Below are 58,953 nucleotides of genomic sequence, written 5' to 3'. Positions count from 1 at the left end.
ATAGGCCTATGTACTTGTTTTAGTTTCTGTTCTGTTCTTACTGTAAATGGGAACCAGAACAATGACACTGCAGTGTTTGAAACGTTGGTTTGACCAGGTTACAGTCGGGAGTGCATGTGATTTCTCAGTTATATGAGCACTTTATAGGTTGTCAGCATGTGGGTGTGAATGAGGAAATTATATTGTTTTGAGGACGTATACATATACACTGCTTTGATATGTGGACTGTAAGAGAGCTTTCACTGTGTTCTTTGAGGTTTGCTGCTTTGCTTGAGTCTATTTAGCCTTGACTTGTCATGGGGGAACGGTCTTCAGGGGCTCCAGCAGGGGCCCAGGACCACGGTGACACTCTGAGGAGAGATTTCAGCACCCTGAGGGTGAAGATGGTGCTTCTCGGAAGCTCAGGGGTTGGGAAATCTAGCCTGGCTCTGAGAATTAGCAAGGATGACTTCAAGAATACTACATCACCCACTATTGGCTGTAAGTTCACAATAGCCTACTTATTGTATAGCCAGGGTTTACTGTTGTGTATACAGAACAGAAGTAATACCCCTTTTAACCACATGGACCCTATAGTTTTCCTATTATTTAGCAAAAATAGCTGATCTGCAAGCCTGAACGGTTATGAGCTTGTATTTCTTCTTATTTTATTTTTTGTATTTCTCTTTTTTTTCCCAGCAAAGATTATTTAAGTGTTGGGGTGGAAAACAGAAGAGGGCTTAGTATAGAGCCTGGGGGACTTCAGCCAGTGGTTTAGGTTGTTAACTCTTGATTTGTTGTATGTGTTCACTTACAGTATATCTGATCTTCTGGGATCAAAAACATCTTCTAAGCCCAATGTGTCTGACATTGCATTAATACTTGCATTGATTGGGGTCAAAACAATTCAGCTTGTTCTACAGTTACACTTGTGAGTTCAGCTCTGTCAGCTAAATGCCTACACTTTGACTTTGTAAATGTAATTAGTTAATAACTACTAGTAGTTATTATCATGAATGAATAATGAGCGATAAGATACTCATCCATTTAAATCTGTCCCACCTGGTTTCACGGTAGTTTAACACATGTCTCACCTGGTTTCACTGTAGTTTATCACATGTCTCACCTGGTTTCACTTTCACGCTAGTTTATGTCTTACTTGGTTTCACTGTAGTTTTACACATGTCTCACCTGGTTTCACTGTAGTTTAACAAATGTCTCGACTCTCATCTGGTTTTACTGTAGTTTATCACGTCTCACCTGGTTTCACTGTAGTTTAACACATGTCTTACTCTTACTTGGTTTCACTGTAACATCAGCTGTCTCACCTGGTTTTGTCTCTTAATGGGATTATAATCAATTGGTGACAGAGCTATATACAGATTATTTGAGTGTCATCCATATAATAATGATTTGGTCTAATCATGGGAGCTGTGCAGTTTGAATATCAGCGGCCCAGCTATTGAACATTGCAGAATTCCACCATGTATCTACCAGGTGCCTACCTGACCCAGGTGGTCTACCTGGGTGATGTCACTCTTCGTTTTGAGATCTGGGACACAGCGGGACAGGAGAAGTACCACAGTGTCACCCCACTGTACTACAGAGGCGCTCACGCTGCGCTGGTCGTCTATGACATCACTAAGAGAGTAAAGTCAACACACACAACATTTACATAATCACAGTGTGCATGTGCACGTGCACGCACTCACGCACACACTGTGCAGTGTGCTTGCAAAGTATACCGTATAATATATATAAAAAGGCATTTTATGTGTGTGTGTGTGTGTGTGTGTGTGTGTGTGTGTGTGTGTGTGTGTGTGTGTGTGTGTGTGTGTGTGTGTGTGCGCTTAAGGACACGTTTATGAGAGCTCAGCTGTGGGTCAAGGAGCTGCAAAAACAATATATCCCAGGATCTACTGTGATCGCCCTGGTTGCTAACAAAGAAGACCTCGATGACGAGAGACAAATCTCCAAGGAGGTAGCCTACTTCAACACAAACACACGCACACATGCACGCACACACACACACACACACACACACACACACACACACACACACACACACACACACACACACACACACACACACACACACACACACACACACACACACACACACACACACACACAGGATGATTAATACCGCAAGGTATACTTACTAAGGTTAATTTGAGTATCAAATCAATATTTTAAATGTTTTATTTGCACATATCATAGGGCTGGGCTGGTCCACACCACACCATTGATATCATCAATTTGCGATGGCCATCGTCCCATTGGGGAAAATAACTGTTTTTAAATAAATGAAATTATATTTTAAACTTTAGTTATAGAGGGCAATTATAATGTATCAAGACATATAAGGCATATTAGCTAGGGATCCTTTTAAAGCTTGAGTTATACGGTGGGCTCAGCTGAAAGCTCACAACATGTAATGCTGCAATGCTTTATGTGCTTGTAGATCTGCTATTTTTGGTGTACACAACTGACTGTACATCAGGCATAAACTCCTGAACCAACCTCTAAATTTATTAGTAGGCCTATTATAATCCTAACTCTGACGGCCCAACTTCAATCTTTTCTTATTGTAAGCCTAAATCACACCCGTGTGAAGTGTGGGGCGCTCTTATCATCGTACATCATCATGACGTAAAAGTTGCTGAGACACTGACATAAAATTGTCCATTCATTGTCAATGGGATGGGAATTTAATTGTGTAGGACAAACTTTGTGGACACACACCAAAAGCTAGACAAAGCATTGCCCTAACACGTGAAAGACAATGTGTAATGTGTAAAATGCTGATCATACTGTCACCATACAGGAGGGACAGAGATTAGCTGTGGACAACGGTCTGCTTTTCATGGAGACATCAGCCCTGTCAGGAGACCAAGTCAGTGAGCTGCTACTGGTAATAGGTACAAAACATGACCTTAATGTTATCTGTTAGAATTTTGTTATTGCACGTTGTTTATGTCAAACAGGTTCTCCATTAAGTAAACCATTGCAGTTGAAATTGAATAAGTCATTCTTTGAAACTAAAAGAAGCTAAAACAGGGTCATGTTCTTGACCACTAGAGGGCGGCAGATACCAGTGCAGAGAGCAACATCATTACAGTTTATTTCACATTCGAGTTGTACGCTGGCCTCTCTCACCCAGAACATCTCACTCAGCCCACAGAGTGAAGCAGAACATGGGTGAACAGCATGGGGCGCTGACGGAGTGGAAAGACACATCACTGGTGGACCTTAACAGACGAACCTCCAACCCCTTTTCATCCTGCTGCTTCAATGCTCCACCCTGATCTCTCTCTCTCTCTCTCTCTCTCTCTCTCTCTCTCTCTCACACACACACACACACACACACACACACACACACACACACACACACACACACACACACACACACACACACACACACACACACACACACACACACACACACACACACACACACACACACACACACACACACACAGGCCATAAATGCATGTAAATATGTTTTCACTTTTATATCAAATTACTAAGAATTACTATAAGAATCTGTCTGTTTGTCTGTCTCCTGCCATGCTTTTTGTTCTTGCTTAAATGTAAATCGCTCTGGATTAAGAGCGTCTGCTAAATGCCTAAATTGTAAATTGTAATTATTTCACAATAAGTAAAATACATTAATAAAATACTAACGTAATTCCACAACCTAAATGCATGTGCATGTTTGTTTGTATGGAATACATGAAATGTACAGTATGTAAGATCACAGCCATTATAGGGCTGTGCATGTTTGTTATTTTGTTGGAAAATAAATGACTGTGCTTGACTTAACCACGCCATGAATTTAGATTAATCGTGGACGAAAATGACAAGCATCTCCCAGAGTAATGGAGTATTTATGCTTCCATAAACCATAGCAACACAAATCCACTCTGCTTAGATTATATTGTACAGTAGGCCTACACCATGACACAGACTTTCTGTAAATGTTTGCATTTGGCCCACTACACTGTGCATCTAACCTCTAATGTTTACCTCGCACATTCTCTTTATGTCTCTTTGACACACACAGGCTGTTAACTCTGCATCAGCCTGTTCCACTTACTGATTGAAAACACGCATAGCAGAGAGCCTAGCTGTCTCAATGGAAACAATGCTTACACTGTTGATTGGAACCATGAAAGCTTCTGAAGATTGTTTGAATACATTTATGGTTGGAGACCAGAAAAAAAAATATATGAGAGAGAGAGAGAATAATACTGTGTACTTGGAAGGCAAGGATACATGGAGAAATGGTGGATTGTTTGAAATCATGGGTAAATGAATCATGGAAATATATTACAAACAAATAACAAAACCCTTTTCAGTGTTTGCAGATGGAATAGACTGAAGCTCTTGTGCGATCTGTGCACTGTTCTTACTTAGGAACAGTTAAGCTGTCTCAGAGTATTTGCAAACATCAAACACATGTACAAATAAGTTTCAACATTCACTTGAAAAGAAACCTGTAGACAATCTAAAATCTGTGGTGACAACAATTTATTATTCAAATGGAGTGAGATCAGCTAGATACAATATTCAGTGTATGAACATCTGATAGCACAGCAGAGAAGACATTCGGTTCTGGTCCTTGATTTTGAACATGTGATTACTTAGTTACAGGACGTGATCGTGATCAGTACATTCACCAACCGAGCCAACGGGGTGCCACAAAAATAATTCATCTGAACAATGCAGTATGTACTGTTGGTCAATGCAAAGGGGCATTTCACATACTCCTGCTTCCTTCTCGTATAAATACAATCACACAAAACTCTTTTCACAGAACATTAATAGACAGACACTTTCTGAATATTATCAATATGACGCCTGAAAATATTAAATATGACATTTTGTATGTAGACTACCGGTACTTAAAAGGATCCTATATGCACAAAACTCTGACAACTTAACATACAAATAAAACAGAAATGGTGGTGAAGAGATGTCAATAGCATATAACAATGGTTCTCAACCTTTTCTGGATCAGGGCCAGATGAACATTTCAAGAGTGTTATTATTGTTATTATTACTATTATTAATTTAACCAAGTCTTCAGTGCCAGTCACTAGCACATCCTCTGTGTGTATGGAAACCCAAATGCTGCTTCATCTCTGGTAGGCCTACTCACCGGCCAAAGCGCCCCACAGGTCGTATCCCTCGTCCAGTGTACCAGAAGGCATCTTGATCTGAGAGACAGGAGGAACATTTATGTATTGTTCAGTTACAGCAGAGCGGCATTAATTGAGTGTGCTTTGTTCCCCTTTTTCTCCCCAATTTAGTCATTTTGCCAATTAATTCCTCCTCACATTTGTGTGTTGTCACTGCTGGTGTAACCACTGGCCTTGTGGTTAGAGTGTCCGCCCTGAGACTGGAAGGTCGGGTTTCGATCATGGGTTTCGATCCCCGGCTGGATACCAAAGATTCTGAAAAATGGGACCCAGTGCCACCCTGCTTGGCACTCAGCATAAAGGGTTGGACAGGTGAAACCGTGTTTCTGAGATGAAAGGTCTTATGTCTTGCGTGAGGTGTTCTTCTTTGTGTGGTTTACATGACACTGGACTCAGGAATATCAGGAAAACCCAGAGAAATGCACACAACCTCATCATGCAACGGGAGGAGCTGTCAGACTCAGCAGTCAGTTACACACAGAACCACCTGAAACACCATCGTCATTTGATATTCCAAACTTGAAACATAAAGCATTAAAGCAATACAGTTTGAGACAATTTAAGTCAATTCAATGTTCTTTTCTTGGCTGACTCTATTTGAACTGCCTTATTGCAATAAGCTGCAGCCTTCTTGTGCTGCGTTCACACTGGCAGAGACAAAAATACAAAGCTACATGGCAAACATGTATCTGTAGCTTTGTATCTTTGTAGCTGTAGATTAAACTTAATGTTACTGCTTCCATTCAATGTGAACGCAGCATTGCACTTGAACCCCAGCAGGTAGGCAGGTGTTCAACAATCCTCCTCTGAGAGACAAAGTGAGTAGACAAAAAAGCCTACTGAACATTATTTTGGACCAATTATATGAAGATAAGGTTGAAACTCTCCAAACCTAGGATCTGCTTCGGTTATTGTCAAAAGCATAATTGAATAGCATGTTATGTAGAAGCATCTATTATTATGCTGTACTATTTCTGTTGCCTTTATAGGACACAAAATCCAAACATATATTTACTGTTAGGAGAGAACTATCTGTAGGATGCTTCAGAAACCAAACTTCAGCATGTGCTTCACTGTCAGCCTCAATAAACAGGTGTGGAAGTTACAGTTCAATTCCTCCCTGGAAAGATGTCACTGATGTCATACATAGACTGAGTTGTATGTATTCTAATGTAGATAGACGAGGTGAGAGTTGCTATGACTGTTTAGTTACCCATCTCTACCTATTTATATTCTGGAAGGAGGGGCGACATTGTCTATATGCTGATGTCATATAGATAATATAGTATATCACCATGTCAACAACTAGACATGATGTTTATTATAGTCCACAATCATGTCTTCAGCTTTGATTTGGTAGAGAGATTATAAACTACTAAATACATACCTGTTCAACAATATTGTGTCACAATTCACAACACACATTAGTAGTTGAATGCTACATAAAAAAGACAAACTGACGACAATGTAGTTTGCAACTATTTAATGAGCATGATGACTCGATGAGTTATGTGATATTATGACATTATTAAAATTGCACCATACACAGTAGATAAAGAGTTTTGAAGCAGTTTAGTGATGGAAAATGGACTTGCTGATGGGCTCCTATTAATGACTCTTGCCATTTTAATGGCTAAAAACACAGTTCAAGTGGTTAATTGCAAATGAGGGTTCTAAAAGAAAAAACAACAAACAACAATATTGATTAAATTAATTAAATCTTTCATGCAGAATTATGAAAAGACTAATAATTTATAGTCATACTTCAGATATACATTATCAATGTGGGATAATATTGAAGAAAACCACTCTTTCAGATGGATATGCTAAAAATATATAAAACAAAACATTATTTTTAACATTTGCAAGGCCCACTTATTAAGATCTGTACATTCATCCACATCAAAAGATTGACTAAAATATTGAATTGCAGCAGAGAATTAATCTCTGCCTTAAAATAAAGGCTGTGTAATGTTAACAGTTTCACATAGAGATATGGTTATGGCCCTATGGCACAATATATGATAATATATAATAATGATATTATATATGAAGACCAAATGTTACCATTGATTGATTGATTGAAAATGTTATTTTACAGTATGCAGAATGGGTAGTGGGTACACTTCAAACGAAAGTACAGGTCAATATCCAAAAAAAACCCAGAAAAAGCACAAAGACTTGTTTACATTAGGGTCCTCCTTTTTCAATTCATCAGAACATTTAATGATGTACAAATATACACTTCTATGAATGACATTAATGACCATGACATTAAATTAGTCCCGTTCCAGTTGACAGCCACTGACAATCCTATAGTCTGCTGTCTTAGAATTGGATTACAATCTATGGCAAGAAACTGAGTGTGCGTCAGTAGAATAGGCCTACTATTGGTCCAGAAAAGCTGCCATTATGCTTTAATAAAGTGAGACTCTTGACACAGAACATGCTGCCTCTTAGATAATGCTCTACTTCCTTCTCATGGGAGCTGTGCCATTACTGGCTTCTGCAGAGACAGACAGAAAGACAGGTAGAGAGAAACAGATAGACAGACAGACAGATAAATGGGCAAATAGACAAACAAATGGATGGATGGATGGATGGATGGATGGATGAACATATAGACAATGACAAAGTGTTAATTGATTGAATGAGTAAGTGAGTGGGTGGGTGAATAAAATCATGTGCAGAATGAACAGAGAATGACAAGGATGAATCTGGAATGAATTACATTGGGAAACAACAGAGTAAAATTGACGTGACAGATCAATGTGAGTTATGGCATGCTGAGGACGAGGAATTTGTCTAGTGTTGAGATATCAATGAATCCATAAGAAGTCGAAGAGAAAATTGGCAGAATTAACTTAATTTCATCAGAGTGTATATAAGGTAGAACAATCCTGAATTGAAGCATATTATTTATCTTTCATTCTAAAACGGGTAGTCCCAATACTTCATTGTGATTGGCTGGTTACCGTCACGTGGCCGGTGTAAATTTCACCGATAACCCACTCCTTCAATCACTTTGTATCATCCTGCAGCCTTGTAGCTGAACTGGGAAGGGGAGCACTTGATTGCTTTACAAACACATGCCGTGCGGGCGTCTAAGCACCGCCCGGCTCATATGACTGTGAATGCGTGGCTCCAGGCAGCCCCGTAAAATCATCAAGCGCAATAGTTTTATTAGGTTAATATTGCTATATGTTTGTAACCGTTTTAGAAAAGCAATAAGCTTAAATAACCAACACACTGTTTGGCATCCACTGCCCGGCCTAGAGGATAGAGTGACTAATTATCGTACTGTCTGTACTCTGTATGCAACCCCTTGGTTGGAAAAACTTGGATTACAGAATCCAAGTTTATCAATCCAGTTTATCATGTGAGTTGGCCTCACCTGAGTCACCTCTAATGAAGCATCCCTAGAAGAGAACATGATTACTTGATGGCTTTCCAGAGACTTTCATAATAATCTCGTGAAACAGTAAGATAATGTTCCAATAATGACACCCTCCTATATGAAACAGCTCTGTGTGATGCAACCACATGTGTTTAAAATCCTCTGAAACAAGAAACACATTGGGGTGTTTAAGATCACCAAACAACTATATTTAAATTGTTTTCTTCTCTCATTCTCTTCTCTTTCCTCATCTTTCCCCTATGTTTCATTTTTCTGTCAGTTCTCTTTCCAGCTTCCAAATATCTTGTCATATTTATGGTGGCACTACAAAAAAACACATCATTCATGATGATGGAGCCAAAATGCCTGCAAACATTGGATCTGCTTTGAATTCTGTGTTCCCACCCACGCACCATAACATAGTGGTTAGTGGACAATTAATGAACTAATAGAGCATATTAACTGTGGCATCTTAGAGGACCCATGGCAGCCCAGGGCATCTGGTATCTCACTAACCTTGAATACCCTATTCCAATAATGTCTAAATGAGCCAGGCCCAGGAGGGACATCTTTAGATTGGGAGCTAACTCTGCTTGAGCTATGCAAGAACGGTCCACACAGGCCCCTTTTCCACCGGTTGGTTCTCTAAAATCAAGCCAGTTCTCATCCCCCAAAACCTAGAAAAAATCATCCATGCCTTCATCTCCTCCCACCTCGACTATTGTAATGGACTCTACACCACCCTCAGCTCCTCCTCAATCCATAAACTTCAACTAGTACAGAATACAGCTGCCAGGATCCTAACAAACACACACCGCAGATCTCATATTACTCCCGTTCTTGCTGCACTCCATTGGTTGCCCGTCAAATCCAGGATCAATTTCAAAATTCTCTTAATAACATACAAAGCATTACACAAGACTGGCTCCAATCTACATCTCTGAACTACTGCATGCTAAACCTAACACACGTTCTCTCAGGTCCTCCGATAAAGGTCTTCTGTCTATCCCTACAACCAGACTCAAAACTAAGGCTGACCGCGCAAGTGGTTGCCCCCACTTTGTGGAATGCCCTGCCCCTTGAGCTGAAGAATGCAGAGTCTGTCGACGGTTTTAAGAGATTGTTAAAAACGTATTTATTTCGTCAGCACTTTATTTTATGATATATTTTTCCTTGATTTGTTGCATTTTAAAGTTTTACCTTCTATTGTTTATTTCATGCCCTTGTTTTAACATGATTGTTTTGCCTTGTTGTACAGCACTTTGTAACATTGTTTTGAAAGGTGATCTATAATTTTTTTTTACTTACTTACTTACTTACCAATGGGAACCGGTTCAGTTCTTTTTGGTTCTTATAGTCCATCAGCCAGAGCTCCAAAATTGGAACGTTAATTATGAATTGAGTGGGCAAAACCAAACCTATATTAAATTGTTATCACCATGAAACTTCCCCAATTGAGTAGCCTACTTACACGAAGAAAATTATTTATTGTATTACAAAGTTTACATTTTTAAATATGCAAATGAGGCATTATGTAGGAAAATATGCTAAATAATCGAAAATATGAAAAAGCTACTACTGTGGAAGAGTTATCATGTATCAATTTACTTGTATTGATCCTATAAACAATTTAATATAGGTCTAGTTTTTCCCACCAACTTTGGAGCTCTGGCTCATGAACTAAATTCCCATTGGGAACCAACCGGTGGAAAGGGGGTCACAGTGTGCACTGCTGGTTCTGATGTGCAAGAGAACCTTACCACACAGTGTGCTAGTTCTGATGTGCAAGAGAACCACACAGTGTGCTGGTTGTGATGTCCAAGAACCACACAGCGTACTGATTCTGGCCACATTGGAGTTTCCTTGAAATATTGAAGAGTTCATAAATACAAGAACAGCCCCAAACCCCAGTGACTACAAACCAGGAGCCCACCACCAGACCAACTACACCATTCATTTCCCCAGCACCCACCACCACAGGATGGGGAGGTCATATAGAGGTCATACCGCACAGCTTTTCTGTTTTTTGGGCTTGGCGACTGGATTCCTCTGGGTCAGGGAGCCCCTATAGAGAGAGTTCCTCACAAAGTTGTCCACCTGACCTGGAAGTAATATGCGATAGCCACAAAGTACAGTACATTCATGCTCCATCAGATTAGGTGTGAGGCTAGCTATGTTTTCAGCTAACTCCCTCCACACCGTGCACACACTCGTTGACAGTATTGTAAATCTAAAGTGTCACACAAATCTTTCATTGTCTTGGGGAATAAATTTGGCTATTGTTATATGATAAACATATTATCGGCCAGCATTTGTTGGTCCCCTAGTATGCAACCTTAGGCATGGCTGCTATCCCAATGAGAAAATAGGAACGGTAACACGATCCAGCACGGCACTCGTTGTTTGACATAAGTAAGGCCAGAGATGACAGCATTGTGTTCTCTATGTGTAACAAGGTTAAGATGTTTGATTCCAGCAGTCAGGAGCCCCCCAGGGGGGATTGCTCAAAGGCAGCAGATTGTTCTTACTTGTGGGAAAGTCTTGGGAGAGCCTCCATGCTTGGACCGGAATAGCAGACTAGAAACAAGGAGAAAAAAATACAAAGAAGAGAATGAGAAGGTTGCTGCCATGTTTCACAATAATTGACAACAAAGATGTCAACAACAAATGGTACAAACTGCACCTCAAACTGACCACCAAGAGCAGAGAATGTCAAATGACCATAGGAGTAAATAAATGCAGTTAATATAATACAAAATATCAAACAAAATAAATGCCACTTGGCCTCTAGAAATTGTCAAATTCAGCGGTTTACTGGCACTGCACGCCACATGCACCTGCTCCAACGTATGTCAGATATGGAGATCAAAATACATGAAGTTGAATGGTTTGACGATGCTACAGTTTGTGAGTGTCATTCAACTAAATGGACCTCACCTTTCTTCCTTTAGGTGATGACGTCCCTGCTGCATTCAGGGCTGTGATCCGATTTTGTATATAAGATACCTTGGAGGAGAGAAAGGTTATATTCCTGTTGATTTTATTATTTGAAGATCCAGTCCGAATCATTGTTCAATTTCAAATTGTAAAATCAACATAAAGATTTAAAAAAATATATTACATATTGTCAGAATATGCTTTTTTGTGATTGTGCAATTTGGCAACACATTGACAAAATCTGTCTGAGAGATAAGCGATTGTGTAATGTGATAAAACAATTACTTTGAGACCGGTTTCAGTCGAGTAGAATATTTTCGAATATCAATTTCTAATCAGTGGAGCAACTATTGAAAATATCTCACCAATATTTGAAAGCTTTCGATCTTTAAATCTAGAATGTAAACTTGGTGGACATTTTTAACAGCCATGGGGTCAGACTTTGTTGGTCTATAGCTGAAAAGTGAAAATGTTCAGTAAGCACTTTTTCCACTTGTGGTTCCAGCCATCTTTCCAGCCATCTTATCAAACTATAAGTCCAGTTTTTCCAAACTGGACTTATAACCGGACTGACCTACAAACCTCTGCAGAACATATTAACTAAGGGTGCAGTGCAGAGGTTCCCAAACCTATTTTCCTAGGAACCCCCCTGAAAAAAGCTGAGAACCCCCATGCATGCATGTGGCATGTGCAGTGCATACCAACACACTTGTTTTTAACCACTTAAGCCCTACTTTTCTAACTAACCTCTCTAACTCTACTCTAATGAGTTGCAAAAATTGTCAATCTACAAGCTCACATCGTATCATGATGTGCTTGTAAAAAAAATCAAACTAGAGGTGCCACGTTGAAAATAGCTAAATCGCAGTTGTATTATACTTCACAATGATATTCTTTGAGAGTTAGCTACAGCGAGAGTGCTACAGTAGTTACAACTTACGGGATAATAGATTATGTATGTAGCCTACTGTATGATTTTCTCTTATCTGAAATGTTATTATGTTCAAACAGACAAGGCCTCACACTCTCCTGTGATCTTTGCCCCCACCCCCCTACCAAGGTCAATTTTGGGAAACATTGATCAAGGGGAAGGTCATAATTACCTCACTCTTTGTGTTCTGGACGCTGGCAGTTGCTTGCAGTATCTTGTTCTCCAAATCACACAGTAGGGCTGTGGAGCCCCGGCGGATGCTTTTCTGGGGTCCCTCCTCTGGGGCACGCCATTTTCCATTCGGGCTCTCCGTTGAATAGTTGACCTATGACAGAAGTTTTATCTGGGCTGAGACAAATTAAATAATAGTAGGATATTTCCAATTCAGAGCCAAACTGGAACAAATAATATTGTTAGAACATGAGTTGTCGACTGTAGTTGTGCAAAAGTCTTGCTTTTATAAGTAATCAATATCTTGTTAATATCCTAAACAATCAGCTCTGTTGGTGTTGGAGACTACAATAGCAGCCTCATCTAAGGTGATGCTTAATGCTTTCCAGGGCAGCCATTTCACAGAGCTCCAACAAGGCACTTTACTGATGGACTGAAGTTCAAAGGCCGGAGGAAACAGGAATCAGCACATTTCACTATGTGAATAGAATCACATCAGTTTGACTTATCAGTATTGACAATTATGCAGTCAATTCTAATCACTATATCTGCTATTTATTTTAATAGAGTTTCAGTGGTTCAAATTAAGTTTAAAGTATATGAACAATGGCTTGTTCATTGTATAATTAAAATTAAATGTCCTTTTCACAATATTGAAATTTAATATACAATAATTATTTGTGTTGTATTCAAGCCCTCATGGATGGACTGTTCAGGTGACTGTTCAGGTGAGCAGGGAAAAATAAATTTCTAGCCTGTTCTCCGTCTCAAGAAATCTGGAATTAAAAAAACGGTCAAAAAGGGAGCATAAAAAATAAGGCTAAGCAATGTGATTTATTACTTGGCGCTTTGCTTGAGCTGGGTTCAAACTGAAGTGGCAGAAAAAAGGCTTTGGTGAGCCAGGGGAAGCTTTTTTTCTTTCGCTGTGTTACAGTAGGTGCAGTAGGGCGGAGAGGATTGTGAGAAACTCGCTGGCAAGTAAGCAAATACATTAAATATTTAAGTACAGTATGTGTGCTGAGCTCTATTCAGGACTATATAGTTAATGTTGTTACATCAACATTTTATCATCATAATTGAATGTGTCATTCTGCATATTATATTATATTCATATATTGTGAATTTGATCTGGTTGAGTTAGTTCACTTTGCTTTGCTTTACGTTTTGATGGAAAAAGACAAACCTGTACCATCTGGTTTTCAGGTTTCTCCAGCACATCTCCCAGTGGTGAGGACGCCAAGATGCCTGGCCTGGAAGAGGGTCTGGAGAGGGATCTGGTAGGGCTGGTGGGGCTGGTGTCTCCCTCATGGCTGCTCCAGCGTAGAGTCTTCCGGGGTGAGTTGGGTTCATCCTCGTCCGAGGTGAGGCCGTGGTCACTGATGTTTCCTGTCAGTTCATCCAGCTTCTGTCTCAGCTGCATCACCTCCAGATCCATCACACTGGTCTGGGGTAGAATCACATCGCTTTGGGGCAGATTCATCCCATTGATGTGGAGATTGTTCAACCCATCGTTCAGGGGCAAGTCGACCCCATTGCTCTTTGGCAGATCCACTTCATCACTCTGTGGCACGTGAAATAATAAAGAGGAGAGGTTATGGGCTGAAGAAAAATAATCTAAAAAAATTATGGAGCCCTTTTCTTCATGATAAATACACAACATACAAATAAAAACTCGACTGACACATTCTCTTGTTATAAGACACTCAGACATACAGACGTATGTTTTGTGTATGTATCATATCACACTTTGACAAAAAAAACCTTGAAACACTTGACACAGTGGACATAATACATAAATTATAGTTCACCACAAGCAAGCCAAAACATGAGTCAATGAAATATTGTCAATGAAATAGTGACCAACAGTCACTGATTACCAATCAAGCTGAAATCTCTGCTTTTGAGGGCTAGTGGCTCATTTTCTGCTGAATGGATTGCAGATCTCTCTGTTGTTATTGTTGTTGCTGTGGGTAGGAGGCTAGAGGCCATAATGGGAATTGGTAAAGTGTGGGTGCTCTTCCCCAATGCTAGTAGTTAGGATGGCTAAATGCAGATGACACATTTCCTGTAAAGTGCAAATGTTCAAATGTTCAATGACAATAACAATAATAACCTAGTACTCTCCAAACTCGGGAACGGCATCAGAACCAAAATTCTGGAATCAGTCAGGTTCTTGTAACAGTGGTCCAATCAATGATAAAACTAGAAAAAGTGCCGTTCTGGGCACAGGTCTCCATCAGGAGGATAGGAGTGTGTGTGTGATGTTTGGCAAAATGTTTAGGAGCAATATAAACGTGTGTGTACGTGTGTGTGTGTGTGTGTGTGTGTGTGTGTGTGTGTGTGTGTGTGTGTGTGGCCTGTTGTAGCGCCACCATGAGGCTGATTTGAAAACGGTCAAGTGGCATTTCTTCCAAAGCCTAGTGGGAATATGCATGCACAGTTTCACCACAATCGGACACTGCATTGAGTAGTTGTGGTGATTTGTACAAAACGGGTACAAAGCAGGCTACTCCTGAAAAGTTTAGAAGCCAATCGTAGCCAATGAGGGTGGATTATGAGAAATCAAACAAACCTGTCTTGATCACATGACTATGGAGAGCATGTGTACCGATTTGCGTGAAATTTGGATAAAATCTGAAGGAGTAATATTAGAAAATGTGTTTTACATATGTCGGCCTCCTGGTGGCACTATAAAGAGCAGATGTGAAAGATTCCAGGCAAAGGTTTTTCCTTGGCCTCTAGGGAGTTGGCATACAAAGTTATCCACAGATCCGTGCAGTTAGAGAGGTAGAGGTAAAAACACTTTTCGGCCAGTTATAGCGCCACCATGAGGCTGAGTTGAAAATGCTCATGTGGCCTTTCTTCCTCGGCCTAGTGTGCATGCACAATTTCACGGAAATCATACGATGTGTTCATGATTTGCAGCATTTTGTTTGAAACTGAGCACTCCTGCGAACTTTGGAAGCCAATCTGAAAGACCCGTTTCGTTGAATGGCTCTAGAGAGACTGTGTACCAATTTGCGTGATGTTTGGACAAAATCTGTATATAATACTGTCCAAAAACTTGTTTTGCACAAAGTGGCCTCCTGGTGGCGCTATAACAGGCCGTTCTGGTCATTTTGGGGCAGAGGTTCATCGTTGGCATCCAGGGAGTGTGTGTGCAAAATTTGGCATCGACCAGGTTAACGGTGCCGGAGGACAGACGGAGTGCAAAACATACTCTCTCCCCATGCCTTCGGCCTGGTGGAGACAATAAAAGAAAGACGTACGGAAAGATGTACGGAAAGAGTGTGCATCAATGGTGAGAGTTTCATTTGTCCTACATTTAATTCAATTGAATCATAGTGCCCCAGACAGAGTCAAATGTTCCCTCTGGCAACTTAACAGTATTCTATATGCGAATAATTATGGTAAAACTATACTGTCCTTGTGAATTATTTATGATCTTTTTAAATCAGTACTGGCTTCTGTGACAATCATGGTGTACTTTTTGTAATTTTGCCTTCCTGATTCATGTCCAAGATTGTGTCAATTACTGAGTTTGGAGGAATATTGTGGAAGGAGTTATTGGTGTGTTTAACAAAGTTAATGGACCCAGAAGTAACAGAGATTTGGGAAGGTTCCATTTAATTGAAACTACAAAAGACATTGCCAATAGAAATGTCCATTAGCCTGACAAGGCCTGACCTAGCTCTTTCATTAGAAATTACTATATCAGTGGTTGGCGGAGACATAAATGGATATTGTTAATGGGGCTGTGCTTATACTTCTTACACAATCGCTGGAATCCAAAAGAAAGTGTGAATTGAGACCAGATTCTTTAAGTGGAAACAACTTTTGGGTAACATGAAAATTGGGTTAGCTGAAGGAACAGTTGAACAGATGAAAGCAAATCCAAAAATGAAGTAGAAGAATTAAGACATGCTTTGGCTTCAAATTCACACTGGTTTAATGTCAGTTAACTATTAGATCGAGTGCAAACTCCACCCAGCCGGTACTGAATGTCGATGCATGTTCAATAATAGTAATACTACTACTACTACTACTACTACTACTACTACTACTAATAATAATAATAATAATAATAATAATAATAGCTTGAATTTATATATCCCTATAGAACCCAAGGACGCTTAACAAAATGAACAACCAACAAACAACCAAACAAAACAAAACAACAAACAACTATATGCCATAAGCCTGAGAGCTTAGGTGTCTTTTCAAGGCAGCCTTTCCAGTGTTGGAGCATGGCAGGGGCTGCCACACAGAAGGCTCTGTTCCCTAAGGTTCGCTTGTTTGTTTTGGGGACAGACAGGAGAGGAGGTCCAAGTCTGTGAACCGCAGGTTCCGTGACGGAGTATTATGGAGGAGGCCTGAGAGGTACTGTGGAGCCAGGGCTTTTGATATTTGTAGGTGAGAAGGAGGAGTTTGTTAAAGATGCAGAACTTAACATTACAGGTGGGGGTGATGTGCTGCCAAGGCTTGCGGGTGAGAATTTTGGACATACTGGAGCCTCAGCCTATCCAGATACTTGTTTCGGAGCCCAAACAGGATTCCACTGCTGTAGTCCAGGGAGGTAACAAAGGCGATAATGAGGGACTCAGCCACGGACTCTAAGGCTCAATCCCAATTGGGCCTAAGAGTGAGGGGCGGAATTTTGTTATGGACTGGTAGGAGAGGGTTGAGTCCAGAATGATGCCCAGGTTGTGGACTTCCAGAGATGGAGATATGGAGCTGCCATCAACATGAAGTAGAAAATGTCCAACCTTCTTGAACAGTGCCTTGGGAGCCACAACCATGAGCTCTGTTTTTGTACTGTTTGTTTAGTTTGAGGTTAGTGGTCAATAATGGTCATCCAGGCTTTTCAGGAGTGCATGGTGCACCCATTAATCTAAACACCCCCAGTGACCTGCTACTTACAAAGGTTACAAACCCTACATACTGTGCAGTGCTAGAGAAGCATGTGGCGATCCGCCAATAATAATAATAACTAGAACTGCACTCTGTCGAGTGCATACTTGCTTGTTGCACACTAGTAGGCCATAAATGGCCAACTAGTGCGCAAGCAGAGCGCGCAAGTACTTTCGACCGCTGTAAACTGTCAAATCTCTGTATATCTGTGAAGGAACGTTTGAAATGTATAATTATTAGGTGTAACTATTTGCTACCTACCTACTTTATGCATATAAACACCTAGTATTATTAAGTATGGTTCAAGTTTCTATCTATATAAGAAATACACTTTTGAGAGCTAGTCATACATATACACACCATGTACTCTGGTCCCAGCAAACCAGGCACAATTTGCTATTTTATTTTACTGATTATGTATATAGTATACGTATGACTAGCTCTAAATGATGACGTAAGACATACGTATACATACTATATAGAGTATGTAGTTGTAAGTTGATTAGTGGTATACTGTGGTTACTTTGCTCCAAAAACCGCGACAGCCAACCCGCCATTTTATGCGTATGCCAATAAAACAGCAGATTTGTGCCTGGTTTGCTGGGACCAGATTACATAAGTGACCATATTTCTTACGTCATCATTGAGAGCTAGTCATACATATACACACCACGTACTCTGGTCCCAGCAGATCAGGCACAATTTGCTATTTTATTTTACTGATTATGTATATAGTATACGTATGACTAGCTCTAAATGATGACGTAAGACATACGTATACATATACATATATAGAGTATGTAGTTGTAAGTTGATTAGCGGTATACTGTGGTTACTTTGCACCAAAAACCGCGACAGCCAACCCGCCATTTTATGCGTATGCCAATAAAACAGCAAATCTGTGCCTGGTTTGCTGGGACCAGATCACATAAATGACCATATGTCTTACGTCATCATTTAGAGCTAGTCATACATATACACACTACGTACTCTGGTCCCAGCAGATCAGGCACAGCCCATATCAGACATGGAGCTGTCGCTATGAGGCACGGGAGTGTGGAGACCGGTGGTGTGTGAAGACTGTGAGGTGAAGACGGGAGTTTTCATGTCCTTTACCCTTTTGGAGCAGTAGTAGCAGTAGTAACGACGCTAGACCTAGTATGCCTGTGATCAATTAATTAACTTCGTAGATTTTCATGTATCAGAGGACCCTTCCATCCGTTCCTGGTTGAATTGAATTATGGGCGGCCTAAATGTGATAAATGCTCCGTTTGTACTCACCCATTAAATAATTCCAAAGACGTGGAGTGAAATATGGTCCTCTAGTTTCATATCCATGTGAACGGTCTAGCACAAAATGTGTATTTAGTAAATTATCTCCACTTTTTCAAGAGATGCACACAGACGTCTTTCTCTCTGGTGCGAGGGGCCCGGAATGATCGATGGACTGATTTTACCCATACTTCCTGTTGTTTACCGCAGACGTCATCACCAATTGACCAGGGAAACACAAAAGTTTGGGTCACACAATTGGCAAGTGGTGTGATTAATTACCCAGCACCTATCGCAAGGCACCTGATTGTGTGACCCAAACATTTCAGCTGTCCAGCTGTCATTCCGGGCCCGATGTACGTGTGCATCTCGTGAAAAAGTGGAGATAATTGACGAAATACACGTTTTGTGCCAGAACTTTCACATGGATATGAAACTAGAGGACCATATTTCACTCCACGTCTTTGGAATTATTTAATGGGTGAGTACAAATGGAGCATTTATCACATTTAGGCCTATAACGACGTGAGCTAAGTCCGCGGTTCATGCCCGTTCCATTGACTAAAACGGCGGAGGATCGCCTGACGTCAATCCAGTGTCGAGCCTGTGTCCTATAGTCTAGAGAACGGCTGTTACAGTGTACCTTGTACCATGTTAATTAGAGGATGCGTTGGGTGACAATGAAGTTAGTTTATTTACAATGACATACCTGTTTAAATGGAGAGGTGACCTTCTGTTCCAAACGGTTCAACAGTGTCTCAATAGCTGACATACGTCTGTTCAGTTCGTTAATCTGGAGATTTTCATATATATATATATACGGTATATATATATATTTAAATAACACGCACGCACGCGCACGCACATACACACACGCACGCACGCACGCACGCACACACACACACACACACACACACACACACACACACACACACACACACACACACACACACACACACACACACACACATACACACACACACACACACACACACACACACAAATAACATACAGGCAGTAAGTATAGCCCAGAAATAAATCTTTTGCCAAGCTGTGGTGTGAGTTTATCAGATCCCACGCTGGTATCTTTCATCCATCATGATGAGCTGATCAACAGTCTAATTGTATTGAGATATTTCTGTCAAATACAAATGTTCTGCAATTTATTTTCCACTTGATTTTCATGCTGTCCTCCACTATAAAAAGCATTAATCCGTATGTGGAGGCTCTGAGCTCACAGCTGAACGCAATTTCACAATAATTGAGAGTTTCCTGTGGAAAATGAACCTGGCCAAGTCATAACAGCTTCCTGGTATCAGATTATATTGTTTACAAGAAGCAAGAAAATACTTCATTATTCTGGGGGTTTTGCCTTTCATATTCAACATGTTTCTTTTTCTTAAGTGTGCATACAAAATAGATGCTCCTGCCTCCTGTCTAAAATGTCAAAATGCCTCATAATACAGTGGATATTAGATTTGTCGGACACAATTGTTTCCTTGCTTTCACAGAGACAACACAATCACTCAGATTTCACACCTGCTCGCTAATGAGACAGAAGTCCACAAGCAAGCAGCCTCGCAGAGAACATTCCCTTGTGTCACAGCTATCCTTGATGTCAGACAAGGCATATCTGTCTGGTCTGTCTATATACAAGTGGTGGACAGACAGTATCTTTGAGGTCTGCCTAACCACCACTCCAATGACTGGCCGCGTGTGTATGAGTATGTCTGTCTGTTTGGAGTACGAACAGCTGCAATACCGCTAGGTGACCTAAAGTGGCACTGTTGAGCAGCCTAAAGGGCCATTCACACTGAGCACTATATAACTATAACTGCAGCCAGCCAGTGGTGTTACATTTATGGATACTTGAATATGAAATATGTCAGTACAGCAATGCATTGATGTTAAAAGCTAAATCTACTTTATAATTTATTCTTTTGAATACTACTTTAACTCAAGCGCAACTTTCACTTGTAGTGAGTAATATATGACTAGGTGTATACTTTAGTATATACTATAGTATAGTACTAAGTACTGTGGTTGAGTACCGTAATTTCCGGACTATAAGCCGCACCTTTTTACCCATGATTTGAACCCTGCGGCTTATACAACGGTGCGGCTTATCTATGGATTTTTACAGCTAACGCAGAGCCATCTAAGGCTCTGAGCTAACGAAACGGCCACTGGGGTTCCACCTGCGGCTTATAGTCCGGTGCGGCTTGTATACGTACATATTTGGGATTTTCCCTAAATTTGGCTGGTGCGGCTTATATTCAGGTGCGCCTTATAGTCCGGAAATGACGGTACTTTATCCACTACTGTCCGCTTTACCCCGACCACGCAGCTGGTCTGTGACAAATTTAGCACAGCACTCAATATTGAAAAGTGGCAGTCAGCCGGGAGCCAGCTGGGTGCGATAATATCAGGGCTTTTATACCATGACAGGCGAAAATCATCTGGCTAAATCACTTCCTGTGTTCCTAATTCTCTCCTATTAGGTCTAATCTTGAGGATGTACTGTACAAAGGGTGTGTTTGATTTAAATCTAACGTTATCCAAAATGAATCTTTTGAAGATTTAGCCAAACTGCGGAAATCACACCACTGCGCATTCCACACATTATGTACGTCACTGGGATGATGTTAAGACCTGCAGGGTCAGCAAGTGTAATTACAGTACATGCAATTACATGTAATTCATGTAATGAATGTGAAGTGATGAACTAAAGTGATGGTACACAACACAGATCATGTTTCATCAGTGGGTTTCCAGAGATGTATGAAATTGAAAATACATGAATAGAAACTGATGCAATGTGTGTATGAGATCTCTGAACTGCCAGCACTGTACTCAGTAAGGTAACCCATAGCGACTACACAGTTTGTGTATGTGTGTGCGTGTGTGTGTGTGTGTGTGTGTGTGTGTGTGCGTGTGTGTGCGTAAAGGTATGTGAGTACGGTATTATAAGTACTCTACCTCTGGTGGTTGCAGGGCCTGTGAGTTCAGACTCTCGTGGCTCTGCAGGCGAGAGTGGTTCTGATACAGCGGGTAGCGAAGATACTCGTCCTCGTCCATCTCAAAGTCATCTGGGCCCGGCAGGTAGCTGCTGTGGCGATGACCCCCACCACTACCACTGCCATACGAGGACTGACTGAGCCGAGAGAGCGAGCGAGTCCTCATATATGGTTTGTCCGAGTACACTAGCATTATATCGTCTGTGTAGAGACAGAATCAGAACCAATTAACTTGTTACATCACAGTTTTACAGGTGTATTCCATGAGATAGATAGACAACGCATCACTGATGAATTAGCCGTTCGCTAAGTCCCACCCAAGCCCGTTCTTGGCCAATACCACGTTAGCGATGGTTATAAGGATCCTGGTCACGCTTTCAATGCTGGTCAAAATGGTTAAGCAGTGTCAATAAATAAATATATTTGCTGTAGCATGTGTGGACCTCAGAAAGAGGGTTTGTTTTCTTACCTTGTTATGAGCAAACTAGTCCATTCCATGAATTATTTCACTCCATTTTGTAAGTAAATATTAGAAATAAAGATAGGCTCTCATTGACTTCCATTGTAACGGGGAAACAGTTCTCAAAGTCACTCTTTAGCACATAAGCGAACACAGCAAAAGCTGATTCTGACCGTTTATGACATCAGGAAAACTCATGTGGTTTTATTTTTAATAAAAAATGTCAACGTTGTCTTGTTTTGACTAGTTTGTGTGGAAAGAAGATCCGATAGGTATGCCTACGAAACGATCTGATTTGTTCAAATCTGTACACCCACTCCTGAAGTGTATTATTGGAATGCCGTTGGATGTAAACAAACGTATTTGATCTCGTCCGCTTGTCGCTAAAAACAATGTGTTTGAGGGAGACACTTTAGGAGAAATGTCTGCGAGGCTGCAGCTGGGTGCATCTCAAACAGCGTGGCGACTTGTTTACAAACGAGAGTGGGAACACCGCAGAACCGCTTCACTCTCCAACCAAAATAGTTACTTTATAAATCTATCAAAAGACGAAAATAAAACGGCATGAGTTTTCATGAGTGATATGAGTGAGTGCTTGTGTTTGTACGCGTGTGACGATAGTTCTGGACACATATTTCTTTACCAGTACGTGGTGGAGCCATGGCAAGGCTCAATCTGTGGCTGTAGTGGCGTTGGTTGTTGGGGTTGTACTCTACATGCTTATCCTCTATGATCTGGTTGAACATGCATGTCATTTCGGCCTCTGTCATATGCGGCTCACTCACATCGCTCTCCATCACGTCATGGTAGCCTGGAACCTATATGGAGGAAAGAAGTATCCATCAGCACTGCTGACAGATCAGAACAACATGCCTAAAGCTGGATTTATAATTACAGTATAGTTGTGAGCTGGTGTCATACACCGAAAATAGCTGAGCTTGTAGATCTGCTGTAACACCGGTGTGTGCATTGCAAGTTTGCAACTAGTTATGAATCACCATTTAGTTGTATGTATCTATAGCCTATGTGAACTACAGACACACACATGCACAGACAGTGATTTTGCATTTATAGTAGGATTGAGCAACTGCATGGCCTATTTATCGCCTAAATGTTTATCAGAACTGTTTCTGCAACTTAACTAATTTAATTAATTTGGTGCAATAATATGTTTATAGAAATTATACAACAGGTCGTTTCGAGGAAGCAATCTGATCAGCAATGATTGCGCTGCCTGTACGTCTCGTTCCTGCTGCAACGCAGGCGTGCCATTAATGACAGTAAAGATGGCTTTGGGCAAGGATCATCCAATCAAGGACCGGAATTATTTTCATAGTGAATAAATGGCATAGTAGAGCAGAGTACTAACACAATAGAGCAGAATTATTTGGAGTTTCTTGGTTTGGATACTCCATGGTGTTTTTTACCTGATACGAACGTCTCCTCATCAACTGCACAGAGTCATCAGGTTCCAGATCGAAATCAAAAGGATGGACCGCGAGCAACTTTCTGGCCTTTTTCATCTTCAGAGAGCAGAGGGACAGAAACACCGTCACCAATAAAGAGAAGGACAAAGAGAGAGAGAGAAACACTGTACCATGATATAGTATAGAAAGATACACCATCACCAAGAGAGAGAAAGAGAGGAGGGGTACGAGGAAAGAGGGAAAGAGAGGCAATGAGAGGGAATTAAATAAGGAGGTGAAGACACAGAAGAGAAGAGAGAAGGGAAATAATGAAAGTCGAAGACACCACCAGCCATAACCACTTAAACCTTTCTTCCTTTGCAGGAAATATCAGACCTTAAAGCTCACAACGTGCGGTGTGAACTTCGGCTATTTTCAGCGAAGGGAGTGAAAACAGAAATGCTATTCTCTTAAGACAGTTTCAGCTCAATTATTTTTTACCAAATTGGTTCCCATAATAGTATAGAGCCCTGAGGGACTCCGGTCAACTAATTATATTTAAGTAGTTAAAGAAAACACAGCAGGGTCGACACAAATAATTTCATTAAATATTAATTCTATTATATTGGAGATCTCGACCTATAACTATGAGGTCACAGAGTCTGGTTCTCCAGATGTTACAGATGGTACTGTTGATTTTCTATTTTCAGAGTTAATTGCATTCACCTGGTGTCCAGAGCTGGAACACTAGGCTAAAGATGGGAGATTAAGGAAGATTACGCATACGACCATTCCACCAAAGGGAAAATGTGCATTATCCACATACGTACAAAGTTTCCTTTGCACGCCCCAGTTTTCCAAAAGACTGCATATGTGTAGCTCACAGATGTTGTTATAGCAACTTGCATCAACCTACATTTTTGAGGGGTGCTAGCCCCTCCTATGTCCAGCTTTGAGGGTTTGTGTAAACGCAAACATTGAATGCCATTGACAATGAATGGCCAGCTTTGAGGGTTGCAAACATTGAAGATGAAGGTGAGGACGCAAATTGTGATTGGCCGGAATAAGATGATGTATGATGATATTAAAGAGCGCCCCTCACTTCACACTTTTGTTTTTTATGTATCATTAAGCACGATAATGATATACTTTGAATTTCACATCAAAATGACCAGAATCATATTGAATGTTGTAATCCATGATAGAGGAACTGTATACATATTATGTGTTATGAGTTTGTTGTGTCTAATGGTGTCTAATTTGAGTAATTCCTCCACCAAACAAGTAAGACGCGCAAACGCGGGAAGCGAACGCAGCTCGTGTGTGTGTGGTTGTGTGTGTGTGTGTGTGTGTGTGTGTGTGTGTGTGTGTGTGCTACAGCTGCGCCCTGTGTGTGTGTGTGTGTGTGTGCTACAGCTGCGCCCTCTGGTGGCGGGCGGGTGGTGTCACAGCGGGACACACACACAGACATGATCAGCAGGGTCTCATAGTAAGTGGCTCATTGCGTTCGCAACAATGACCAGGAAGTCAGTGAATTATGCATCATCTGGTTTTATATCGTCAGTGACTGCTGCACTACTGTATTATAAACACTAGAGGGCACTGTGTCTAAGTGGAACAATAACAGTGGATATAGCCCAACTGTTTCCTGGTAATCCTTTCTGTCTTAACCCTGATGAAGGCAGCATGGACGGCTTTAATGTAGGCCTTTTATAAATAAATTAGTGTCTGAGCAATGAGTGTGCAGCAACACTTTTCCCCCCTCTTTTTTTCGGTTTTTTAAAACCGCCAATGTAGCCTTAGATAGAGTTTTGAATGGTTTTCAAAGTCACAATTAAGCAGACACAAAGCAAAGGGAAAGTATTTGGAACCCAGCAGAACTCAGAAGTCCACAGCATATTATCCCCCCTTCAATAGACATGACTATTGAATATAAACATACTGTACAAAGTTGCAGTCTGTGGTGTAAACAATAGTATTTTGCTTTATAGCTAAATATGCTTTAATAGCTTTTATGATGAATTCCAGTGGACTGTTCTTTGCTCTTTAAAAAGCTTGTGACCATAACCAGAGTCTCATTCAGCTCCTGCTCAGACGCTTTCATGTGTTATGAATCTACAGTATGACAACCTGGTATTTACCCAGGATGCACTGGGATGGGGTGTGTGTCCGCCAAGCCTAACCTTAACCCTGGCCAGCTGTGTGGAATCATTCCAACTGTTGACGAAAGTCGGCCTGAGCCTGACACCAGAACGGAGATTGATCTTTGACCTGCCAAGACGTGCATCACACTTACAGAAGTGCATCAAGTAAACGCAGCACAATCCTGGATGTAAATTAATGCAACAAATAACGTTTAAAAAAATGACTGTTATAGGTCAAGTTTTACACTCTAAACTCTCACGATAGTGTGCAGTTAGTGGCCAAGTATGTTTGCATATGTTTGCAACATATGCAAGCCACCCATTAGTTATGATTTCCTCTTGTAAGTGGTTTTACTGCTGGTGACACATCCAGGTAATGTTTACAATGTTTCCATGTGTGTCTCAGCATGAATTATCCATGAAGAGGTCCAGAGCTGCTACACTTCTCCTGTCTGGCTGTAAATCTGCTTCTGGTTCTGTAGATGTGTGTACAGGGAGTGTCTACCTCCAGCCACACGCTTCTTAGAACTAAAGACTGTATGCTATTAGAAAATACCAACAACATGCACCATAAACATTTTCTCAGTGTGCAGGGTTCAATCTGTCAAAGAAAATCAGACCTGTCTGAAGTGAGTGGTGCAGCAGTGACACTTGGTGGTCAACAAATGCTCTTGCGTCTGGTAGTCTGTTCTGTGCTTTTACACTAAAACTTCCCATCATGCACAGGTGCACAGTGTGAAGCTCAACAGACATTACTGTTCTTTGGAGCGGCTGCACCACTCAAAAACTACAGCTATTCTCCCCTCTGCCAATAGGGGCCACTAGGCGCAATGCCCTCGTAAACTATTCAAGAACCAAGCCTGGGTATTGTAGGCTCAGACAGCAAAGTATTGCATGTAATCAAAAGGGACATAGTGTGAGTGGCTCAAAAAGTCTTAACCACTTAAGCACTAGTCACTTTAAAGCGAAAGATGAAAGAATGCTCATGTGAACACACCACGTGCACTACAGTACATGGCCTGGCTTAGAGATCTGGACAGTGGACACCATGACAACCAATCACACTCCCTAGATCTCTGAGGTTCACTAAACATTGTTCAGGATGAGGACCCTGTCAGCAGCTTCTTGGCATCAGTGCATGCAACACAGCCAATGGTTGGTCAAGACTCAAGACAGACTGCTGCTCTGCCTCTGTTTACGTGGCTACGGAAGTGGAAACTTCTAACTTAATAAATAATAAATACTTTATTTTAAAATCAATATATTGTGTCATATTGTTGAGTTTGCTTATGAGTGGGATAATGTATAGTGGCTTATTAAAGAGGTTTATTAAACATTATGTAAATCAGAGACAGTTAACCACTTACCTGGCATCCCTATTTTGGGCACGTATAATTACAGGAAAATAAAACTATTTTAGAAAAAGGCCAACAATTTCAGAACATTACCCCTCAAAATTAATTCACACAGATCTGAAAATGTCTATTTGTTGTATGATGAACTATAGGCTACAGTATAGGCTTAGGAAGTATTTATCAGCAGGTGGAATTATCAATCAATTCATTCTGCCGTCTCCATCTGTATCACAGAGGATGCCAAATGAAATAACAAAAATAAAAAGATCTGCACAGTCGAGGTCTTCACGGGTCCACCCAAAAATACACTCGAGACACAAGGTCAGTTATATAATATGGTCAATTCGGTTCAAATTCTATTACCATGGGTCCTGGGTCTGTTTATCATTATGTGAAGACCCATGCTCAGCGTTATATTCAGGAGTGAAACGCATGAAGTGCTGTGTAACTTGCATGATGATTAGGCTGACCTACAATCAGATTACTGCATCAAAATAAGGAGGGGGGGGGGGGGGGGGGGGTGTTGTCAGGCTGCTGGCCTGCTGAATTTGGAGAGCACAACAAACATGCATAATCAATTAATCATGCATTCCTTCTTCAGCGAGGTGAAAACATTACATTGAATTAGTCTCTCATTGTGCAGCTATGTACTGTAGCTGCTAGATTCCATGGAGTAGTCAATCATCGGCCTATTGGTAGATTAGCATTACTGGTAGAATGGCAAGGCATTTCTAATAGTAATAGGAGTCGTTTCTGTAATATCCCTTTTTATCTTTTTCATTTCACGGTTGCAGTTCATGTCTGCGTATGTTGGACCTGTGATGACAACTACCACAGTGTGGTAGTCACGCAAACATAAAAAACTACAGCTATTCTCCCCTCTGCCAATAGGGGCCACTAGGTGCAATGCCCTCGTAAACTATTCAAGAACAAAGGTTTTTACGTTGATCAACGAAGTTCACACAGTGAAACATTTCCAAACATTCTTTAAGGTGTGCAGTGCAGTACCCCTTTGTAGTGTTGTCCATCCGTGGCATCCATGTTGTTGTAGCTTGTGTCCTCATATCCGTCCACTAAGGAAGAAAAAATATGTTAATGGGAGGCTTTAAAGAGACACATAATAATAATAATAATAATAATAATAATAATAATAATAGTAATAATAATAATAATAATTATTATTATTATTATTACAACATAGCCAGCTACTCGTTACTCAAGCCCATTCTGGCACTATTAATATATATTTTGTACAAATACAGTCCTAGTGTGTGCATGGGGTGCTAACAATGGCAGTGTGTGTAAGGATCTTCACAGCCTCTACTTATGGGTATTTCAGACGCTTGCTTACAGAATAGCTTCCATAACAAGAAGCATCAAATGAAATGTTTTATATTTCTATCTGGCATGGAGCTACACATACCACAAGAGATAGGGAACAGAAACACTGTGTTTGTCAGTCCACTTTTATGAGTGTGTTTATGAGCCAGCCTCATTTCTCCACTACATTCTGATCCACTTTATTGAATTAAGGAGACGCAGGATGGGAGGGCGAGCTAGACTGGAAGTGAGAACAACAGATCACAGAGAGAAAGGGGGGAGAGAGAGAGAGAGAGAGAGAGAGAGAGAGAGAGAGAGAGAGAGAGAGAGAGAGAGAGAGGGAGAGGGAGAGAGAGAGAGAGAGAGAGGGAGAGGGAGAGAGAGAGAGAGAGAGAGAGGGAGAGGGAGAGAGAAAGAGGGAGAGAGAAAGAGGGAGAGAGAGAGAGAGAGAGAGAGAGAGAGAGGATCAGAAACAGAAAACATAAGGAACAGCGTTTCAGCTTTTCAGAAAAGTCATAGGGTTGAAATCTGAAGGTTAACAGAACCATGTTTCTCAGCGGTTGGGCTGTGACCCAAGACTGGGTTGCACATTCTTACCATTAGAGGAGATACAAGGTTCCACCATTTAATAAGGTTAGACTATGTTGAAGGGCCTCATTGTGTATTGTGATTGCGATTATTACTGGTTGTTAACTGTACAGTAACTGTACTGTTTTGTTTGTTCAGTACGGTACACTACACTCTTGTTCTACTAATGATGCACAACACATTTCAGACAATAAAGAATCAATCAATGCACACGCACGCACGCACGCACGCACGCACGCACGCACGCACGCACACGCACACGCACACGCACACACACACACACACAAAGCAAGCAAATGCTGACGAATAGCAAATCTCGGTGACTAAACCTTCCCTTAACCTTCTTTTACTACCCCTCCCCTGTATGGCATGCCTCCAGACCCCAGCTAAGCATGCCAGGCTAATGCCAGCCTAGCTAATGCCAGCCTAGCCACAGCCACCTGGCAGGGTCCAGAACCTCTGTACCCACCAGAGCTACAAACGTTCTAGAGGTTTAATGTTCTCATCAATAAAAGGCTTCAGTAATGGGAACAACTAACTCCTATAATCATGAGTCTGTGTGTTTGACTGGATTGCTGTGTTCCTACAATGACCATAATGGTTTCGTGCACTGCCTCTCTTTGTGGAGAGGGGGGAGGCTGCGTGGAGGTGTGGCACATTTTCATGACAAATTTTGGTCATGAAGATCCCCCATGAAAGTGTTTTTTGTCCTAAACAACATTAAAAACCCATTCCTGGCGGGAACCCCTTTTGGTGTTCTAACCCTTCTGGACGGAAACCCCTCTTGGGGTTCTGTATAGTATGTACAGTATTCAAAAATCAAAAAAACTTTGATGCTTTTTTGAAGTTTTTCCGAAAGCTTAGGTCAGGATTTAGAGGGCTTTTTAGAATCGGCCTCAGTCCAAAATGGGTTCAAATAGGATCTGGTTGAAAAAGGGGTGACGTCATGGCCTTTTCAGACGGGGAGCAACTGATGCGGCGATTTTCACGTGCTCGTTTGTGCACTAATTTTGTCATTTTAACCATCCTAGATAAACCGAAAAACACGGTATCACGTATTAGGAGGGCATGTATCAGTCACCAGAAAAAAGGACGGGTGTTTTCGATGAATCTATACATGGTTAAAATGGAGTTTGAATACTGAATCGAGTAACATAAAAACAGTCTACTCTGGGATGTTCACAAAAGCCTGAGTAGATGAAAATAAAATTACCAAAAGTATTTTTGAAAGTGAAATATCCCTTTAAGACCTCTAAAAACAATAGTTCTAAAAATATTTCGTATCAAGGACCCCCAAATTGATATTTATATACTGTATTTGGCCGCGGATCCCCATCTGAAACTGTTTTGTGCCACTTTCAAAAGGTTTCAGGTTTCAAAACATTAGAAGCAGCATATAAGAGTTTACAAATGGAACGAAATGGACTATTGGAGTAGAGTCTGTAGAGATGGTTGTGAAGTTGTGAACCTACCACTGGTCTCTGGGATGCTCGATGTATCATATTCATTGGGTTCTGTAAAACACATAGAAGACATCATGAGACCACCACCACCATCATCATCATGGCAGCCTCGAACACGGATCCGTTCTCCTCATCCATTCATTTGCTCTCCTTTTGCACTAGCTGAGCATTAATGACACACTCACTACACTACTCACTACTGACACACTCACTACGCCCCTCCTATGTCCAGCTTTTGGTGTATGTGCTAACACAAACATTAAATCCCATTGACAATGAATGGACAATATTGAGTGTTCGCGTAAACACAAACCTTGCGTAATACAAACTGTATACAAATTGAAGGCGAAGGTGAGGACGCAAATTCTGATTGGCCGGAACGAGATGATGTATGATGATGTACGATGATAAGATCGCCCCTCACTTAACACAGGTGTGATTTTTGAAATTACTCCTACAGATTTTGTCCAGACATCATGCAAATCGGTACAAATTACATATAGTTACTGTCATTTTTTGACTGATATGATCTATTTTATTTTTTCAATGGGGCAGCGTAGATTATTTGTGTGCCAGTTGTGGTGGGCCAGTCTGTGCAAAATGAGCACACATACAGTGTGCTCACATAGGATGTCAAAAGTATGGCTCACATAAATCTATTCAACACATTTGAAGTTGAACCACATCATAGTACACTTATACGTACATATATCATGTACATATGAGGTTTACAAATGAACCTCTGCGCTCTCTCTCTCACTCTTTTCTCCACTCTCGCCCCTCCCCGTCACCCTCCTTAATTCTCTCACTTACTCCCTGTTCTTCTGCCTTATCAGTCTCTCTCTCTCTCTCTCTCTCTCTCTCATATCTCCCTCCATCTCCCTCCCTCCCTCCCTCTATCTCCATTGCAAAGAATTAGAGACATGTGATTGGATGATCACATGGCCCCACGGGCCCCAGTAAACCGCCCGTCTCACTCCGAGTCCCTTCCCACAACCCTCCAGGGTGACTCAGTGTAAACGGTACCAGGAGCCTCTTATAAACGCATTGATCTCATGATGATGTATGCATTGTGAACTCACTTGGCAACCCGCTGTGTTATGCTGCAACTGCATAGTTACAGTTATGCTGTATATCATCGCTGTCAGGCAGGAACCTCTCATGTCCACATTTTATGCTTTTTTCATAAATGAATGTCCTACTTTGTCATACAGTGTCACACAAAAGTAGCAGAAATAGCCAGTAAGACCAGTAAGACGCCTGAGGGCGAGAAGCGACCTCGGCCTAAAGGGCGAGGTCGTGTGCACGCATCCGCCTGGGTGACAGCAGACTGACGGCAACAATATTAAGGTGCATTTTGAATCAGAACAACTATATTGAGCCACAAACAGGACATAACAGTCACATCCAGCGGTGGACAGTAACAAAGTACCTTTACTTGAGTACTGCACTTACAGTAAGTCAATTCTTTGAGTAGCCTATTATACTTGTCTATTATACTTGTCTATACTTTAGCTCAAGTACATTGTCCACCACTGGTCACATCCTAGTAGGAGCTGCTCTCTCTGTTTACAGAATGCCCATGCGCTACCCATCGTATGACAGATGTGTTTTCAGCCTCGGGTGTAGAAGGATGTTATCACTTGTGTTTGAGAGAGGGAGCAGAGATGCAGCTAACGGGACTTAGATAAATCGCCCATCGTCACCACGTTAGACTTCAAACACGCAACAAACACAAATAGAGCTTTTCCTCACAGCAGCAATAATGTTCACCCGAGTCAACACACAAGTTCCTGAGTACTGCTGGTCACTTGAGGAGTGCTCAGTACACACAGCTGGGGGAGGCGGAAAATCAGAGAAGATGGAAGAGATTAAAATCCCTCTGTTAGATTTGGCAACGTGCTGCTGTGGGCCTTACTGTCTGCAAGAAGAGAATACCTTACTTAACTGTTGAGAAGTCACTGGGCCGGACGTATAGTGCCCCAAGTTTAACCCTGTACGTCTGCAGCATCTGTAAAATGTCTTTGGGCTCCACACATAAACTTGGAATGTTTTAATTATTTATATTATTTCTCAGTTTTGTTTATTGTGATTACATTAGGTTATTATATTATGATTTATGAATCACAATACATGTTATGTAGCCCTGCTGCAAAACCAAGCAGTTACAGGTACACTACAGAACAATACTGCTTCTCCGTGAAGCTTTTAATTTACTGTGGATTTCAAGATATGAGGAAAAGCTACAACAGATTTCCATCACTCTGGGAGCTGGCACGCTGTGGCTCCCTTCTGACCTGATGTCTCCTCTGGGCTAGCAATGGAATGAGAGGAACAGATGGAAGTTTGAAAGAGTAGGCCTCCTCAGATTCACATTCTGACCTTGATATGAAGACATTTTCTAGGATTTTAGTTTACTAAAATCCTAGAAAATGTCTTTACAAGTTGTTTCACTAGAGGACGTTGGCTGAGTCTGCGTTAAATTCACACAGTTCCATTAAGAGCCAAGCAAATGTTTTAGTTGACAAAACAGGAAAGAGTTTTGTCACATCCCACACAGACTTAAGCAATTAGTTCAGGGTTTGAGACCAGCAGCCTTCTGGTTTGGACTCAAACTTCTCGTCATAGCGCAATTTGACAGCATAACCATTATACATTTATGCTCTAAACAGGATAGCACATAGCTGTGAAAAGATATTAAAATAATAATAATAATAATAATAATAATAATAATAACTAGAAAAAGTGCCCTTCTGGGCACAGGTCTCCACCAGGAGGATACTAGTGTGTTTGGCCAAATATTTAGGAGTAATATAAACATTTCTTTGTGTGTGTGTGTGTGTGTGTGTGATGCGACTTGGCCTGTTGTAGCGCCACCATGAGGCTGATTTGAAAACTGTCAAGTGGCATTTCTTCCTTAGCCTAGTGGGAATATGGCAATATGCATGCACAATTTCACCGCAATCGGTAGCTGCATTGAGGAGTTGTGGCGATTTGTACAAAACGGGCTACTCCTGAAAACTTTAGAAGCAAATCGTAGCCAATCAGGATTGATTATGAGAAATCAAACAAACCCGTCTTGATCACATGACTATGGAGAGCCGATTTGCGTGAAAATTGGATAAAATCTGAAGTAAAATGTGTTTTACATATGTCGGCCTCCTGGTGGCGCTATGAAGAGCAGATGTGAAAAGTTCCAGGCAAAGGTTTTTCCTTGGCCTCTAGGGAGCGTGCATACAAGTCGGTGCAGTTATAGGTAAAACACTAATCGGCCAGTTATAGCGCCACCATGAGGCTGAGTGTGCAACATTTCACGGAAATCACGCAATGTGTTCATGATTTGCGGCATTTTGTTTGAAACAGAGCAGTCCTGCGAACTTTGGAAGCCAATCTTAGCCAATCAGGATGGAGTCTGAAAAATCTAAAAGACCCGTTTCGTTGAATGGCTCTAGAGACTGTGTACCAATTTGCGTGATGTTTGGACAAAATCTGTAGGTGTACTGTCCAAAAATGTGTGTTGCACAAAGCGGCGCTATAACAGGCCAATGTGAAAACTTTTGGGCAGAGGTTCAGCTCTGGCATTCAGGGAGTGTGTGTGCAGACTGCAGAGTAAGGCTGCGATCAAGCCAACGGTGCCAGAGATTAGCTGGTCACAGACAGCTGGACGGACGGACACACAGACGGACGGACACACGGATGGACGGAGTACAAAACATACTCTCTCCCCATGCCTTCGGCCTGGTGGAGACAATAATAAGAAATGTTGGTGTTCCCACCGTCATGCTGCGTGGTACTGTGTTCTCCATTCAGCCTCTTGAAGAGTGATCGCATGACCTTAGCACTGCCAAAGCGTTTGAAACGTGCACGCACATTCTCGTGGTACCACTCCAATGTGCCGATCTTCAGGACCCTGTAGAGAGGAGAGGTGATCAAAAGGTGCAGTGATACAGAGTGGCAGAAGAACTGTAACTTAGATGTCACAGATGTGATAGTTATCGATAGATGTCTAGTCAACATCTTTAGATGTCTAGTCAACATCGTTGACTAGAAATGTTTAGTCAAATAGATGTCAAGTCAAATAGATGTCTAGTCAACATCTTTGAGTAATAAATGAAACTACATAGTGTACTCAAGTACACTATGTACTTGAGTACATTATGATCTGTATGAGTAAGAAGTCAGCTAAAATGCCTAAAATGTTAGACAACGTACTGCTCACACTGGGAACACAAACAGCCGTTGAACTATCCCTGAACATCTGCTTTTGCGTGCAGCCAGAGCCAGATCCTCTGGGGCTGGATGATGATCAGACAGCGTATTGTAGATTACATGCATCAGATTCAACTATGCATGTCAATAGCAGATCAGTGCCACATTGCAGCGAATGGGAGCCTTCGACAGTCATCCAAAAGACAATTGTGACAAATAATGATTACTGTACAACTTGAAATCTTACGCTACTCATCACTCATAACACACATGCAGCTGACATAGACCAGTATTTAGCGGTGTGCCTGAGCTAGAGGCCCCTGTAAGTTTGTCTTACCTTGTCATGCGACAGGGGTCACACACCCAGCCACATTCCTTTTTGTTGTAGCGGCTGCAGGACTTGCAGGTGTACAAGTTGCAGTCCAGACACAGGCGTTTGCTGTTGACCAGGAACTTGAAGGGCTGCAGACAACGGATACAGTGCGACTCTGCGAGACTGCTCTTCCTGCCCAACAACTCTCTCTTAGTGTCTTCCTTCTCGATCTGGGTCTTCAGGTCCCTGAATAAAGACATGGCGGAGAGGAGAAAGCCATGGAACAGTTGTACCACTCACTCTCTTGTGCACAGTATATAATATACTAAATACACACACACACACACACACACACACACACACACACACACACACACACACACACACACACACACACACACACACACACACACACACACACACACACACACACACACACACACACACACACACACACACACACACACACACACACACACACACACACACACACACACTTTTATCAAACAATTGTGACAATGATGTGTGATGGAGGCCGGATATTTTACAGTTGAATAATAAATAAATGTTTGAGTGCACTGACAGGTGTTCACTGAAACTACAAATTCCACTGAAAATCTAATCACCTTAAATAACCACCAGTAAAGGCTCATACATAGTCTGGATTTACGGTGGTGGGGTGACCACCGAACTACAACATGACGTCACAAGCTGCGGTGAAGAGCAAACCACCGCCACCGCTCCAGCCCTTTTTACTCACCACCGCTCAACGTTATTTCGGTGGTCACCTCACCACCGAAAATCCAGACTATGAATAGGCTTTAAGACTCCCTGAGGGCGAGATGCGAGCACACATCCACCTGGGTGACGGCAGATAGCTGCGAGCTGGCGCTTTGAAATGGGGGGGTCAAATCAACAAATTGAATTAATTCTGTACTGGCCATATATGGAGAGTGTCTTGAGTGTACACGGTTTGATGAGGTCAGATCAACATATGGACATGTCAGAACAGGAAGGACGGGTGGGGAGGATCAACATATGGAATGTCAGAACAGGTGAGCTCCATATATGAAGACCTAAAGGTTTCAGGTCAGATGTAGAGTTACAGGCCGGCTCCATACAGTATATGCAGATCTATAGGTGATGAATGAACCAACGAACCAACGGGAAATTATATGGCCATATATTGACATTCCTATGGGGAAGGGCCCCTGACGATGTCATCTACGTTGCGACTATATGCCCATATATGGCGATCCCTGATTATGTCACGTGATGTCACGAGGCATGACCATATATGGAGGCGTGGGTGCCTAGACATGATGTCACGATGCGTGACCATATATGGAGGCGTGGGGTGACGAACGGACAGAAGGACTGACGGGAAATGCCCGTTTTCATAGTAAATGCGACCTGCAGTCGCAACAAGTACAACAATTTCTACATCTCTAAATGGCCGGCGGTCCGTCTATATCTATAATATTGCTTGAGGCATAAAGTTAATAGAGAATAAGTAACGTCATGGGGCTTCACAGTCAGAGCCTGTACACAATGTACCAACAAACCAAAGAAATTCAAAAGAACAAAGACTCTACATGCCTGTAGTTATTTTGTTTTCACATCTGGGAAGTGGGAACAAAGTTGAAAAACTGGACCCCAGGCAACAAAAGGCATTCCCTTTTTACTCCCTCTGTCTCCAGGGAATACAAAACTGATATGAACAGACCAAGGGCAAATCCCATCATTGTAGCTATAGGCCCAGGAGACTTTCATTTTTTATTGAAACGTTAATGCCCCTCTCCAATCTGTAAGGAGCATCATAATTCATACACAACATGAATGCAATGATGTTTTATATATACAATTTGAAAGTGAGAAATATTTATATCCTTCAAGAGACCACAATAAACATCTAGAAAGTTTAGAAACAGATAGAAAAACATCAAAGCTAAAACTTCAAAGCTACAGTATGCCTGCAAAAAAGATAAGGTGATCAGTAAGAACAGGGGATTAATGTGTCTATTGATGGAAGATGATTGTTCTCACTCCGTCCGTATGCAACAGGTGGAAGAAGTTCATGTGGACTAAGCCTCTTTAATCACTTTAACTGCACGTCCGTTACAGTACCATATGTTTTACCAGACCCCATTTATGAAAAGTTATTTCAATTCATGCTTTTTATGGTAAATCTCTTATCCCAAACTGGACGATACATTAATGTTATCCGTTAATGCCACTTAATTTAACTTAATTTTTGCAAAACACTATCTCTGTAGTCATGTGATCAACAGGGATCTGTCCGATTTTCCATATTCCATCCTGATTGGCTTTCAAAGTTTGCAGGATTGGTCTGTTTTGAACAAAATGCCTCAAATCATGAACGCAGCGTGCAATTTACATGACATTTTGCGCAAACATTCCCCCTAGGCCAAGGACGAAATTTAAAATCAGCCTCATGTTGGTGTTATAACAAGCCAATTTGTGTTTTTTACAAATAACTGCACCGATATGCGTGAAACTTTGCATGCACACTCCCTAGAGGACAAGGAAAAACCTTTGACCTGCTTATTTCACATCTGCCTTTTATTGTGCCACCAGGGGAGACACAATATGTTTTTGTAAAACACATTTTTTGGCTGTCAATTACAACACATTACATTTTCAGTGTATTTACCTTAAACATTTATGGAAACTGTAACTGAACCAGCTCTCTGTATGTCATCCATTTAAATAATATACTAGCTCTAGCTGTCTACTTTACGTCATGCTAAAACTGCGAGACAGGATAAGGTACGACCCAAAAGCAGGACATACTGCCAGAGCCCCAAAACACAAGGGACATGCACTGGGTAAGTGATATGAGGACCAAATACTAGGAACTAGGGATTCAAAATACAAGGAATACACAAGGAACAAGAGAAGAGACACAGGTGACTAACAAGGGTTGTGTTCTTAAGAGAACACAACAGGAAAACAGAACGTGACACGGATTGTGACAAGTCTACTCTACACCCAAATCAAAGCCCACCATCATGTATGCATACATGTGCAGTGTTCTGACACGTTTCTAATGTACAGTAAATGATAATAATGTATGTGTAATCACAATAGTGATGTTTGATGTCATTCAACATGTACGTTTGATGTCTTTTCATGTATTTTGCGTATGATGTTCGTATGATCTTATGTTGTTTGTTTCCTTCATGTCATGTTGCTATGGCAACCATCTCTGTTCCAGGACATGGCTCAAAATAAAAGTGAATAATAACACACACACACACACACACACACACACACACACACACACACACACACACACACACACACACACACACACACACACAAATCTGAATGATTTCATCACCAAATATGAGGTTTCATAAAAATGACTTTTCCGAAGGCCTTTACACAGGCATTTCGTTAAAACACACAGCTCACCACCACTTTAAACACCGGCAACATTGATGCACTATATGAACTAAAATTTACACCTTGCACCTTATATTTATTTTCCCTGCACGGTGTTGTCTTGTGAAAAAAATATTTAATGCACTCATGTTAATGTCAAAGCAAATTCCTATGTGTGTATACACACATAAAGGTATCTGAATCTGAATCACTGAGAAACTACAATAGATAGTCTATTGTTGCTATACACTAAATCAACTTAATGGAAATTAACAATTTCAACCTTGTTCACACAATTTTTCCAAGAAAACAAAGAAAGGGAAGTAGGTATAAGGAGATCAACGCAGGGGTTTTATTCATATAAAACATAAAGAAGCCAGCAGGATTTCTTCAAGTTTGCTCGTCCTCTAACCCGTCTTTTTCTAACAAGCCTCTTGAGAAGGAAAGTGTCCTTTCTTTTGGTGTGGCAAGGACTGCAGCCAGCCCGAACTCCTCAATGAATAGTTGAACACCATAATCAGAAAATAACCCTACAACCAGGACAGATTCAACCACACTCAAACTGTAGTTGACATGCTTTTAAAACGCCAAGCCAAGAAGTCTTTCCAGACCCAACTCGCTCCTCAGTGCTGTGTGGCACCAAACCTCTTGGCAGCTCTGTACGCTTATAGAATTTCACAAATGACATTATGACTTTTGAGTTATTTCCATTTCGGTTGGATAATGTTTGTGACTCTGAGACTCTGAACAGTGAAAGCCTCAGTCGGCTCTGTGCTGCAAAATGCTGACAGCAGCAAAAGAGATGTTTGCAATAAAAAGCCCCCAAAAAAACGAGTTTGACTAGAGGCCTGTTCAGAATGAGACTGTCATTGTTTATCAAAGGTCATGCTTCTCCAATCATGCCCGGCTCTACGGGATAAAAGGGAGACTTAGTAAGCATCCTCCTCTCTCTTACGTAGAGGGGTTGGGCAGCTACTGTATGTACTGTACATCTAAACCACAGGGCAGCCCCTGTGGTTTAGATGTACAGTACATACAGTATACAGTATAAATCTACCAGGCTCTGGAATAGCAAATGGCAGCTACTTGAGTATATCATCGCTGTTGCATGGAAACCTTGTACTGTATGTCCAAAACCGTTACGTTTTCAGGAAATGGAAAAGATAAGTGGCCTTAGTAGAACTGAAGCTGGCTGTCCTAGTCCTGACGGTCAGCTTCATGGCAGGCACCCATATAGCATGACTCAGCAATGTTGTGCTGCGAGATTGCTGGAAATGACTCAGCAATTTCAGACTGGGAAAGAACTACATAATGTGTGCTCGGGAGGGGCATGAGAATTACACTAAGACAAATCAATACACACATTATGCGCCTATATATATTTAGAGATCCTGGGGAGCCGGCGAGAGTGTGTGTTATTATTCGTGTGAAGTGTCCTCCTCTGTTCACAGATGTTTCACAGATGTTATGCTAAAATGGAGAGCTAGTAATTATAACGTTAATTCTAGTTACTGAGCAACAACACCACAAACTAAAAGCAACAAACAACAGTTGAAATGGTTCAGTCATCAGTCTCTCACCAGAGATCAGATGAGAAATCAGGCTAATTTTACTGAATTATTTCTCTTGGGGTGGAGAGCCACATTGTGCACTCACAAAATCTTCACAGTAAAATCCTTAGTGTTATTAAATTTGATTCACACTTGTACAACTGTTTGTACATTCTCACGTACAAATGTAACCAAGTGGACCATTATGCGTCCATTTGGTTAACACTCAGTTAAATGAATAAAGGAATTTACTGTGCATCTTGCGATTGATTTTGTTCAAGACTCACTCTACTGTACACAATGTATCCTTTATTTTAAACCTTTACTGTACAACAAAAGGACAGGATTTCTCATCATAATAAAGCAGTCAGATCCTCTTTAGAATGTGACCTATGAGCAGGAATTGCAGTGTTTAGCTGAATAATCCTGCAGGAGCCAGACATTCACCCAGACTGCTGCTGTCTGCTCCCATACATGGAGATCTGCTCTGAACGCACGCACGCACGCACGCACGCACGCACGCACGCACGCACGCACGCACGCACGCACGCACGCAAAACCTAAAACCATATAAAGATAATGGCTTCCGGAGGCCCACAGTTCTATAACATTAAGCACGGTTAAGGTTAAGTTACGGCTTCTTGGTTAAATCTTTGGCCGTAGCAGTTTTTAGAGAGACAGTTACATAAAGCAGGTTCATCCTCAAGTGTAGGAGGAAGCAATTAACTAATATGACTTGACAGGATCTGACTTCATATCTAGCTGTGAGTCTGTCTATGCTTTTTCAACCAAGCTATTTATTTACCAATAAAAACACATACATCTTATTGCAGTGGAAATGTGCTGCCTTTGGAGGAGACCATGTTTTCATACAAAAATTATGATTCAGGTTCAGTGACTCCAATGCTGTTGTGTAATCTGTATATAAACCATCATTTTTAAAGGTAACAACATCATCCTGTCATAAATAACAGTCAGACTCTCCAAACAAACAGCATTCACACTGGCAGGTCTAACACAACCTCCTCCAAGTCTCTCTTAATCACATAGCTGTAATAATAAAAACCACACACTGTACACATCTCCAACTCTTGATTTACTTTGTTGAATCATACTGTACTTGGTAAGACTTGCTGTGCTTCTAAAGACACATTCGTTACGAATGTTTACAGTTATAATTTTTGTGTGATTTTGAGGTTGATAATGAACTTTGTAGTCTGAACATTTTAGCATTTAGTGTTTCACACTGAGGGAAAGCAGGCAGAACATGAGGCACTGATATAAAGAGTATACAGACACTTGTGGATCATGCTCCAAGCAGATAAGTGAAAGCATGCAGGGTTTGTTCTCTGAATATCTGAATCACATTTTCCCAATAGAAGTAGAGAGCGGTCCAGATCACTTAAAAACTCAACATTAGTTATGTGTTTTTCAAAAGGCCAGAAAACCGAAAAATACTTGTCGCACATGTTGTACACCGCTCAACTCACATTGTATATCCTTATTTAAATTCATATCATTTTGATTCTATTTGGATTCTATTTTTGTACAATTGTCTTGTTTACCGGGATCCACCCAACGGTCAATACTATCCCCTCGTTTTTCTGTCTCTTTGGTGTCCAGATTAGGGACACTATATGGTTCAAGTGGTTAAGAACCTCAAAGTAAATTAATACGATTTCATTTCATTGCATAACCTAGTAGAGGCCAAGAGAACACAAGACACCCTGAAGCTATGAGTACTCAAATACGACTTATAACGAGATGTCATCTTCGAGTAATTTACCATTGTGCATTAGTCTAATATCTACATGTAAGTTCAAGTATTTAAGTTTCATGTTAGACTGTAAGCTGAGTACTGCATCCATGTGCTTGTTCCTCCTGCGGTCATGTGTAAATGTTGTACTGACATCGCACCGTGTGTCAAGGTAAAGGTTTCTGATTGGAAATTATGCACAGGAACATGATCCCACAGAGTTATTCTACTGAGGTTAGGAGAGGAAAATGTCATCATTTTCAAAATAAGTTGTTTTGCCTCCTACCATCCAACATGTCTGTGGCTTGACAGCATCGAGGCGTGACAGTTTTTAAACATGAAACCACATGAGTTCAAAGTCTTCACCATCTATTTATAGATTCCAGAGGCCTTGGACAAAGACAACAGCGACACTGGCCAAGCAACAAACAATTGGTCCTCCTCTGAAACAGAACACAAACAGCCGACAAAGAACTTTGACCTGGAACAAAGGCCTAGAAAGACTGAAGTTGCCACGATCTGTAACTGTCTGTCCTCTCCAGCTACGGGTGCATGTGTTTGTTTCCAACGTACTAACAGTCCAACAGGCATTAGTCCGACACTCTTTTTTTTTTTAACCGGCCACGCATGCGTCTTAACCGGCAACGCATGACGGGAGCCACAAGTGAGTCTTAACCAGTCACACATGTGTCAGACTGTTGCATGTGTCAGACTGTTGCAAGTTGGAGCAACGTCTGCGCCCCTCCAGCTACATCCGTCTCTCTGTCCATCTTTCTGTCTCTCTTCTCCAGCCACATCTGTCTCTCTGTCTCTCAGTCTTTCTTTTTGTCTCTTCTCTCCAGCCACTCTCTTCTCCAACTAGAGTACATCTGCCTCTCTGTCTCTCATCTCCAGTCACATCTGTCTCTGTCTCTCGTCTCCAGCTACATCTGTCTGTCTTTCTTTCTGTCTCTTCTCTCCAGCCACATTCATCTTTCTGTCTCTACTCCAGAGCTATCTGTATCTTTTTTTCTGTCACTGCCTCTCCTCTCTAACCACATCTGTCTCTCTGTCTCTGTTTCTCCTATCCACATTTCATTGAACTCATCAGATGTTCTATTCTCCACTTATGCTTTGAATTTGTTTGTATGTGATGAACCGTTTTCCTGGTCTCAAAGCCTTTTCTGATTCACCAGTTCAAAAAGGGAGGAGGGAGGGAGGGAGAGAGAGAGAGAGGAAGAGGGAGAGAGAAATCTAAATGAGACAAATGGGAGAAAGAGAGAGAGAGGCTACTGCCATTCTTCTGATCACAAACCTCTAATTATCATCTTGATAGTTGTCACAGTACCTCACTATTCACAGTATCTTTTAAGTTCTTATCAAAACATTAAACATTCCATAGTCATGAGGAGCCCTGCCATTGAGTTACCATCACGTTTTCTCTTCAGCCTTGACTCAGGAACCACCAGCAAGTTCCATCCTGGACCTCATGCTGCACACAGGCTTGTAAAGGGTTCATAACGCAACATGTAATTAGGGGCCAGGCCATGAAGTGCCTTCAATGTAATCAGTAATGGGCGGGGGTGCCCCAGTAGCCCACCTGTTAGGAGACGTGCATACCACAGATTTGGCTGCAATCCTTCCCTTCCCACAGTTGGGTCGGGTTCGAATCCAACCCAATAGGCACTTTGCTGCTTGAGTGCTTGTCATTCCCTCTGTCACGTTTAACCAAACTGGCAGACCCAAATGCAGACACGACAAGGAGGGCAAAGTCCAAGGGTGTTTATTGAAACAAATGATGAGCTTGTAGATATGCAACTTTTCAAAATGAGCTTGTAGATTGGCTACTTTTTAGAAAGTTAGCAGGAGCTGGGGTGGTGGGTAGGCTGGCAGGCAAACAGTCAGGCAACTGAAGCAGAAGGAAAAAACCAAAGACAAAAAGCAAAAAACACTGGAACAAAGCAATAGTAGAGCAAAAACACTAGGAATAATTGTCACTAGGAAATAACAGCTAGAAGTGTTACCGCACAGAGAACTGTGGGACTATCTGGCAGCGTGGAAACCAGGGCTTTTATGGAGTGGTGGTGATGAGAAGATGGCAGGCAGGTGAGTGAGATTAGATGATCAGAGCCAGGTGTGCCAATCTGGAAAGCCATGAACCAAGACTACGCCCACACATGCTCACACACAGACAGACTAACACAAATAAAATACACACACAGGACACTGGCAGGGGCCGTGACACCCTCTCTCTCTCAGACCCCTCTTGTCTCCCTCACTGTCACTACGGAAAATAAAGCAGAAATCTTAACCTAAAACAGACAGGCAACCAGTGTATAGGGAAGTTAAAATAAGTCAGTTATGTCTGGTTTAAAGGAAGAATGTGTTGCAGCATCTGTGTTGCTGTATCTGCATTGCTATGTGTCTATGTGTTTCTGCACCTGAGTTGATTTATGAAACCTTGCCAGCCCAGTATATGTAGTAACCATTTTAATAAGCTCTGCCTGATGTCTGATGCTTTTTGGAAGACCTCAATGTCCCACGTAGTCTAACCTACTGTAGATAAAGGTTTTTCTAACTCTCGTTTGGACATTAATCCTCTGATTCTTGCTATATTGTGAAGATGGAAATAATATAGGCTCATTTAGGCTGTTATATTGATTGATATTGACTTGATGTGTAGATATGAATCTATAACTACACCAAGTTGTCTGGCTTGTACTGTAAACACAACCAAACAAGAAGGAAATTCCCTCCCTCATCTGTCCATCTCTTCCCCTCCACCAGACTGTCTCCCATGGGAGACACGTGTGGTTGGTCTGTCTGCTGTTGGTTTGTTACAGTGGTCTGGTGCGGTCCAATCATGTGCTTCAGTGTACATGCACATTTTCAAACAGATGAAATCAACGGACACACTTTCAACAAGAGGGTTGTTCAAATGAAATGGATTGCAGGTTAGTTATCCAGTTGTATCATGCGAACCGAAAGTACTATTTCTAATCATGCTCGGTCATACACCTGAATGCAATTATTTACCAGGTAGAACAGCATAAGTCTAACAATATAATACAAACTAGAACTGCACTCTGTCGAGTGCATACTTGCTTGTTGCACACTAGTAGGCCATAAATGGCCAACTAGTGCGCAAGCAGAGTGCGCAAGTACTTTCGACCGCTGTAAACTGTCAAATCTCAGTATCTCTGTGAAGGAACGTTTGAAATGTATAATTATTAGATGTAACTATTTGCTACCTACCTACTTTATGCATATAAACACCTAGCATTATTAAGTATGGTTCAAGTTTCTATCTATATAAGAAATACAGTTTTATCGATGTAGATATATTCTAGATCCCTTTTTAGTTTTTCAAAGAAAAATAAATCATTGATATGTGATGATTTTTTTTTAAATATAAACTGAATTAAAATATATTATACAGTATAATTATTGTATTACTTATTGTAAATTGTCAATTGTTTTCAATGTATTTCTTCTTGGACTATAGTGATATTAATACTAAATCATGATCAGAGTAATATGTGTCTCTAACTTCAATTTCTGTAATAATACTTTCACATTTGTTAAAATATACATGATCTAAAATACTTCCGTAATCTGTAGTTGGATTTGTATTTAATTGTTTAAAGCCTAATCTTGACATGTAGGTCTTTATACTTCTATCTTTCTCAGTATTATGGTCTTCATTGAAATCTCCTATTATCATAATTGCAGAAGTCGGAGATGATAGATACTTTACCATGAGTATAAATGATGACGTAAGACATACGTATACATATACATATACTATATAGAGTATGTAGTTGTAAGTTGATTAGCGGTATACTGTGGTTACTTTGCGCCAAAAACCGTGACAGCCAACCCGCCATTTTATGTTTATGCAAAAAAAAAATCTAATCTGTGCCTGTTTTGCTGGGACCAGATTACAGAAATGACCATATTTCTTACGTCATCATTGAGAGCTAGTCATACATATACACACCACATACTCTGGTCCCAGCAGATCAGGCACAATTTGCCATTTTATTTTTACTGATTATGTATATAGTATACGTATGACTAGCTCTCAATGATGACGTAAGAAATATGGTTGTAGTTGTAAGTTGATTAGCGGTATACTGTGGTTACTTTGCGCCAAAAACCGTGACAGCCAACCCGCCATTTTATGTTTATGCAAAAAAACATCAAATCTGTGCCTGTTTTTCTGGGACCAGATTACACAAATGACCATATTTCTTACGTCATCATTGAGAGCTAGTCATACATATACACACCACGTACTCTGGTCCCAGCAGATCAGGCACAATTTGCTATTCTATTTTTACTGATTATGTATATAGTATACGTATGACTAGCTCTCAATGATGACGTAAGACATATGGTCATTTGTGTAATCTGGTCCCAGCAAAACAGGCACAGATTTTATGTTTTTTTGCATAAACATAAAATGGCGGGTTGGCTGTCACGGCGAAAGAGACTGGGCGAAATTATTACTTGCGCGCTCTGCTTGTGCAAGTAATAATAAAATATCAACAAAAAGCATACTGTAGTGTACAGTACAAAACCCTGGATACAATCATGTTCGGTTAGGACTTGAAGTGTGAAGTGAGGGGCTGGTATGTTTGTTTTAAGTGCTCTAAACAAACATTAAAAGGCTGCCACATGACGTAATGCCGAAAGCCAGGCATTGGAGGGGCTGGCGGCCTTCAAAAGGTTGTTCAATTTTAGAGCAGTTTATTTCTATATTAATTTTGACATTTTTAGCCCCACTTGCGGTGCATGGCTTTAAGGATGATCATGTCGATTGGTTGGTCGGTTGGTTGACCGTTCGCTTGGTCAGTCCAACACTGGTCCCAAACAAAACGACAGAGACTTCTTTCCAGATAGATTGTCATGGAATTGGCTCTGCACCTTAATGCTGCCCAGAAGATGCATGAACGCACCTTTCCATTTGGTGATTATTTCTTTCCCCTTATGTATACATGAAGTAAATATTCTGCTGAAAAATGATGACTTTCTTTCTTTTACCCTAGTTCCCACCATAATTCACCATGAATAAAGATAATTAGGTCAACATACAGCACACAGCATAGACTGTACAGTATGCTGAAAAAGTGAAACCGATGAATTATAAAATCTGTCTGAAAGGGAATAGAAACAGCAGATTCCTGGGACTGAACCAATTAGGTGGCATTACACGCACAGCTTCCAAGGCTCATGTGATTCCTGTCTCACTGTTTAATGTGAGCGAGTGGTCAGACTCAAAAACAGGCTGCGTTCTTCTTGGTTCACTGAACCAGTATGTGTGTATGTGTGTACACAGTACACACTGCTACACAGTCAAATCCTCAGGATTTATCTGTGACCGTACACATTTATCTGAGACCGTACAAATGTACTGAAAAGTAACAAATACATTTGTACACCCAGTTAACACAGGATTTTGCTGTCTACGTAGAATATGTCCCTGACTCAGTTGTGAGCTTGAGAAGTATATAAAGTGCTGAAGTGGTTAATGTATGTTTTGTAATAATAATCAAAAACACAGTAGTAACTAAAGTTTGCAAATAAATGTAGTGGACTAAAAGTAAAATGTTTGGATTTGAAATTAGAAATAAAAGTATTGAAAATCTGAAGTACCGGTACTCTAGTAAAAGTAAAAATACCTTTTATTGTAATTAAGTACAGTACAGTTACTACATAGGCCTACCACTGTCCATTTCTGATTCTGTCATCAAGCAGCTATACAGTATTATTGTCTCCACCAGGCCGAAGGCATGTGGGGAGAGTATGTTTTGCACTCCGTCCGTCCGTCCGTCCGTCCGTTTGTGTGTCCGTGTGTCCGTCCGTCCGTGTGTCCGTGAGCAGCTAATCTCGGCCACCGTTAACCCGGTCGAAATTTTGCACACACACTCCCTGGATGCCAACGATGAACCTCTGCCCCAAACTTTCCAGAACGGCCTGTTATAGCGCCACCAGGAGGCCGCTTTTTGCAAAACAAGTTTTTGCACAGTACACCTACAGATTTTGTCCAAACATCGCGCAAATTGGTACACAGTCTCTCTAGAGCCATTCAACGAAACGGCTCTTTCAGATTTCTCAGACTCCATCCTGATTGGTTAACATTGGCTTCCAAAGTTCACAGGAGTGCTCAGTTTCAAACAAAATGCTGCAAATCATGAACACATCGCGTGATTTCCGTGAAATTGTGCACCCACATTCCCACTAGGCCGAGGACGAAATGCCACATGAAAAATTTCAACTCAGCCTCAAGGTGGCGCTATAACTGGCCCAAAAGTGTTTTTACCTCTAACTGCACGGATCTGTGGATAACTTTGTATGCCAACTCCCTAGAGGCCAAGGAAAAACCTTTGCCTGGAATTTTTCACATCTGCTCTTTATAGCACCACCAGGAGGCCGACATATGTAAAACACATTTTCTATTATTACTCCTTCAGATTTTATCCAAATTTCACGCAAATCGGTACACATGATCTCCATAGTCATGTGATCAAGACAGGTTTTTTTGATTTCTCATATTCCATCCTGATTGGCCACGATTGGCTCCTACACTTTTCAGGAGTAGCCCGCTTTGTACAAATCGCCACAACTCCTCAACGCAGCGTCCGATTGCGATGAAACTGTGCACGCATATTCCCACTAGGCTGAGGAAGAAATGCCACTTGACAGTTTTCAACAGCCTGATGGTGGCGCTACAACAAGCCAAGTCGTGTCATGCACTCACACACACACACACACACACACACACACACACACACACACACAACCGGTCGATGCCAAATTTTGCACACACACTCCCTGGATGCCAACGATGAACCTCTGCCCCAAACTTTCCAGAACGGCCTGTTATAGCGCCACCAGGAGGCCGCTTTGTGCAAAACAAAAACATTGTACCTGCATCCCTCCAACACCAACCTCCGGCCCAAATCTTCCTCAACAGCCTGTTATAGCGCCACCATGAGGCCACAACCTGACCTGCCCTGGTGGAGACCTGTGCCGATTGGCACTTTATCTAGTTGTGTATACTACTTGTAGACATGCACTCATAGATGGTACTGTACACATTTGTTGTGTTAGGGTCATTATTAATATGACCCATAGGTCTAAACTGTGACCTTGTGCTAGCTGTAATGCTTGACTCATTAGAAAAAATCTGTATCCCCTAGTTCATTTAAATTAAACAAGTCTAATTTAAATTGGATTATTGAACACACAGAGATACACAGCATTGCACTCTCCCAGACTGCAAACCTAAAGATTTATCCCAGCTACTTTCCAGTTGGATCCAACATATCTTGTTTGAGCAAGAAAGGCTTTGAAGAATTGTTTTCCAACAGCGATGTTGTCATGACGTAACAATTCCTTCATGAACTGACAACTTTCTTAAATCTCACACAGACATGCCTGCATGCACACGCACATACAGTACGCACGCACGCACGCACGCACGTACTCACTCACTCACTCACTCACTCACTCACTCACTCACTCACTCACTCACTCACTCACTCACTCACTCACTCACTCATTTCTCTGATAATCCCTCACTTCTAATGCCATATCACAGAAATGGTCAATAAACAAGGATGGATGATTAACAAGAGAGACTAGACTAAACCAGGGGTTTTCAACTGAACCAGGGACCCCGGACCACCACCCTGACTGAGAATCAACTTGGGGACCACTGTTGTGTTGGGAGGGGGGATATGAGCAGACACATGCAATTCATTATGGGCACATTTCCTTATAATGATGACTGAACCAGTCGATCAGTTTCCCTTGAGATTCTACCTCCCTTTTCTGTGGAAGTTCTTGACGTCCGACTTCCCAGTAACTGACAACATCGACGCGGCATCATATGTCACCACGTCATTTACTGCATTGTTTCTCAACTTGTGGTCAATACAATAAATTAAAATACAAATGCGTCAGGGACCACATGCAATACCTTCACGGACCACCAGTGGTCCACGGACCACCTGTTGAAAACCCATGGACTAAACTAACGAAAGCCATACTGTGGGTTGCACAGTGCATATTATAGAGTGTTGCAGTCCCGCCCCCTTTCATGACGACGAGAAGATAATTTCCCAATATTCTTTTCCCATAAACGTTTCAAAAAGTATTTATTTAAAGACATGTAAGCCTCGGACAAAGCCTGGCCCTACACGGATGGTGACAAATCATGACAATAAACTAAATAAATTGGGCCGAACAAATAATTAGAAAAAAGGTGTACCGTGCCCTTTTTTTCTTCTTTTTAATTAATTGTTTATTGTCATGATTTGTCAGCAGCCGAGTTGGCGTGATGTGATGCATTCTTTTTTTTTTCCTAAATTTTTATCCCACGATTTTGTAACCCAGTTTTCTTTTCACCCAGTGCCAATTATCTAATGTAATCCTGGGCGCTACACTTCCTCTGCCAACCTGGGGGGGGCAGCGGACTGACCTCATGCCTCCTTCTATGCATGAGGAGTCCAAGCTGCTTCTTTTCACCTGACAGATGGGAATTTCCCCGGCCGGACGTAGCGTGTGGAAGGGACACGTTATTCCGACCAGTTCCTTTCCCCTCCATCAGGCGCCCCGGCTGGCCAGGGGGAGGTAGTTTTAGAGACCAGGATTACGGCATGTTTTTGTGAGGGTATCTACCCTAGGGGACACGGGGAGAACATGCAAACTCCACACAGAAAGGCCCTATCGCCAACCCCCGCCTCGGGTATGGGCACTGATGACGCGGAGGAGGGAACACGCCGCCAGTGCCCACAGCGTCCCCAGCGGGAATCGAACCCAGGACCTTCTAGCTGTGAGGCGACAGCACTACCAACTGTGCCACCGTGCCCGATGTGATGCATTCTTAACTCACAGATCAGCTTTTATTATCATACTGTCGTACGACGATGCAGAAATTGGGCCTTAGAATCTATATTTGTTCATTTTCTTGACAGACAGATCTTTATGTAAAATAAATATCAAACGACGAGTGTTTTGGATTCATCTTACCCAAGTCTGTCTTCCTCTTTCTTCCTCAGGTCAAAGTCTCGCTGCACGACATCCCAGACATGTTGGACCTCCTCGTCTGTGAGCTTAGACAGGTCCAACTTCTTAGCCACGCTGTCACGCATCATCATGAGATCAGGAGGACCAGAACCTGCCACACGGAATTCTGATGGGCTACAGTAAAAGTGGGATAAAAAGATAAATATATATATCACTTTTGTGACCCAAAACCTTGTGATGATGATGGTCATAATATTAACTAGTAGGTAACATGTGGCCATGGTCCTGCCTATATGGGTGTAGTCTCGCGAGGCCAGATTGTTGCCTCTCGCAATTTTCAAATGCTTCCGTCCTACAGTATGGAGAACGGAGGCTCTGATCACGAGTAAAATATAAAGCGAAGCGTGAAGCCTCCTTCCTTACAGTCACACACATTTATCCTAATATAAATAGAAATCACCTAAACATATTATAGTTTTCTGCTTTCTAGCAGAAATGGAAATAAAAATAAGCTCTAAAAATATTTCTAAATATATGTTCGTGACCGGAAATGACAAACAAATTACTCAGATTTGTTTGTCATTGGTGTAGATCCAGACTCTACTTCATCTTAATGTCTCTGAGCCCACTCAGCAAACTTCTAATACTGCTGGACAATGGTTTTTTTAAAGCCTGCTACAGTAGCCTCGTTATCCAGCCCTTGGTATGAAAACAGAGCTGAATGAACGTGTTTGCCTGCTAGCAGGGAAATGTTAGGTCACTAGGTGAACTTAGGCTGTCTAAAGCCCAAACCACACCGGTAGGGACTCCTTGGGACAATACACGTTTTAAGGTCAACCACACCAATTAAAGGTTGCTGCAGCAGCGGTGTCTTCCAGCTACAACGTGACCTCCCTAGTTTAGGTCTTGTGACTCGATGTCACCACCATCATCGCTTCGCCGGACCAACCAGGGTCCGCAACATCCGCCACGTCAGTCCATGTCATCCTTCACTGTGGACTCTCTCATCCAATGAACTACTGTAATAACAACAACTGTGACGCCATTTGCATCTTAAGTGCTAGAGACATTATTCAAGGGAAACAGATATTTTGTAACATGGACTATAATGCTTTGTAACTTCCTGAATCTTTGCAACATCATTTTACTGAATATTATTCACTAAATTTATCTTTCTTTTATTTCTCGGTGTCGTGTGCATTCATTCTGGAGTCGTCTAAATTACTATTTTGGGTCTATTAAGGTTTTCTTCATTGCCTGGTTGGCTAAGGATTTTTAAAGGGTTTTCTGATTCTTACTATTTGACTTTAGAAGGTAATACTATTGATTAATTTGGTCTTTCTCCATTCTAGTTTTTCTCACAGGTTTACATCTATCAAAATACCCATCAGCATCCACCACCACTAGACAGGCAATGGTCCCATTATGTGATAAAGGCAGTACGTATTAACCTGCCTGTTAAGCAAACATCCTGGGTGTTTGTTTAACAACCAGGAAGGTTTAAGGTTGGTCAAGGTTACCTGCATGACGACATCCAAGGAACTCATCCCAGCAGCACTAAAACAGCCGGGTTATTTACCTTAAAACCCTCTTATGGCCAGTGACGTGGATGACGTAGTGAAAGCCATAAATCCATCATGGCGAACTGACGTAATGACACTGAAATCCCCTGAAATCGGGAGCATAATAATAACAAAATGTAGCAACTTTTAGCTTTTGTGTGTGTGTGTGTGTGTGTGTGTGTGTGTGTGTGTGTGTGTGTGTGTGTGTGTGTGTGTATGTATGTGTGTGTGTGTGTGTGTGTGTGTGTGTGCGTGTGTGCGTGCGTGCACGGCAAATACCCAATTTGGATGGTCTCAAGATCTGCTACTGACTTAATGTAGATGAATGACATGTCTGCAGTCTGGGACATTTAACCAACAGGAAAAAACATCAATTTAGGAGAAGATGATGTCACTGCTACCCATGTAGATAAACACCAACTCCTCGCACACGCACGCACGCACGCACGCACGCACGCATAGTTCCAAATATTGGAACTATCCCATTGAGATAGAATCCATTGTTACAATGGGACTCAGCGCTTGTGTCGCCACTAATATTCCACTCGGGTACTACATCGCTACTAGTTGGGGCTATCATTGAACTCATCCCAGCAGCACTAAAACAGCCGGGTTATTTACCTTAAAAACCTCTTATGGCCAGTGACGTGGATGACGTAGTGAAAGCCATAAATCCATCATGGCGAACTGACGTAATGACACTGAAATCTCCTGAAATCGGGAGCATAATAATAACAAAATGTAGCAACTTTTAGGCTTTTTTTGTGTGTCTGTGTGTGTGTGTGTGTGTGTGTGTGTGTGTGTGTGTGTGTGTGTGTATGTGTGTGTGTGTGTGTGTGTGTGTGTGTGTGTGTGTGTGTGTGTGTGTGTGTGTGTGTGTGTGTGTGTGTGTGTGTGTGTGTGCGTGCGTGCACGGCAAATACCCAATTTGGATGGTCTCAAGATCTGCTACTGACTTAATGTAGATGAATGACATGTCTGCAGTCTGGGACATTTAACCAACAGGAAAAAACATCAATTTAGGAGAAGATGATGTCACTGCTACCCATGTAGATAAACACCAACTCCTCGCACACGCACACACGCATAGTTCCAAATATTGGAACTATCCCATTGAGATAGAATCCATTGTTACAATGGGACTCAGCGCTTGTGTCGCCACTAATATTCCACTCGGGTACTACATCGCCACATCGCTACTAGTTGGGGCTATCATTGATCAGCTTTGCAAGTTTATAAAAATGAATTCATTTTGTAAATATTAAAAAAGCCATAGACTTAGCTGCCACATGACGTAATTCCGAAAGCCAGACATTGGAGAGGCCTAAACCCCCCCCAGTAATGGCTGTGTCTGTCTGTATTCCTGACTTCGCCTATGGCATTGTGCCTAATAGGCCGGCACCCAAAGGGCACCGATCTAGTTTACTTAAAAATGCAATAGGCTATCTGTAAAATTGTTATCAGCAAAATAATCCTGATATTTTTGAGGGGTGATAGCCCATCCTATTTCCAGCTTTTAGTGCGTGTGTAAACACAAACTTTGTCCTAACACAAACACAATGAATGGACAATTTTGAGTGTTTGTGTAAACAGAAACATTGCGTAACACAAACATTGAAGACGAAGGTGAAGATGCAAATTCTGATTGGCCAGAATGAGATGATGTATGATAATGTACGATGATAAGAGCACCCCTCACTTCACATGGGTGTGATTGTTTTTGCCAAATATTTTGCTAAATATCAATATCGTGCAAACCTAAAATCAAGCAAAATTGCCCAATTTGGATGGTCTCAAGATCTGCTACTGACTTAATGTAGATGAATGACATGTCTGCAGTCTGGGACATTTAACCATCAGGACAAAACATAAATTTAGGAGAAGATGATGTCACTGCTACCCATGTAGACAAACACCAACTCCTCGCACGCACGCACGCACGCACGCACGCACGCACGCACGCACGCACGCACGCACGCACGCACGCACGCACGCACGCACGCACGCACGCACGCACGCACACACACACACACACACACACACACACACACACACACACACACACACACACACACACACACAATTTAATGATCACATGAACAATGATCACAGTCACACACAATGAACATAATGGTCAAACGATGCAGTAATCTCATTTTTGAGGGGCACTAGCCCCTCCTATATACAGCTTTTGTCTCCACATGTCTCATATTTGCCATTGACAATGAAAGGAGAAATTAGGTCATATACTGTATGTCCGCCAAATATGATGTAAATTTGTGGCAACACAAACATTAAATGCCATTGACAATGAAGGGAAAATGTACGCCCCTCACTTCACACGGGTGTGATTTACAAATGGCAGCTAATGCATATTTGGCTACATCTATTTGCAAGCAATGTTCCCAAGTTCACACACCCAAGGATGGAAGTGCAGTGCCAAGTGCACACATGGTCTCATTAAGTATTTGCACAGAGGGTGTGTACTGTTTGTCATTTAATTCCGGTATGGGACAACTGAGGTATGTGCAATTGCTTTAAATAGTACTTATTTCAAAAGGGAATCTATCTAAAAATGATATATGGCACCTTATCTTGGAAAAAAGTTATGTCAATGATTGTCTGCCATGCTCTGGGTTCAACAGAACTTCATCCTATTCTTTCTTATATTTTATTTAGCAAACTACAGACTCAAACTCCTGAAGTTTCAGAGCCACCAAAGCCTAACAAAACATAGATTTTACACCAAAGTCTCCTATAAGTCCATATATTCCCTTTCACATGAGAAGGGGATGCTTCTCACAGCTGAAATTGTGCAAACAACACAACCTGGAGCCCGTTGAACACAACTGACGGTACAGTAGCTGTATAGCAGTTGTATTTATGTACTATCATTCATAAAACAATCAATACAAGCCAAGGGTTTCAGACTTGAATAAACAGTAATATACGGTTGACACAACCTTCCAACGTCGTCACTCTAGAGGTCAATTTATTAGCTTACCTTGTCATGGCTTCTGGCAGCTAGTCCAGCTCCTATTCCCCTGAGAGACTGACAGAATGACTGCAGGGCAGCTAAGTTAGTAAGTAGCCAGCAGCAAAGCTAATCACATGTCTAGTTAACCAGGAGGCAAACGGCCTCATCTCCGCCTCCCTGCTGCTGCCCTCTCTTCAGAGGTTCAGGCCTCAGGCTAGTCCTTTATGTCCCGGGGTGGGGGTCAGCCATGGGCCATCATACAGACAGAGGTTTATGTCTTGACCACTTTGTGACATGACGAAATGTAATTTCTTTGAGTGCCACAGTTGTCCGTTCTAATATGCTGTTAGGCCCTTTTGAAGACCATGTAGTTAATGCAAGTAAAAACCTTAACTCCAGACACCATATGAATTCAAATCAGGGCAGATCCAAAATCACCACAAAGAATCTCTTGTCAGTTCATTCCACTCGTCTTTTTTTTCACAAACTTTCAATATCCTCCCATCTGTTCAGTACTTCCTGTTTTCCAAAGTGTCTGATTTAATTGGAGCCATGTGAAGTTTCCAGCAATCCAATTTTCTTGTTTTCGCCACCGTTCTTCACTTACTTCAACAGAGCAAACAGGATGAAGATATAAAACTTGTGGGATATATCAAGTTCTAATTTGTCAAGCAAAATTAATTCAGCTCTCAGCAAAGTATTGGTGTCTATATGTAGCAGTAGTGGATCAGAGCCTCTGCCTGATGACCAAATCCTAAAATTGCCCTTGGCCGAGAATTCCGCTTTAGGCTAATGGTTAGCCCGCAGCTGTCTAGGTTCAGTACATAAAATTATATAACAAGGCAGTTTGATTTAATTTAGGGGCTGATCAAAGCAGAGTGGAGAAATATGCGGTGCTTTTTCAGTTGATTGAATCACAGGCTCGTCAACGCAGGTAACTTTGCGCTAAACATGTCCTGTTTACCTCCTGGAACAGAGATATTATTCATTCATGGTTCTAAATATGGAGCTGCTCATGCACTCATTTACAGTATATAATCTTGTCACTTCAAGTGTACAGTTTTAGGGTTCACATACAGTACATTAAGGCTATATACTATCTAAATGTGTTAACAGGATAACTCCCATTTTAAGTCAAGATACATAATTGCATACAGCAGTTATTTAACCTTACATTGAAAATTAAATGCTCAGTATGATTATTCCTGTAGTATTAAAACAGCATTTAAATTGATACTATGGATCTAATGCCCGGATAGTTCAATACATTATAATACTTAATTACTACACAAGCAAGGAAACAAACAAACAAATATATTTGTTATTTTATCATGTAACATAGTATGCATGCATTAAAAATAATGTCAAGATTTGATTTGATAATTTGACTTTGAAGTGACAAGATTCCTGTCACTTCAAAGTTGTTACCAATCCAATGTATTAGTCAGCTGTTTTGAATAGTGAGCTCTTCAAGTTGACTACTCTCCATTTCAGTGTTATAATACAGTTAGCCATCTTTAAAAAGTCTGCACTGTACTCAGTGTACTGTATGTTCTGCACTGTAAATGCATTAGTATGCATTAAAGGCATTGCTAGCAGATGTAGCTACTGCAAGGGAATTTGTGGGAAATGAGTTGCTTATAGAAAAGAGGATGTACTAACATCCAATGGAAAAGGCATCTGGGCATTCAATTAAAAAACATGCATCGGTATAATGTTTGACTTTATTTTGACTTGTATAAAAGCTTGAATTCATTACATCTATCACTCACTATCTACTCTATCTACTCACATCATGTATGCATGGATTGAAACACTCTCATATTGGCTGACATCCAGCACAAACAAACCTTCATCCATGAAAAACCTTCAGAGCACATGATGAAACATCCTGAAACTGTGTTGCAGAATTGATGCATTTCATGTGGATCCTATCACTCGCTGTGTTTTGGCCTGGATCCAGAATCAGCTCTCTTATCTTGTCTTGTTTAGCTCTAGTCAACACTAGAGCATAGGCTACATTAGCATTCACATACATTGTACATTCTGGCCAGTACTGTTTCATTATGCATTTTGTATGCTAGATCAGCTGTGTCAATATAGGTCCACCCTCTATTAACACAGAACTTTAAATATGGAGTGAGTTTAGATGAGACCATAGATGAGACTAGTGCACACACTGGATATATTATCTGCAACCTCAAACCCACATATCCTAGCTCTGCTCCAACAAAGATGAAACAACAAACAATATAAGAGCAAGAAACAAATGGAACACAACAGGAAAGATACTCAAGTACTCCGAAATAACTATCAATCTTTTGTTTGGCTGCAGAATATTTTATCACGACAATCATTCCTACTTGTTGAACTTCACTTGTAGGCTACAAATACAGGTAGGCCTACTGCTTCTCAATAGAGAACAGTAGCTCTCATTTGTTTGAATCTCCCCCTACTGGTGTGACTGTGAAGCCCACAGTACACTCACACTATTATGAAACTTTTGAAAGCAGCTCTGGATAGGCGCGGATCCTAAACTTTAACTCTTCAAAGTAAAAGTTTAGGCTATTCTTTCAGTTTTCAATAGGCCTTTTCAGGCTCTGATTGACATGAATGATTAAGCCCTTTGCTAAAGAATAAAAAAATCACTCCTGTGTGAAGTGAGGGGCGCTCTTATCATCATACATCATCTCATTCCGGCCAATGAGAATTTGCGTCCTCACCCCAGCTACCACCTGTCGTTTTGGATCTGCTGTTTACAGTAGGTACGGGGGATTCAGCCTTTAGGAGTCTCTTTGGTTCACCCGTGTGAAGTGAGGGGCGCTAATATATTAAAGTCTAACTCTGGTGATGTAATGGTGATGTAAAACAAACGGTGCAAACACAAACATTAAACGCCATTAACAATAGAGACAAGTTATGACATACATTTTCCCTTCATTGTCAATGCGTTTACAAAACAAACATTGAACTAAAGACAAACATTAAACCTGTGTATTAGGAGGGGCTAGTGCCCCTCAAAAAGCAGATCCAATTAATCGCCGAACCATAATAAATATATTGCTCATTTTATATTCAATAAATATATATTTCATCCATTCTTGAGTTGTCCTGACTGAACTGGGTTACCAAACTGCTTTCGGAATCCACCCCTGCAGACCACAGAGCCTCAGAATGATCCTTGATATTATTTTTGCTTTAACAGTATCACAATATTTTTGAAATATTGCAAAACAGGGATTACAGTTTTTCACAATTGTTAACACACATTTGAAAACTTCCCTTATCTGCATTATACTCTGACTTTCCTTCTTTACACTCTGATGTCAATTACACATTACTTTGTTGTCCAAACACAACACACAATGTTCAGTTGTTGCACACACTTCTCACATACAATCAGTGTTGGGGAGTATTAAGCTACATGTAGCTGAGCTACGTAGCTTAGCTACATTTTGCTGTAGCTTGTGGTATTTTAGCTACATTCATATTTGTGTACCTCGTCAAGTAGCTCAGCTACTTTTTGGGTCATTTTTTGTAGCTTAGCTACTCAAGTTACAAGCTACAATTTTGGGGAGCAGGGGTCTCCCAGAGGGGAGGAGGGGTCT

At 41.3% G+C, this 58,953-nt stretch overlaps 2 protein-coding genes across 2 annotated transcripts; one reads left to right on the top strand and one right to left on the bottom strand.

Annotated features, from left to right (window-relative positions):
* Positions 1 to 296: 296 nt before the first annotated feature.
* LOC310866899 (ras-related protein Rab-5B-like) lies at positions 297 to 3,414 on the top strand (the record flags this gene model as incomplete). The annotated part of the gene is made up of 5 exons (XM_083776695.1): positions 297 to 480; positions 1,477 to 1,628; positions 1,835 to 1,960; positions 2,807 to 2,900; positions 3,157 to 3,414. The coding sequence occupies 5 exons, from the start codon at positions 297 to 299 to the stop codon at positions 3,285 to 3,287; spliced, it is 687 nt and encodes a 228-aa protein (XP_083632821.1). The 3' UTR covers positions 3,288 to 3,414.
* A 3,892-nt stretch (positions 3,415 to 7,306) lies between these two features.
* mlphb (melanophilin b) lies at positions 7,307 to 55,522 on the bottom strand. The gene is made up of 15 exons (XM_083776694.1): positions 55,373 to 55,522; positions 50,810 to 50,980; positions 35,102 to 35,323; positions 34,332 to 34,465; positions 28,193 to 28,257; positions 23,707 to 23,802; positions 22,923 to 23,097; positions 21,782 to 22,020; positions 19,512 to 19,595; positions 13,803 to 14,180; positions 12,621 to 12,773; positions 11,518 to 11,586; positions 11,109 to 11,157; positions 10,588 to 10,682; positions 7,307 to 7,689 (listed from the first exon to the last, which is right to left on the bottom strand). The coding sequence occupies exons 1-15, from the start codon at positions 55,378 to 55,380 to the stop codon at positions 7,663 to 7,665; spliced, it is 1,965 nt and encodes a 654-aa protein (XP_083632820.1). The 5' UTR covers positions 55,381 to 55,522; the 3' UTR covers positions 7,307 to 7,662.
* Positions 55,523 to 58,953: the final 3,431 nt, after the last annotated feature.

The sequence above is a fragment of the Protomyctophum parallelum genome (genome assembly GCF_964188405.1).
Source record: "Protomyctophum parallelum genome assembly, chromosome: 11".
NCBI lineage: Eukaryota > Metazoa > Chordata > Actinopteri > Myctophiformes > Myctophidae > Protomyctophum > Protomyctophum parallelum.
This window is presented reverse-complemented; position numbering and strand designations above follow the sequence as displayed.

Bases quoted from the DNA above. Each gene is read 5' to 3' on its own strand.
- mlphb (XM_083776694.1), bottom strand. The intron at 35,324-50,809 runs GTAAGATGAATC...GTCTTTATTCAG, and splicing joins AAAGAGGAAGACAGACTTGG to GGACCTGAAGACCCAGATCG. The intron at 19,596-21,781 runs GTAGAGTACTTA...GAAAATCTCCAG, and splicing joins AGGCCCTGCAACCACCAGAG to ATTAACGAACTGAACAGACG.